General features: G+C 38.4%; 1 protein-coding gene across 1 annotated transcript; it reads right to left on the bottom strand.

The window, feature by feature from the left end:
- Positions 1–48,154: 48,154 nt before the first annotated feature.
- On the bottom strand, positions 48,155–48,806 carry LOC131821974 (ubiquitin-conjugating enzyme E2 N-like). Its single transcript, XM_059158364.1, has one exon. The coding sequence runs from the start codon at positions 48,768–48,770 to the stop codon at positions 48,312–48,314; it is 459 nt and encodes a 152-aa protein (XP_059014347.1). The 5' UTR covers positions 48,771–48,806; the 3' UTR covers positions 48,155–48,311.
- Positions 48,807–72,089: the final 23,283 nt, after the last annotated feature.

Here is a 72,089-nt window from a genome sequence, read left to right as displayed (position 1 = left end):
TTTCAAAGCATTGTGGTCAGAGAATATGCAAAGAATAGCCTCAATCTTTTGGTATCGGTAGAGCCATGATTTGTGGCCCAGTATGTAATCTATTCTGGAGAAAGTTCCATGTGCATTTTAGAAGAATGTGTATTCTGTTGTTTTAGGGTGGAATGCTCTGTATATGTCTATGAGGTCCATCTGGTCCAATGTGTCATTCAATGCTCTTGTTTCTTTATTGATTTTCTGTTTGGATGATCTATTACTGAGAGTGGCATGTTAAGATCCCCTACTATTAATATATTCTTATCAATATGACTCTTTATCTTGATTAACAGTTGTCTTATGTAGTCAGCTGCTTCAATATTGGGGGCATAAATATTTATAATTGTTAGATCTTCTTGATGGATAGACCCTTTAAGACTGGTGTCGTGTCCCTCTTTATCTCTGATTACAATCTTTAGTTTAAAATCTAATTTATCTGATATGAGAATTGCTACTGGAGCTTTCTTTTGAGGCCCATTGGCATGAAAGATGCTTCTCCATTCCTTCACTTTAAGTCCGGATGTATCTTTAGATTCCAAATGCATCTCTTGTAGACAGCATATGGATGGTCCTGTCGTTTTATCCATCAATGTTTATTCTTCTGATCCATGAGCATGAAATATCTTTGCATGTCTTTGTGTCTTCCTCATTTTATTTCATGTGTGTTCTTTATGGAGCCAGAAAAGACCCTGAATCACCAAGGAAATACTGAATAAAAAAAAAAAAAAAACTGTGAATAACGTTGCCTGATTTCAAGCTTTATTACAAAGCTGTGATTACCAAAACAGCATGCTACCAGCATAAAAACAGACACATAGACCAGTGGAATAGAGTAGAGAGCCCAGATATGGACCCTCAACTCTATGGACAAATAATCTTCAACAAAACAGGAAAAAAATATACAGTGGAAAAAATACAGTCTCTTCAATAAATGGTGCTGGGAAAACTGGAAAGCTATATGTAGAAGAATGAAACTCCACCATTCTCTTACACAATACATGAAAATAAACTCAAAATAGTCCCTTGAATTTATCTAAGTAACTATTAGATCATTCTTAACACCTATGAATTCAACCTGAGATGTAAGAAAATAATTGCTGAAATTCTACAAATAGAAAGTGACCACTTTCTACAAGGTATGTAGGGTGGAGACATGAATCCGATGAGTTATAACAGAATATAATCAGCAGGGGGTGGGAGGCTCTATTAGCGGGTAACCCAGAAGAGATATAGTCCTGGATAGCAACACCAAAGCCTTTGAAGATATGCTCCAGTGAGAGAAAGCCTGTCAGTAAAGATGATCAAATGATGAAGTGGGGCAGAATTCTAGGTGAGGCAGTGCTGTGTCAGGATCCCTGAGGTCACAGAAAAAAAGGGGTTTCCTGAGCAGACAGAGGTCCCAAGCATTAGAGTGAAAGCCCCACAGCAAATATCAGCCTTCCCGTTTAGATCAGGAACAAGACATGGCATAGTATTAGAAGTCCTAGCAACAGCAATCAGACAACAAAGAGAAAGAAAAGATATCCAAATTGGCAATGAAGAAATCAAACTCTCTCTCTTCACAGATGACATAATCCTTTATATAGAAAACCCAAAAGACTCCACCCCCAAACTACTAGAACTCATACAGCAATTCAGCAACGTGGCAGGATACAAAGTCAATGTGCAGAAATCAGTGGCTTTCTTATACACAAACAATGAAACTACAGAAAGGGAAATTAGAGAATCAATTCCATTTACTATAGTACCAAGAACCATAAGATACCTGGGAATAAACCTAACAAAAGAAGTAAAGAATCTGTACTTGAGGAACTAAAGAACACTCATGAAAGAAATTGAAGAAGACACAGAAAGATGGAAGACCATTCCATGCTCTTGGATTGGAAGAATAAACATTGTTAAAATGTCTATACTACCTAGAGCAATATATACTTTTAATACCATTCCGATCAAAATTCCACTGGTATTCTTCAAATAGCTGGATCAAGTAATCCTAAAATTTGTATGGAATCAGAGGAGACCCCGAATCACTAAGGAAATGTTGAAAAACAAAAGTAAAGCTGGGGGCATCATGTTATGGGATTTCAAGCTTTATTACAAAGCTGTAATCACCAAGACAGCATTGTCCTGGCATAGAAAAAGACACATAGACAAGTGGAACAGAATAGAGAGCCCAGATATGGACCCTCAACTCTATAGTCAATTAACCTTCGACAAAACAGGAACAAATATACAGTGGAAAAAAACAGTCTCTTCAATAAATGGTGCTGGGAAAACTGGACAGCTATAAGTAGAAGAATGAAACTCGACCATTCTCTTACACCGTACACAAAGATAAACTCAAAATGGATAAAAGACCTCAACATGAGACAGGAATCCATCAGAATCCTAGAGGAGAACATAGGCAGTAATCTCTTCAATATCACCAACAGCAATTTCTTTCAAGATATGTCTCCAAAAGCAAAGGAAACAAAAGCAAAAATACATTTTTGGGACTTTGTCAAAATCAAAAGCTTCTGCACAGCAAAGGAAACAGTCAAAAAAACAAAGAGGCAACCCACAGAATGGGAGAAGATATTTGCAAATGACAGTACAGACAAAAGGTTGATATCCAAGATCTATAATGAACTCCTCAAACTCAACACACACGAAACAGGCAAACATATCAAAAAATGGGCAGAAGATATGAACAGACACTTCTCCAATGAAGACATACAAATGGGTAGCAGACACATGAAAATATGTTCATCATCACTAGCCATCAGGGAGATTCCAATTAAAACAACATTGAGATATCACCTTACACCAGTTAGAATGGCCAAAAGTAACAAAACAGGAAACAACATGTGTTGGAGAGGATGTGGAGAAAGGCGAACCCTCTTCCACTGTTGGTGGGAATGCAAGTTGGTGCAGCCTCTTTGGAGAACAGTGTGGAGATTCCTCAAGAAATTAAAAATAGAACTTCCCTATGACCCTGCCATTGCACTCCTGGGTATTTACCCCAAAGATACATATGTCGTGAAAAGAAGGGCCATCTGTACCCCAATGTTTATAGCAACAATGGCCATGGTCGCCAGACTGTGGAAAGAATCAAGATGCCCTTCAACGGACGAATGGATAAGGAAGATGTGGTCCATATACACTATGGAGTATTATGCCTCCATCAGAAAGGATGAATACCTAACTTTTGTATCAACATGGACGGTACTGGAAGAGATTATGCTGAGTGAAATAAGTCAAGTAGAGAGAGTCAACTATCATATGGTTTCACTTATTTGTGGAGCATTACAAATATCATGGAGAACAAGGCGTGTTAGAGAGGAGAAGGGAGTTGGGGTAAATTGGAAGGGGAGGTGAATCATGAGAGGCTATGTACTCTGAAAAACAACTGAGGGGTTTGAATGGGCGGGGGGGTGGGAGGTTGGGGTAACAGGTGGTGGGTATTATAGAGGGCACAGATTGCATGGAGCACTGGGTGTGGTGAAAAAATAATGAATACTCTTTTCCTGAAAATAAATAAATTAATTTAATTTAAAAAAAATTTTTAATTTTTTTAAAAATTAAAAAAAATAATAAAATTTGTATGGAACAAGAAGTTTTCATTTTTCAAAGACATTTTCAAAGACATTTTTCAAAGACTTTTCAAAGACATTTTCAAAGACACATTTTTCAAAGACCTGGAACAGAAAATATTAAAATTTGTATGGAACAAGAAATGACCCTGAATTATCAAGGGATGATGAAAAAGAAAAACACAGTACATGACTTAAAGCTATATTACAAAACTGTGATCACCCAAACAGCATGGCATTGGCACAAAAACCGACACATAGGTCTTTGGAACAGAGTAAAGACTCCAGGAATGAACCCTCAACTCTATGATCAACTAATTTTCAATGAAGCAGGAAAAAATATCAATGGAAAAAAACCAGTCTCTTCAATAAATGATGTTGTGAAAATTGGACACCTATATACAGAAGAATGAAACTTGAAATTTCCCTTACGCCATGTACAAAGATAAACTCAAAATGGATGAAAGTCCTCAATGTGAGAGAAGAATACTTCAAAATCCTAGAGGAGAACATAAGGCACTAACTTCTTTGACATCAGCCACAGAAATTTCTTTCAAGAAACATCTCCAAAGGCCAGGAAAGAAAAGCAAACATGAGCATTTGGGATTTCATCAAAATTAAAAGTTTCTGCACAGCACACACACACACACAAACCCAAAAACCCCAAAAACAAACAAAATAAAACAAAACAAAAACCAGTCAAATAAAAATCTACGAGGCAGCACACAGAATGTGAGAAAATATTTACAAATGACATTACTGACAACAGGCTAATGTCCAAGATCTATAATGAACTTCTTAAACGCAACATTCAAAAAATTAATAACCCAGTCAAAAAATGGGCAGAAGACACAAATAGAGACTTTTCCAAAGAAGACATCCAAATGGCTAACAGACACATGAAAAAATGCTCAACATCACTAGCCATCAGGGAAATACACATCAAATCCATAATGACGTCTAACCTTATACCAGTTAGAATAGTAAAAATTAACAACACACACACACAAATTAACAATACAAGAAACAACAAATATTGGCGAGGATGTGGAGAAAGGGGAACCCTCTTACACTGTTGATGGGTATGCAAAATGGTACAGCCACATTGGAAAACAGTATGGAGGTTTCTCAAGATATTAAGAATAGGGATACCCTACAACCCAGCAATTGTACTACTAGGTATTTACTCCAAAGATATAGATGTAGTGGAAGGAAGAGTCACATGCACCCCAATGTTCATAGCAGCAATGTCCACAATATCCAAACTGTGGAAGCAGTCAAGATGCCCTCCAACCAATAAATAGGTAAAAAAAGATGTGGTCCAGGGGGGAGGAGTCAAGATGGCGGAGAAGTAGCAGGCCAAGACTACTTCAGCTAGCCGGAGATCAGCTAGAGAGCTTATCTAAAGATTGCAAACACCTGAAAATCCATCGGCAGATCGAAGAGAAGAAGAACAGCAATTCTGGAAACAGAAAAACAACCACTTTCTGAAAGGTAGGACCGGCGGAGAAGTGAATCCAAAGCGACGGGAAGATAGACCCCGGGGGGAGGGGCCGGCTCCCGGCAAGCGGCAGAGCAACCGCGCACAAAATCAGGACTTTTAAAAGTCTGTTCCGCTGAGGGACATCGCTCCAGAGGCTACCCGGGGCAAAGCCCACACGGGGTCAGTGGGGCCTCAGGTCCCGCAGGGTCACAGAAGGATCGGGGTGTCTGAGTGTCGCAGAGCTTGCGGGTATTGGAACGGGAAAGCCAGCTGCAGAGACAGAGCCGACAGTAAGCTCACAGCTCGGGGTGACCTTGAACCGGTCGCAGGCTCGGTGAGCTCAGAGCGCGGCCGGAGGTCAGGCAGACGGGAGTAACTGGGCGCGGTTCTCTGAGCGCGCACTGAGGAGTGCGGCCCTGGGCTCTCGGCTCCTCCGAGCCGGAGACCAGGAGGCTGCCATTTGTATTCCCGTCCTCTGGAACTCTACGGAAAGCGCTCAGGGAACAAAAGCTCCTGAAAGCAAACCCAAGCGGATTACTCACCCCGGGCCCGGGTAAGGGCGGTGCAATTCCGCCTGGGGCAAAGACACTTGAGAATCACTACACCAGGCCCCTCCCCCAGAAGATCAACAAGAAATCCAGCCGAGACCAAGTTCACCTACCAAAGAGTGCAGTTTCAATACCAAGGAGAGCAGCAGAATTCTAGAGGAGGAGAAAGCAAAGCACGGAACTCATGGCTTTTTCCCTGTGATTTTTTTTTAGTCTTGCAGTTAATTTAATTTTTTACTTTTTCATTTTTTGTTTTCTTTTTTTCTCGCCTTCGGGTAAAATTTTTTTTTTAACTGTAACCTTTTTCTTTTTTAACGATTTTTTACTAGTTTATCTAATACATATATTTTTTCTTTTTTATATTTTTCTTAGGTGTTTTCTTTTTTTAAAATTCTTTTTTTTCTTTCTTTTTTCATTTTTTTTTTCTTTTTTTTTTCTTTCTTCCTTTTTGAACCTCTTTTTATCCCCTTTCTCCCCCCTCACGATTTGGGATCTCTTCTAATTTGGTTAAAGCGTATTTTCCTGGGGTTGTTGCCACACTTTTAGTATTTTACTTGCCCCTTCATATACTCTTCTCTGGACAAAATGACAAGACGGAAAAATTCAACACAAAAAAAAAGAACAAGAGGCAGTACCGAAGGCTAGGGACCTAATCAATACAGACATTGGTAATATGTCAGATCTAGAGATCCGAATGACAATTCTCAAGGTTCTAGCCGGGCTCGAAAAAGGCATGGAAGATATGAGAGAAACCCTCTCGAGAGATATAAAAGCCCTTTCTGGAGAAATAAAAGAACTAAAATCTAATCAAGTTGAAATAAAAAAAGCTATTAATGAGGTGCAATCAAAAATGGAGGCTCTCACTGCTAGGATAAATGAGGCAGAAGAAAGAATTAGTGATATAGAAGACCAAATGACCGAGAATAAAGAAGCTGACCAAAAGAGGGACAAACAGCTACTGGACTAAGAGGGGAGAATTCGAGAGATAAGTGACACCATAAGACGAAACAACATTAGAATAATTGGGATTCCAGAAGAAGAAGAAAGAGAGAGGGGAGCAGAAGGTATACTAGAGAGAATTATTGGGGAGAATTTCCCCAATATGGCAAAGGGAACGAGCATCAAAATTCAGGAGGTTCAGAGAACGCCCCTCAAAATCAATAAGAATAGGCCCACACCCCAAAACCTAATAGTAAAATTTACAAGTCTCAGTGACAAAGAGAAAATCCTGAAAGCAGCCCGGGAAAAGAAGTCTGTAACATACAATGGTAAAAATATTAGATTGGCAGCTGACTTATCCACAGAGACCTGGCAGGCCAGAAAGAGCTGGCATGACATTTTCAGAACACTAAATGAGAAAAACAATACTATATCCACCTAGGCTATCATTGAAAATAGAAGGAGAGATTAAAAGCTTTCAAGACAAACAACAACTGAAAGAATTTGCAAACACCAAACCAGCTCTACAGGAAATCTTGAAAGGGGTCCTCTAAGCAAAGAGAGAGCCTACAAGTGGTAGATCAGAAAGGAACAGAGACCATATACAGTAACAGTCACCTTACAGGCAAAACAATGGCACTAAATTCATATCTCTCAATAGTTACCCTGAATGTTAATGGGCTAAATGCCCCTGTCAAAAGACACAGGGTATCAGAATGGATAAAAAAAAAAAAACCCATCTATATGTTGCCTCCAAGAAACTCATTTTAAGCCCGAAGACACCTCCAGATTTAAAGTGAGGGGGTGGAAAAGAATTTACCATGCTAATGGACATCAGAAGAAAGCAAGAGTGGCAATCCTTATATCAGATGAATTAGATTATAAGCCAAAGACTATAATAAGAGATGAGGAAGGACACTATATCATACTCAAAGGGTCTGTCCAACAAGAAGATCTAACAATTTTAAATATCTATGCCCCCAACGTGGGAGCAGCCAACTATATAAACCAATTAATAACAAAATCAAAGAAATACATCAACAATAATACAATAATAGTAGGGGACTTTAACACTCCCCTCACTGAAATGGACAGATCATCCAAGCAAAAGATCAGCAAGGAAATAAAGGCCTTAATCGACACACTGGACCAGATGGACATCACAGATATATTCAGAACATTTCATCCCAAAGCAACAGAATAGACATTTTTCTCTAGTGCACATGGAACATTCTCCAGAATAGATCACATTCTCGGTCCTAAATCAGGACTCAACTGGTATCAAAAGATTGGGATCATTCCCTGCATATTTTCAGACCACAATGCTCTAAAACTAGAACTCAACCACAAAAGGAAGTTTGAAAAGAACCAAAATACATGGAGACAAAACAGCATCCTTCTAAAGAATGAATGGGTCAACCGGGAAATTAAAGAAGAATTGAAAAAAATCATCGAAACAAATGATAATGAAAATACAACAGTTCAAAATCTGTGGGACACAACAAAGGCAGTCCTGAGAGGAAAATATATAGCGGTACAAGCCTTTCTCAAGAAACAAGAAAGGTCTCAGGTACACAATCTAACCCTACACCTAAAGGAGCTGGAGAAAGAACAAGAAAGAACCCCTAAGCCCAGCAGGAGAAGAGAAATCATAAATATCAGAGCAGAAATCAATGAAATAGAAACCAAAAAAACAATAGAACAAATCAACAAAACTAGGAGCTGGTTCTTTGAAAGAATTAATGAAATTGATAAACCCCTGGCCCGACTTATCAAAAAGAAAAGAGAAAGGACCCAAATAAATAAAATCATGAATGAAAGAGGAGAGATCACAACTAACACCAAAGAAATACAAACTATTATAAGAACATACAATGAGCAACTCTACGCCAACAAATTTGACAATCTGGAAGAAATGGATGCATTCCTAGAAACATATAAACTACCACAACTGAACGAGGAAGAAATAGAAAGCCTGAACAGACCCATAACCAGTAAGGAGATTGAAACAGTCATTAAAAATCTCCAAACAAACAAAAGCCCAGGGCCAGACGGCTTCCCGGGGGAATTCTACCAAACATTTAAAGAAGAACTAATTCCTATTCTCCTAAAACTGTTCCAAAAAATAGAAATGGAAGGAAAACTTCCAAACTCATTTTATGAGGCCAGCATCACCTTGATCCCAAAACCAGACAAGGATCCCACCAAAAAAGAGAGCTATAGACCGATATCCTTGATGAACACAGATGCGAAAATACTCAACAAAATACTAGCCAATAGGATTCAACAGTACATTAAAAAGATTATTCACCACGACCAAGTGGGATTTATTCCAGGGCTGCAAGGTTGGTTCAACATCCGCAAATCAGTCAATGTGATACAACACATCAATAAAAGTAAGAACAAGAACCATATGATACTCTCAATAGATGCTGAAAAAGCATTTGACAAAGTACAGCATCCCTTCCTGATCAAAACTCTTCAAAGTGTAGGGATAGAGGGCACATACCTCAATATCATCAAAGCCATCTATGAAAAACCCACCGCAAATATCATTCTCAATGGAGAAAAACTGAAAGCTTTTCCGCTAGGGTCAGGAACACGGCAGGGATGTCCATTATCACCACTGCTATTCAACATAGTACTAGAGGTCCTAGCCTCAGCAATCAGACAACAAAAGGAAATTAATGGCATCCAAATCGGCAAAGAAGAAGTCAAATTATCACTCTTCGCAGATGATATGATACTATATGTGGAAAACCCAAAAGACTCCACTCCAAAACTGCTAGAACTTATACAGGAATTCAGTAAAGTGTCAGGATATAAAATCAATGCACAGAAATAAGTTGCATTTCTCTACACCAACAGCAAGACAGAAGAAAGAGAAATTAAGGAGTCAATCTCATTTACAATTGCACCCAAAACCATAAGATACCTAGGAATAAACCTAACCAAAGAGACACAGAATCTATACTCAGAAAACTATAAAGTACTCATGAAAGAAATTGAGGAAGACACAAAAAAATGGAAAAATGTTCCATGCTCCTGGATTGGAAGAATAAATATTGTGAAAATGTCTATGCTACCTAAAGCAATCTACACATTTAATGCAATTCCTATCAAAGTACCATCCATCTTTTTAAAAGAAATGGAACAAATAATTCTAAAATTTATATGGAACCAGAAAAGACCTCGAATAGCTAAAGGGATATTGAAAAAGTAAGCCAACGTTGGTGGCATCACAATCACGGACTTCAAGCTCTATTACAAAGCTGTCATCATCAAGACAGCATGGTACTGGCACAAAAACAGACCCATATATCAATGGAACAGAATAGAGAGCCCAGAAATAGACTCTCAACTCTATGGTCAACTCATCTTCGACAAAGCAGGAAAGAATGTCCAATGGAAAAAAGACAGCCTCTTCAATAAATGGTGCTGGGAAAATTGGACAGCCACATGCAGAAAAATGAAATTGGACCATTTCCTTACACCACACACGAAAATAGACTCAAAATGGATGAAGGACCTCAATGTGCGAAAGGAATCCATCAAAATCCTTGAGGAGAACACAGGCAGCAACCTCTTTGACCTCAGCTGCAGCAACATCTTCCTAGGAACAACGCCAAAGGCAAGGGAAGCAAGGGCAAAAATGAACTATTGGGATTTCATCAAGATCAAAAGCTTTTGCACAGCAAAGGAAACAGTTAACAAAATCAAAAGACAACTGACAGAATGGGAGAAGATATTTGCAAACGACATATCAGATAAAGGACTAGTGTCCAGAATCTATAAAGAACTTAGCAAACTCAACACCCAAAGAACAAATAATCCAATCAAGAAATGGGCAGAGGACATGAACAGACATTTCTGCAAAGAAGACATCCAGATGGCCAACAGACACATGAAAAAGTGCTCCATATCACTCGGCATCAGGGAAATACAAATCAAAACCACAATGAGATATCACCTCACACCAGTCAGAATGGCTAAAATCAACAAGTCAGGAAATGACAGATGCTGGCGAGGATGCGGAGAAAGGAGAACCCTCCTACACTGTTGGTGGGAATGCAAGCTGGTGCAACCTCTCTGGAAAACAGCATGGAGGTTCCTCAAAATGTTGAAAATAGAACTGCCCTATGACCCAGCAATTGCACTACTGGGTATTTACCCTAAAGATACAAACGTAGTGATCCAAAGGGGCACGTGCCCCAGAATGTTTATAGCAGCAATGTCCACAATAGCCAAACTATGGAAAGAACCTAGATGTCCATCAACAGATGAATGGATCAAGAAGATGTGGTATATATACACAATGGAATACTATGCAGCCATCAAAAGAAATGAAATCTTGCCATTTGCGACAACATGGATGGAACTAGAGTGTATCATGCTTAGCGAAATAAGTCAAGCAGAGAAAGACAACTATCATATGATCTCCCTGATATGAGGAAGTGGTGATGCAACATGGGGGCTTAAGTGGGTACGAGAAGAATAAATCAAAGAAGATGGGATTGGGGTGAGACAAACCATAAGTGACTCTTAATCTCACAAAACAAACTGAGGGTTGCTGGGGGGAGGGGGTTTGGGAGAAGGGGGTGGTATTATGGACATTGGGGTAGGTATGTGTTTTGGTGAGTGCTGTGAAGTGTGTAAACCTGGTGATTCACAGACCTGTACCCCTGGGGATAAAAATATATGTTTATAAAAAATAAAAAATTATATTAAAAAAAAAAGAAAGAAAGAAAGAAAGAAAGAAAAAAAGATGTGGTCCATACATACCATGGAATATTACTCAGCCATCAGAAAGGATGAATACCCACCATTTGCATCAACATGGGTGAAACTGGAGGGGATTATGCTAAGTGAAATAAGTCAAGCAGAGAAAGACAATTATCATATGGTTTTACTTATGTGTGGAACATAAGGAACAGCATGAAGGGCATTAGGAGAAGGAAGGGAAACTGAAGGGATAGAAATGAGAGGGGAAGGTGAATCATGAAAGACTATGAACTCTAGAAATCAAACTGAAGATTTTAGATAGGTGAGCCCAGTGATGGGTATTAACGACAGCACATATTATATGGAGTACTGGGTGTGATACTCAGAAGATGTACTGTATGGTAACTAATACAACATACTAAAATGAAAAAAAAAATGATAAACATAATAAATATTGGGTAGAATTCTGCTATAAAGCCACATGGCCAAGGACTCTTGTTTTTTGGAAGGTTTTTGATTACTGCTTCAGTTGCCTTGCAACTGAACCATCTGTTTAATTTGTGCATTAACAAAAGAAATACAATAGCTTGTTCACAATTAGACATTGCCACTTCAAATTTATTTAATTCCATGAACACTAAAGTCACCATGCTTAAAGTTAAATTCAATCCAGTTTATATTGAATTTAAATAAAATAAAATAAAACTCAGTTTAGAAAACATTGATTGACACCTGGGGCGTAGAGAGATAAGAAAGGCATTGTTTGCCACCAAGGAGCTTGCATTTCAGTAGAAAGGTAAGATATAAGTATATAAACATGAATAAGTATAGGTCAGAGCTGAATATAATAAATTCCTCAACAGAGAACTCATCAGACTGTTACATGGGATACAATATTTTTAGAGAAAGTACATTTTCAGCTATCTATTTCAACTATGTATTATTAGTGCCTAGCACTAGGTCATAATTGTTCAATAAATGCTCGATTGGCCTGTTCAGATTGTCTATTACTTACTGTTTCAGTGTTCATAGTTTAAAAGTATCCAGGAAGGCATTAATTTCCTCCAGTTTGTTAAGTTTGTTTGCATATAGCTGTTGGTAATAATTTTCAATAACTATCTCTATTTCTTTGGTATAGGCCATGATTTCTCCCCTTTCATATATGACTTTATTAATTTTTAAAATTATTTTAGTTAGCTTCACATAGTACATTAGTCTTTGATGTAGTGCTCAATAACTCATTATTTGTGTATAACACCCAGGGCTCATCACAACACATGCCCTCCTTAATAAACACTACCCAGTTGACACATCCTCCACCCCTCTCCCTTCTGAAAGTCTAAGTTTGTTTCCTGGAACCAATAGTCTCTCATGGATTGACTTCATGTCTGATTTCTTCCCCTTCATCTTTCCCCCTTTCCCCCCTGTGTTCCTCCATTCTATTCCTTATGTTCTACATATAATTACTGTCTTCCTCTACTTGACTTACTTCAGTTAGCATAATCCCCTCCACTTACATCCATGTCAATGTAAATGGTAGGTACTCATCCTTTCTAATTGCTGAGTAGTAATATTCCATTGTATATATGGACCACCTCTTCTTTATCCATCCATCATTTGATGGGCATTTAGGCTCCTCCACACTTTGGCTATAGTGGACATTGTTTCTATTAACCCTTAGGAGCACGTGTACTTTCTTTTCACTATATCTGTATCTATGGGGTAAATACATAGTAGTGAAATTGCTGTGTAATGTAGTAGCACTATTCTTAACATCTTGAGGAACTTCACACTGTTTTCCAATGTGGCTATGCCATTTTGCATTTCCACCAACAGTGTAAGAGCCTTTCTCTTTTTCGACATTCTCACCAACGTCTGTTATTTCCTGTCTGGTTAATTTTTGTCATTCTAACTGGCATAAGGTGGTATCTCATTGTGGTTTTAATTTGAATTTCCCTCATGGCTAATGATGATGAACATTTTTTTCACGTGTCTCTTAGCCATTTGTATGTCTTCTTTGGAGACATGTTTGTTCGTATCTCCTATTCATGTCTTCTGCCCATTTTTTGGCTGAATTATTTTGTTTGGGGGTGTAATTTTGAGAAGATCTTTCTAGATCTTGGATACCCTTTATTTCTTCTGCTATTTGTGAATATCTTCTCCCCTTCCATGGGTTGCTTCTTAGTTTTGGTGACTGTTTCCTTTGCTGTGCAAAAGATTTTGATTTTGATGAAGTCCCAAGAGTTCATTTTTGCTTTTCTTTCCCTTGCCTTTGAAGACATGTCTTGAAAGATGTTGCTGTGGCCAGTGTCAAAGTGACTACTGTGAATTTTCTGCTCCAGGATTTGATGGATTCCCCTCTCACATTGAAATCTTTCTTCCATTTTGAGTTCATCCTTATGTATAGTGTAAGAGAATGGTCAAGTTTCATACTTCCATATGTAGCTGTCCAATTTTCTCAGCACCATTTATTGAAGAGACTCTCTTTTTTACACTGAATGTTTTTCCTGATTTGTCAAAGATTAGCTGATGATAAAATTGAGGGTCCATTTCTGGAGTTTCTATTTTGTTCCATTGATCTATGTATCTGTTTTTGTGCCAATATCATGCTGTCTTGATGACCACAGCTTTGTAATATAGCTTGAAGTCAGGCAAAATGATGTCACCAGCTTTGTTTTTCTTTTTCAATACTGCCTTGGTGATTCAGGGTCTTTTCTGGTTCCATGCAAATTTTATATTTGTTCCAGCTACTTCAAAAATGCTGATGTATTTTAATAGGAAATTCACTGCAGGTGTAGATTGCTCTAGACAGCATGGACATTTTCAAAATGCTCATTCTTCCAATCCATGACCGTGGAATATTTTTCCATTCTTTGTGTCTTCCTGTTTCTTTAATAAGTGTTTTGAAGGTTCTAGAGTATAGATCCTTTATCTTTTTCCTTAGGTTTATTCCTAGGTATCATACAATTTTTGGTACTATTTTAAATGGAATCAGTGTCTTAATTTCTCTTCCTACAGTTACATTGTTAGTGTGTAGAAATGCAACTGATTTCTGTGCATTGGTTTTGTATCCCGCCATTGTTGAGTTGCTATATGAATTTTTGTAAATTGGAGGTTGAATAGTTTAAATTTTCCACACAAACTATCATGTTGCCTATGAAGAGAGAGAGAGTTTGACTTCTTCATTGCCAATTTGAATGCTTTCTATTTCTTTTTGTTGTCTGATTGTTGAAGCTAGGACTTCTAGTACCTTGTTGAACAAAAGTGGTGAGAGTGGTTATCCGTGTTCATGTTCCTGACCTTAAGGGAACCATTGAGAATGATATTCCCTTTGGGCTTTTCATAGATGATTTTTCTGATATTTGAGGAATGTTCCCTCTTTCTTTGCACTCTGAGGAGTTTTAATCAGGAAAGGAACTGTTATTTTGTCAGACAGTTTTTCTGCATCAATTGAAAGGATCATATGTTTCCTGTCTTTTCCTTTATTATTCTGTTCTATCAGGTTGATTTATTTGCAAATGTTGAATCACTTTGCCTCCCAGGAATAAACTGCACCTGGTCATAATGGATAATCCTTTTAATGTACTGTCCAATCCTATTGCCTAGGATCTTGATGAGTATTTTGACATCCATGTTCATCAGGGATATTGGTCTGTAATTCTCCTTTCTGATAGAGTCTTTGTCTATTTTTGGGATCAGGGTAATGCTGACCTAATAGAACAAGTCTGTAAATTTTCCTTCTGCTTCTATTGTTTGAAACATCTTCAGTAGAATATTTTTTACCTTATTTAAATATTTGGCATAGTTCCCCTATGAAGCCATCTGGTACTGGACTCCTAGATTGTTTGTTTGTTTGTTTGTTTTGGAGGTTTTTATTATTGCTTCAATTTCATTACTGGTTATTGACCTATGCAGATTGTCTGATTTTTTGTTTCAGTTTTGGTCATTTATAAGCTTCCAGGAAGGCATCCAATTTTTAAAGGTTACTTAATTTGTCAGCATATAGTTGCTGGTTATAATTTCTAGAAATTTTCCTATTTCTTTTCTGTTAAGTATGATCTCTTCCCTTTCATTCATGGTTTTATTGATTTTTGTCTTTTCCCTTTTCTTTTGGATATGTCTGGTCAAGGTTTTATTGATCTTATTAATTATTTCAAAGAAACATTGTCTAGTCTCTTTGATCTGTTCTACTATTTTTCTGGTTTCTACTTCATTGATCTCTGTTCTGATCTTTATCATTTCTCTTCACCTGCTTTGGTATAGGTTTTAGTTACTGTTCTTTCTCCAGCTTCTTTAGGTGTAAGGTTAGCTTGTGCATTTGGGATTTTTCTACTTTCCTAAGAGAGGCTTAGATGGTTACATATTTCCCTCTTAGGATAGCCTTTGCAGTATCCTCACAGGTTTGGATCAAAGTGTTCTCATTCTTATTAGTATCCATGAATAGTTTAAGTTCTTTCTTTTCCTGTTTGATCCATTCATTCTTTAGCAGGATGCTCTTTAGCTTCCAAGTGTTTGAATTCCTACCAATTTTTTTTCTTGTGTTTGAGCTCCAGTTTCAAAGCACTGTGGTCTGATGCAGGGAAAATTTTCAATATTTTGGTATTAGTAAAGACCTGATTTGTGACCCAGTATGTGGACTATTCTGGAGAAAGATCCATGTGCTCTCGAGTAGAATGAGTATTCTATTATTTAAGGGTGGAAAGTTCTGGATATATCAATGAAGTCCATTTGGTACAATGTGTCATTCAAGGCTATTGTTTCATTTTTTAAATAAATTAATTTATTTATTTTCAGAAAAAGAGTATTCGTTATTTTTTCACCACACCCAGTGCTCCATGCAATCTGTGCCCTCCATAATATACACCACCCGGTACCCGAAACTCCCACACCCCCGCCACTTCAAACCCAGATTGATTTTCAGAGTCCATAGTCTCTCATGGTTCACCTCCCCTTCCAATTTCTCCCAACTCCATTCACCCCTCTAACACCCCTTGTCCTCCATGATATTTGTTATGCTCCACAAATAAGTGAAAGCATATGATAATTCACTCTCTCTGCTTGACTTATTTCACTCAGCATAATCTCTTCCAGTCCCATCCATGTGGATACAAAAGTTGGGTATTCGTCCTTTCTGATGGAGACATAATACTCCATAGAGTATATGGAAGACATCTTCCTTACCCATTTGCCCATTGAAGGGCATCTTGTTTCTTTCCATAGTTTGGCGACCGTGGCCATTGCTGCCATAAACATTGGGGTAAAAATGGCCCTTGTTTTCACGACATCTGTATCTGTGGGGTAAATACCCAGGAGTGCAATGGCAGGGTCATAGGGAAGTTCTATTTTTAATTTCTTTTTTATTTTATTTTTTCAATTTATTTATTTTCAGAAAAACAGTATTCATTATTTCTTCACCACACCCAGTGCTCCATGCAATCCATGCCCTCTATAATACCCACCACCTGGTACCCCAACCTCCCACACCCCCGCCACTTCAAACCCCTCAGATTGATTTTCAGAGTCCATAGTCTCTCATGATTCACCTCCCCTTCCAATTTACCCCAACCCCCTTCTCTCTAACTCCCCATGTCCTCCATGCTTTTTGTTATGCTCCACAAATAAGTGAAACCATACGATAATTGACTCTCTCTGCTTAACTTATTTCACTCAGCATAATCTCTTCCAATCCCATCCATGTTGCTACAAAAGTTGGGTATTCATCCTTTCTGATGGAGGCCTAATACTTCATAGTGTATATGGACCACATCTTCCTTATCCATTCGTCCGTTGAAGGGCATCTTGGTTTTTTCCATAGTTTGGCGACCGTGGCCATTGCTGCTCTAAACATTGGGGTACAGATGACCCTTCTTTTCATGACATCTGTATCTTTGGGGTAAATACCCAGGAGTGCAATGGCAGGGTCATAGGGAAGTTCTATTTTTAATTTCTTGAGGAATCTCCACACTGTTCTCCAAAGAGGCTGCACCAACTTGCATTTCCACCAACACTGTAAGAGGGTTCCCCTTTCTCCACATCCTCTCCAACACATGTTGTTTCCTGTTTTGTTACTTTTGGCCATTCTAACTGGTGTAAGGTGATTTCTCAATGTGGTTTTAATTTGAATCTCCCTGAGGGCTAGTGATGATGAACATTTTTTCATGTGTCTGCTACCCATTTGTATGTCTTCATTGGAGAAGTGTCTGTTCATATCTTCTGCCCATTTTTTGATATGTTTGCCTGTTTCGTGTGTGTTGAATTTGAGGAGTTCATTATAGATCCTGGATATCAACCTTTTGTCTGTACTGTCATTTGCAAATATCTTCTCCCATTCTGTGGGTTGCCTCTTTGTTTTTTTGACTGTTTCCTCTGCTGTGCAGAAGCTTTTGACTTTGGTGAAGTCCCAAAAGTTTATTTTCACTTTTGTTTCCTTTGCCTTTGAGACATATCCTGAAAGAAGTTGCTGTCGCTGATATCGAAGAGATTACTACTTATATTCTCCTCTAAGATTCTGATGGATTCCTGTCTTATTTTGAGGTCCTTTATCCATTTTGAGTTTATCTTTGTGTACGGTGTAAGAGAATGGTCGAATTTCACTCTTCTACTTATAGCTGTCTAGTTTTCTCAACACCATTTATTGAAGAGACTGTCTTTCCACTGTATATTTGTTCCTGTTTTGTCGAAGATTAATTGACTATAGAATTGAGGGTCCATATATGGGCTCTCTACTCTGTTCCACTGGTCTCTGTGTCTGTTTTTATGCCAGTACCATGCTGTCTTGGTGATCACAGCTTTGTAATAAAGCTTGAAATCAAGTAACGTGATGACCCCTGTTTTATTTTTGTTTTTCAACATTTCCTTAGCGATTCGGGGTCTCTTCTGATTGCATACAAATTTTAGGATTATTTTCTCCAGCTCTTTGAATAATACTGGTGGAATTTTGATAAGAATAGCATTAAAAGTATAGATTGCTCTAGGCACTATAGACATTTTAACAATGTTTATTCTTCCGAATCCAAGAGCATGGAATGATCTTCCATCTTTTTGGGTCTTCTTCAATTTCTTTCATGAGTGTTCTGTAGTTCCTCGAGTACAGTTCCTTTACCTCTTTGGTTAGGTTTATTCCCAGGTATCTTATGGTTCTTGGTGCTATAGTAAACGGAATCAATTCTCTAATTTCCCTTTCTGTATTTTCATTGTTAGTGTATAAGAAAGCCACAGATTTCTGTACATTGACTTTGTATCCTGCCACGATGCTGAATTGCTGTATATGTTCTAGTAGTTTGGGGGTGGAGTCTTTTGGGTTTTCCATATAAAGAATCATGTCATCTGCAAAGAGAGAGAGTTTGACTTCTTCATTGCCAATTTGGATACCTTTTCTTTCTCTTTGTTGTCTGATTGCTGTTGCTAGGACTTCTAATACTATGTTGAACAAGCGTGGTGAGAGTGGGCATCCTTGTCTTGTTCCTGATCTCAACGGGAAAGATGCAAGCTTTTTCCCATTGAGGATTATATTTGCTGTGGGACTTTCATAGATAGATTTGATGAGGTTCAGGAATGTTCCCTCTATCCCTAGAGCTGAGATCAATGAGGTAGAAACCGGAGATACAGTAGAACATATCAATGAAACTAGAAGCTTGTTTTTTGAAAGAATCAATAAGATAGATAATCCATTGGCCACACTAATCCAAAGAAAAGAGAGAAAGCCAAAATTCATAAAATTATGAATGAAAAGGGAGAGATCAAAACGAACACCAAGGAAGTAGAAACAATCATCAGAAGTTATTATCAACAGTTATATGCCAATAAGCTTAGCGACCTAGATGAAATGGATGCATTCCTGGAAAAATATAAACTCCCAAAATTGAACCAGGAAGAAATCGACAACCTGAATAGACCGATATCTAGTAACGAGATTGAAGCGGTGATCAAAAAACCTCCCAAAAAACAAGAGCCCAGGACCTGACGGATTCCCTGGGGAATTCTACCATACTTTCAAAGAAGAAATAACACTTATTCTTCTGAAGCTGTTTCAAAAAATTGAAGCAGAAGGAAAACTTCCAGACTCTTTCTATGAAGCCAGCATTACCCTGATCCCCAAACTAGGCAAAGACCCTACCAAAAAGGAGAATTTCAGACCAATATCACTGATGAATATGGATGCTAAGATTCTCAACAAGATCCTAGCCAACAGGATTCAACAGCACATTAAAAAGATGATCCACCATGACCAGGTGGGATTCATCCCTGGGCTACAAGGATATTTCAACATTCACAAATCAATCAATGTGATACAGCAAATTAATAAGAGAAGAGAGAAGAACCACATGGTCCTCTCAATTGATGCAGAAAAGGCATTGACAACATCCAGCATCTGTTCCTGATTAAAACGCTTCAAAGTATAGGGATAGAGGGAACATTCTTGTTTCATTTTTGATCTTCTGTGTAGATGACCTATCAGTTGTTGTGAGTGGAGTGCTCCTCTTCTATTATTAATGTATTATCATCAATATATGTTTTTTCATTAGTTTAATTATTGATTTGCTTAAGTAGTTGGCTGCTTTCATTTTAGGGGCACAGATATTTGCAATTGTTAGATCTCCTTGGATAGATCCTTTTAGTATCCCTCTAGATTTCTTACTATATTCTTTGTTTAAAATCTGATTTTTCTGATATGAGAATTGTTACTCCAGCTTTCTTTTGAGGTCCATAGTCATGGTGAATGATCTTCATCCCCTCACTTTCAATCTGGAGGTGGCTTTAGGTTCAAAATGAGTATCTTTTAGACAGCATATGGATGGATTTTCTTTTTATCCAATCTGCAACCCTGTGCCAATTTATGGGAGAATTTAGGCTATTCACATTAAGGATAAGTATTGAAAGATACTAATTTATTGCCATCATATTTGCTTGTTAAGTCCCTGTTGCTATATATTGTCTCTATTAATTTCTGGTCTATATCCCTTTGGAATTTATCTTTGCCTATAGTATTCCCATTAATATTTCATGTAGGGCTTGCTTGGTGGTCACACATTCTTTTGGTTTCTCTATGGCCTGGAAGTTCTTTATCTATCCATCCATTCTGAATGATAGCTTTGCTGCATATTCTTGGCTACATGTTCTTTTAATTTACTACCCTTAATATGTCTTGCCAGCCCTTTCTGGCTTGCCATGTCCTGTGTGGTTAAGCCTAATATAATAATTCCAATATTCCTCACTCTGTGTGTAAGAAATCTCTTCCCCTGGCTGTTCTCAGGAAAGCTTCTTTGGCACTAAGATTTGCAAGCTTCACTATTGTATGTAGGGATGTTCATCTATTTTTATTGATTTTGGAAGGAGTTCTCTCTGCTTCTTTACTCAAATGCTTATTTCCCTCTCCAGATCAGGAAACTTCTCAGATATGATATGCTCAAATATACCTTCTCATCCTCTCTCTCACTCTACCTCCTCAGGGATCCCAATAATTCTGAAATTTGAAAGTTTCATGGCATTGTTGATCTCTATAAGTGTATTTTCAAGGGCTACTAGATGTCTATCCTATCTTCTTCAGCTTCTTTCCTTTCTATCAGCTTAATTGACCCTAGAGTCGAGAAACCATTTCTGGGTTCCTTACATTGTTCTATTGATCGATGTTTTTGGTTTTGTTCCAGTACAATACTGTCTTAATGATTGCAAATTGTAATACACCTTGATGTCCAGAATTGTTATGCATCCACCTTTGGTTTTCTTTTTCTTTTTCTTTTTTTAAATTAAATTCAATTAGTCAGCATATAGTACATTAGTTTCATAATTCATCAGTTGCATATTACACCCAGTATTCATCACACCACATGTCCTCCTTATAATTATTACCCAATTACCCCATCCCACCATGCATTTCCCCTCCAGAAAACCTCAGTTTTTTTCCTAAACTTAAGAGCCTCTCTTGGTTTGTCTCCCTCCCTTATTCCTCCCCATTCAGTTTTCCCTCCCTTCCCCTGTGATCCCCTGTGCTATTTCTTATATTCTACATATGAGTGAAACCATGTGATAATTACCTTTATCTGATTGCCTTATATCACTCAGCATAATACTCTCCAGCTGCATCCACACCAATGTAAATAGTAAGTATTCATTCCTTCTGATGGCTGACGAATATTCCAATGTGTATATATATACCACATCTTCTTTATCCACTCATCTGTCAATAATCATCTCAGGTCTTTCTAAAGTTTGGCTATTGTGGACATTGCTGTTATGAACATTAGGATGCAGGTGTCCCTTCAGATCACTCTATTTGTATCTTTGGGGTAAATGCCTACTAATTAAATTTCTGGGTCATAGAATAAATCTATTTTAAACAAGTTTTTAAAAAAATTTATTTATTCTTCCAATCCAGGAGATTGGAACATTTTTCCATTTCTTTGTGTCTTCCTCAATTTCTTGCATGAGTACTTTATAGTTTTCTAAGTATAGATTCTGTGCCTCTTTGGTTAGGTTTATTACTAGGTATCTTATGGTTTTGGGTGCAATTGTAAATGAGATTGACTCCTTAATTTCTCTTTCTTCTGTCTTGCTGTTGGTGTAGAGAAATGCAACTGATTTCTGTGCATTGATTTTATATGCTGACACATTACTGAATTCCTGTATAAGTTCTAGCAGTTTTGGAGTGGAGTCTTTTGGGTTTTCCACATATAGTATCATATCATCTGCGAAGAGTGATAATTTGACTTCTTCTATGCCGATTTGGATGCCTTTAATTTCCTTTTGTTGTCTGATTGCTGAGGCTAGGACCTCTAGTACTATGTTGAATAGCAGTGGTGATAATGGACATCCCTGCCGTGTTCCTGACCTTAGCGGAAAAGCTTTCAGTTTTTCCCCATTGAGAATGATATTTGCGGTGGGTTTTTCATAGATGGCTTTGATGATATTGAGGTATGTGCCCTCTATCCCTACACTTTGTAGAGTTTTGATCAGGAAGGGATGCTGTACTTTGTCAAATGCTTTTTCAGCATCCATTGAGAGGATCATACGGTTCTGGTACTTTCTTGTAATGATGTGTTGTATCTCATTGACTGATTTGCGGATGTTGAACCAACCTTGCAGCCCTGGAATAAATCCCACTTGGTCGTGGTGAATAATCTTTTTAATGTACTGTTGATTCCTATTGGCTAGTATTTTGTTGAGTATTTTCGCATCTGTGTTCATCAAGGATATTGGTCTATAGCTCTCTTTTTTGATGGGATCCTTGTCTGGTTTTGGGATCAAGGTGATGCTGGCCTCATAAAATGAGTTTGGAAGTTTTCCTTCCATTTCTATTTTTTGGAACAGTTTCAGGAGAATAGGAATTAGTTCTTCTTTAAATGTTTGGTAGAATTCCCCCGGGAAGCCATCTGGCCCTGGGCTTTTGTTTGTGTGGAGATTTTTAAAGACTGTTTCAATCTTCTTACTGGTTATGGGTCTGTTCAGTCAATTAATCTTCGACAAAGCAGGAAAGAATGTCCAATGGAAAAAAGACAGACTCTTCAATAAATGGTGCTTGGAAAACTGGACAGCCACATGCAGAAAAATGAAATTGGACCATTTCCTTACACCACACACAAAAATAGACTCAAAATGGATGAAGGACCTCAATGTGCGAAAGGAATCCATCAAAATCCTTGAGGAGAACACAGCCGCAGCAACATCTTCCTAGGAACAATGCCAAAGGCAAGGGAAGCAAGGGCAAAAATGAACTATTGGGATTCATCAAGATCAAAAGCTTTTGCACAGCAAAGGAAACAGTTAACAAAATCAAAAGACAACTGACAGAATGGGAGAAGATATTTGCAAACGACATATCAGATAAAGGACTAGTGTCCAGAATCTATAAAGAACTTAGCAAACTCAACACCCAAAGAACAAATAATCCAATCAAGAAATGGGCAGAGGACATGAACAGACATTTCTGCAAAGAAGACATCCAGATGGCGAACAGACACATGAAAAAGTGCTCCATATCACTCGGCATCAGGGAAATACAAATCAAAACCACAATGAGATATCACCTCACACCAGTCAGAATGGCTAAAATCAACAAGTCAGGAAATGACAGATGCTGGCGAGGATGCGGAGAAAGGGGAACCCTCCTACACTGTTGGTGGGAATGCAAGCTGGTGCAGCCACTCTGGAAAAGAGCATGGAGGTTCCTCAAAATGTTGAAAATAGAACTGCCCTATGACCCAGCAATTGCACTACTGGGTATTTACCCTAAAGATACAAACGTAGTGATCCAAAGGGGCACGTGCACCCGAATGTTTATAGCAGCAATATCCACAATAGCCAAACTATGGAAAGAACCTAGATGTCCATCAACAGATGAATGGATCAAGAAGATGTGGTATATATACACAATGGAATACTATGCAGCCATCAAAAGAAATGAAATCTTGCCCTTTGTGACAACATGGATGGAATTAGAGCATATCATGCTTAGCGAAATAAGTCAAGCAGAGAAAGACAACTATCATATGATCTCCCTGATATGAGGACGTGGTGATGCAACGTGGGGGCTTAAGTGGGTAGGAAAAGAATAAATGAAAGAAGATGGGATTGGGAGGGAGACAAACCATAAGTGACTCTTAATCTCACAAAACAAACTGAGGGTTGCTGGGGGGATGGGGTTTGGGAGAAGGGGGTGGGATTACGGACATTGGGGAGGGTATGTGCTTTGGTGAGTGCTGTGAAGTGTGTAAACCTGGTGATTCACAGACCTGTACCCCTAGGGATAAAAATATATGTTCATAAAAAATAATAGGGCGCCTGGGTGGCTCAGTGGGTTAAAGCCTCTGCCTTCGGCTCAGGTCATGATCTCAGGGTCCTGGGATCGAGTCCCACATCGGGCTCTCTGCTCAGCAGGGAGCCTGCTTCCTCCTCTCTCTGCCTGCCTCTCTGCCTACTTGTGATCTGTCTCTGTCAAAGAAATAAATAAAATTAAATTAAAAAAAAATTTAAAAAATAATAAATAAATAAATAAATAAATATAAAGGATTTTATTTATTTATTTGGGAGGGGGGAGAATGAGAGAAGAGAGGTCAGTGGGAGATGCAGATTCCCTGCCAAGCAAGGAGCCCAATGAGGGACTCAAACCCAGGAATTCAGGATCATGACCTAAGCTGAAGGCAGTCTCTTAACGAACTGAGCCACCGAGGCATGCTATTTTCAACTTTTTGAGTAACCTCCATATCTGAGAGTTGTTACCCAGTCAGCCCATCATTTCTTTGTGTGCTGAACTGCTAAATCCTGCAGCTTCCACTGACTGTATTTCTTCCAGTGGAGTCATGGGGACCTCAAGGGTCTTTGCCTTTTGTCACTCTGTAACTTAAGAGTCTCATTTGAGAAATAAGGTCACATCCAGATTAAAAGTGAGGATGTGGAAAATCATTTGTCATGTTAATGGACATCTGAAAATGCTGGCATAGCAATCCTCGTACCAAAAATATTAGATTAAAAAATAAAAGACTCTAGTAAGGAGTAAAGGATACAATATCATACTGAAATGGTCGAACCAACAAGAAGTTCTAACAATTATAAAGATGGAGAAAGAAGAGCAAATAAAGCCTAAACCAAGCAGGAGAGAAGTCTAAAGCAGAAATCAATGAAACATAAACCAAAAGAACAGTAGAACAGAACAATGCAACTAGAAGCTGGTCTTTTGAATGAATTAATATGATTGATAAATTCCTAGCTACACTTATCCAAAACAAAAGAAAAAGGACAAAATTAATAAAATCATGAATGGAAGAAAAGAGATCATAAGTAACACTAAGGAAATACAAACAATATTAATAACATATTATGGGCAACTAAATACCAACAAATTAGGCAATATGGAAGAAATGGATGCATTTCTGGAAACTTATAAACAACCAAAACTGAAACAGGAAGAAATACAACACCTGAACAAACCCATAGCTTGCAAGGACATTGAAACAGTAATCAAAATTCTCCCAACAAACAAGCATCCAGGGCTGGATGGCCTCTCAGGGAAATTCTACCAAACATTTTAAAAAAGAAATAATATCTACTCTTCTGAAGCTGTTAAAAAAAAAAAAACAGAAAGGAAAAATAAAAAGGAAACTGAAAACTGTAAGAAAGAAAAAAATTCTTAGCCAAGTCTTTTTAAAACACCAATGTAATCTACTACTGTCTATTCAGTTGAAAAGTTTAAATAAACTAATTTACACTGAGTCAATTTCAGAATGAGTTACTTGATAATCCACAAAAATTCATGACAAAAAATTATTGTTAAAATTAAATACTTTTGAGGGTAAATATTTTCTGCAGCTGTAACAGGTAAAGACTCAGTTAAATTAAAAGAATTCTGCCATGAAGGAATGAAAGAAGGAAGGAAAGAAAGAAAGAAAGAGGAGGAAAACTCCCAAACTCTTTCTATTAGGCCAGCATTATCTTGATCCCCAAATCATCCCACCCAAAAAGAGAATTACAGACCAATATCCTTGATACACATAAATGCCAAAATTCTCATTACAATATTATCCAATAGGATCCAACAGTTTATTAAAAGGATTATTCACCAGGCCCTAGTGGAATTTATTCTTACTGCAAGTATGGTTCAACATTTGCAAATGAATCCTGATATATCACATTAATAATAGAAAAGACAAGAACCATATGATCCTCCCAACTGATGCTGAAAATGCATTTGATGAAATACAACATATTTTCTTGATTAAAACTCTCCACAGTGTAGGAATATAGGGAACATACCTTATTATCATAAAAAGCCATCTACAAATGCCACTATGAATTCCAATGGGGAAAATGTGAGAGTTTTCTCCTAAGATCAGGAACATACATGGGATGCCCACTTGCCACTATTGTTCAATATAGTAGTAGAAGTCCTAGACTCAGCAATCAGACAACAAGAAGAAATAAAAAACATTTAAATCAGCAAAGAAGAATCAATCTCTCTCTCTTTGCAGTGACATGATACTTTATATGGAAAACCCAAAAGACGCCACACCAAAATTGCTAGAACTCATTCAGGAATTCAACAACTCCCTATTTGCATTTTTATACACTGAAACTGAGGAAAGAGATATTAAAGAATCAATTCAATCTACAATTGCACCAAAACCCATAATATACCTACTTAAGCAAAGGCATCAAATATCTCTACTCTGAAAATTATAGAACACTAATGAAAGAAATTGAGGAAGAAACTAAGAAATGGAAAAACATTTCATACTCATGGATTGGAATAAAAAATATTGTGAAAATTTTTATGCCCCTCAGAGAAATCTACACATTCAATGCAATCCCTTTCAAAATGCCAATGGTATTTTTCACAAAGCTGGAAGAAGTAATCCTAAAATTTGTATGGAAGCAGAAAAGACTCTGAATCGCCAGAGGAAAGTTGAAAAAGAAAACCAAAACTGGTGGCATGACAATGCCTGACTTCAAGCTATATTACAAAGCTGTGATCATCAAGACAGTATGGTACTGGCACAAAAACAGACACATTAATCACTGGAACAGAATAGAGAACCCAGAAATGGACAGCCAATTCCATGGTGAACTAATAATCAACAAAGCAGGAAAGAACATCCAAAGGAAGATGGACCGTCTCTTCAATTATGGTGTTGGACAAATTGGACAGCAACATGGAGAATAAAACCATGCACAAAATGCTCTTATACCATGCACAAAAAAAACCTTAAAATGGATGAAAGACCTAAATATGAGACAGAAATCCATCAAAATCTTAGAGAACACAGGCAGCAATGTCTTCACCATCAGCCACAACAACTTCTTGCTGGACACATCTCCAACAGCAGGGAAACAAAACAAAAATGAACTATTGGATTATTTGCTGCATCTCTTTGAAGAATACCGGTGGAATTTTTAATCGGAATAGCATGAAAAGTATAGATTGCTCTAGGCAGCATAGACATTTTAACAATGTTTATTCTTCTGATCCAAGAGCATGGAATTGTCTTCCATCTTTTTGTGTCTTCTTCAATTTCTTTCATGAGTGTCCTGTAGTTCCTCGAGTACAGATCCTTTACCTCTTTGGCTAGGTTTATTCCCAGGTATCTTATGGTTCTTGGTGCTATAGTAAATGGAATTGATTCTCTAATTTCCCTTTCTGTATTTTCATTGTTAGTGTATAAGAAAGCCACAGATATCTGTACATTGACTTTGTATCCTGCCACGATGCTGAATTGCTGTATGAGTTCTAGTAGTTTGGGGGTGGGTCTTTTGGGTTTTCCATATAAAGAACCATGTCATATGCGAATAGAGAGAGTTTGACTTCTTCATTGCCAATTTGGATACCTTTTCTTTCTCTTTGTTGTCTGATTGCTGTTGCTAGGACTTCTAATACTATGTTGAACAAGAGTGGTGAGAGTGGGCATCCTTGTCTTCTTCCTGATCTCAACAGGAAGGACACAAGCTTTTTCCCATTGAGGATGATGTTTGCTGTGGGGCTTTCATAGATAGATTTTATGAAGTTCAGGAATGTTCTCTCTATCCCTATACTTTGAAGCGTTTTAATCAGGAACGGATTCTGGATTTTGTCAAATGCTTTTTCTGCATCAATTGAGAGAACCATGTGGTTCTTCTCTCTTCTCTTATTAATTTGTTCTATCATATTGATTGATTTGCAAATGTTGAACCATCCTTGTAGCCCAGGGATGAATCCCACCTGTTCATGGTGGATCATCTTTTTAATGTGCTGTTGGATCCTGTTGGCTAGGATCTTGTTGAAAATCCTAGCATCCATATTCATCAGTGATATTGGTCTGAAATTCTCCTTTCTGGTAGGGTCTTTGCCTGGTTTGGGGATCAGGGTAATTCTGGCTTCATAGAAAGAGTCAGGAAGTTTTCCTTCTGCTTCAATTTTTTGAAACAGCTTCAGGAGAATAGGTGTGATTTCTTCTTTCAAAGTTTGGTAGAATTCCCCAGGGAATCCGTCAGGTCCTGGGCTCTTGTTTTTTGGGAGGTTTTTGATCACTGCTTCCATCTCGTTACTAGATATTGGTCTATTCAGGTTGTCAATTTCTTCCTGATGCAATTTTGGGAGTTTATAGTTTTCCAGGAATGCATCCATTTCACCTAGGTTTCTTAGCTTATTAGCATATAACTGTTGATGATAACTTCTGATGATTGTTTCTACTTCCTTGGTGTTCGTTGAGATATCTCTCTTTTCATTCATAATTTTATGTATTTGAGCTTTCTTTTCTTTTGGATTAATGTCATCAATGGTTTATCGATCTTATTGATTCTTTCAAAAATCCAACTTCTAGTTTCATTGATACGTTCTACTGTATCTCTGGTTTTTACCTCATCCATCTCAGCTCTAATCTTGATTATTTCCCTTCTTATGTGTGAAGTGATTTGATCTGTTGTTTATTCTCCAGTTCTTTAAGGTGTAGAGACAGCTGGTGTATGCTGCATTTTTCTATTTTTTTTTTTTTTTTTTGAGGGAGGCTTGGATGGGTATGTATTTCCCCCCTTAGGACCGCATTTGCTGTATCCCATAGGTTTTGGATTGAAGTGTCTTCATTTTCATTGGTTTCCATGAATTGTTTCAGTTTGTATGGAATCAGAAGAGACCCCTAATAGGTAAAGAAATGTTGAAAAAAAAAAAAAACGGGAGGCATCACGTTACTTGATTTCAAGCTTTACTACAAAGCTGTGATCACCAAGACAGCATGGTACTGGCATAAAAACAGACACATAGACCAGTGGAACAGACTAGCGAGCCCAGATATGGACCCTCAACTCTATGATCAAATAATCTTCGACAAAACAGGAACAAATATACAGTGTGAAAAAGACAGTGTCTTCAATAAATGGTGCTGGGAAAACTGGGCAGCTATATGTAGAAGAATGAAACTCGACCATTCTCTTACACAGTACACAAAGATAAACTCAACATGTCTCAACAACGTGAGACAGGAATCCATCAGAATTCTAGAGGAGAACATAGGCAGTAACTTCTTCGATATCAGCCACAGCAACTTCTTTCAAGATATGTCTCCAAAGGCAAAGAAAACAAAAGTGAAGATTAACTTTTGGGACTTCATCAAAGTCAAAAGCTTCTGCACAGCCAAGGAAACAGTCAAGAAAACAAAGAGGCAACCCACGGAATGGGAGAATATATTTGCAAATGACAGTACAGACAACAGGTTGATATCCAGGATCTATAATGAACACCTCAAACTCAACACACACAAAACAGATAATCATCAAAAAATGGGCAGAAGATATGACACTTCTCCAATCAAGACATACAAATGGCTATCAGACACATGAAAAAATGTTCATCATCACTAGCCATCAGGGAGATTCAATTAAAACTACATTGAGATATCACCTTACACCAGTTAGAATGGCCAAAATTAGCAAGACAGGAAACAACATGTGTTGGAGAGGATGTGGAGAAAGGGCAACCCTCTTACACTGTTGGTGGGAATGCAAGTTAGTGTAACCTCTTTGGAGAACAGTGTGGAGATTCATCAAGAAATTAAAAATAGAACTTCTCTATAACCTTGCCATTGCACTCCTGGGTATTTACCCCAAAGATACAGATGTAGTGAAATAAGGGCCATCTATACCCCAATGTTTATAGAAGCAATGGCCACAGTCTCCAAAACGTGGAAAGAACCAAGATGCTCTTCCATGGATGAATGGATAAGGAAGATGTGGTCCATAACACTCTGGAGTATTATGCCTCCATCAGAAAGCATGAACACCCAACTTTTGTAGCAACATGGATGGGACTGGAAGAGATTATGCTGAGTGAAATAAGTCAAGCAGAGAGAGTCAATTATCATATGGTTTCACTTATTTGTGGAGCATAACAAATAGCATGGAGGACATAGGTAGTTAGAGAGGAGAAGGGAGTTGGGGGAAATTGGAAGGGGAGGTGAACCATGAAAGACTATAGACTCTGAAAAACATTCTGAGGGTTTTGAAGGGTTGGGGGTGGGCATCTGGGTACCAGGTGGTGGGTATTAGAGAGGGCACGGATTGCATGGAGCACTGGGAGTAGTGCAAAAATAATGAATACTGTTATGCTGAAAATAATAAATAAATTTTAAAAAATGAACTATTGGGACTTTATCAATATTAAAAGCTTCTGCCCAGCAAACAAACAGTCAACAAAACTAAAAGGCAGCTTCTGCAATGGGAGAAGATATTTGCAATGACAATAGAGATAAAGGTCTGGTATCTAAGATCGATAAAGAACTTCTCAAGCTCAACACACAAAAACCAAATAATCCATCAATAAATGGGTAGAAGACATGAACAGACACTTCTCTAAAGAAGACCTACAAATGGCCAACAGACCCAAGAAAAAGTATTCCATATAACTTGCCATCAGGGTAACAAATCAAAACCACAATGAGATACCACCTCACACACCTGACAACCAGTCAGAATTGTTCAAATTAACAAGGCAGGAAACAATGTTGGTGAGGATGGAGACAAATGGGAACTCTCTTACACTGTTGGTGGGAGTGCAAGCTGATACTGTCACTCTGGAAAACACTATGAAGTTTCCTCAAGAAGTTAAAAATAGAGTTACCCTATGACCCCAGCAATTGAATTACTAGGCATTTACCCCAAAGACACAAATATAGTGATATGAAGGGACAACTGCGTCCTAATGTTCATAGCAGCAATGTCCACCATAGCCAAACTATAGAAAGAGCTGAGATTTCCATCAACAGATGAGTGGATAAAGAAAATGTGGTGTATATATATACACAATGGAATACTAGTCAGCCATCAGAAGGAATGAATACTTACTATTTACATTGACGTGGATGCAACTGGAGGGTATTATGCTGAGTGATATAAGTCAATCAGATAAAGACAATTATCACATTGTTTCACTCATATGTAGAATACAAGAAATAGCACAGAGGATCATTGAGGAAGGGAGGGAAAACTGAATGGGAAGGAATAAGAGAGGGAGATAAACCAAGAGAGGCTCTTAAGTTTAGGAAAAAAACTGAGGTTTTCTGGAGGGGAAATGCATGGTGGGATGGGGTAATTGGGTAATTATCATTAAGGAGGACATGTGGTGTGATGAAAACTGGCTGTTATAAACAACTTGAATTATGAAACTAATGTACTATATGTTGGCTGATTGAATTTAAATTTTAAAAAAAATGACTTTTGGGGGGAGACAAGATGGCAGGGAAGTAGGAGGAGGGCCCTTTCAACCTGTACCCTAAAGTGAGCTGATTACCTTCCAAAGATCTCCAATCACCCACGAAATCAGCCTGAGATCAGAATTATACACGTCTGGATCTCTACTGGAGCAGAAGATGCCAGTGGGCAGGTAAAGCGGAGTGGGAAAGTCTGACTGTTATTGGAAGATAAACAAAAGGGGGATGGAGCCACCAGAGGAGACCCTTGGAAAGTAATATCCCAATATGAGAGTGCCCTGCACCTGGGGACCAGCATTAACTCAGGAGTCTGGTAGAAAGCACTCAAAAAGAGCAACCGATCACGGGGGGGGGGGGGAAATTGCAGGAATCAGGGTGTTGGGGTCAGGGCTTAAGTCCCCAGACCCAGGACAGCCAACCTTGACGCAGAGCCAGAGAGTGTGGCAGAGAAACCAGGTCTCAGTCCCTGAACCACCAGCGCGCCTGAGAGTTCTTGGCGCCGGCTCCCGTGAGGGGCTGGGAGTCTCGCCAGCCAACAGAAGTACAGCCTTTTTGCAGTCCCCACGGGAGTGCCCTGCCATGTCATCAGAGTCTGAGTCGTGCCCCACACCCTCCCCTGAGAGAGGTGCACACAAATGCCAGCCAGGTACGCTGGGACCTGAGAGACCAGGCACTCCCAGCCCATGCCAGCGGGAAAATCTCAGTGTGCAATCGCTGCTTGTTGGAACTTCTCTGGCAGTCTGGAGCTGCCTAGACAGCCGCACTGCTGTGGTTTTGGGTACAAGCAAAAAATGCTGAGTCCCCAGGGACTGCGACTGGGAACCTGCTCTGCCAGTGGCCAAGGGGGGATTTATATGGGCTCTGCAGACAGACTGAGACTTCTCTCTGAGAGAGAGGTCAGGGTGCAGTTTGCTTTCCTCTAAACCTACAAAAACCATCACAAGTGGTCAAGGCAAGAGAGAAAAACAAAGTGAACAAATATAAAAACCTCCAGAGAACAAAAGCCTGAAAAAACCAGTTTCCTCAGAGCCCATCCCCTTGAGGGGGGCGGGAGGACTTTGCGGAGAAAACTTTATGGACTGAAAACCAACGTGGCAGGCCCCTCACCCAGAAAACCAACTGGGAAAGGAAAAAAAAAAGACGACAAGAGAACAACCACCACTACTTCATAGGACAATTTTTATTATTAATTCGATCCCACTATTCTGGCTCATTTTTTAATAGTTAATTTTTTATTATTATATAGATAATTTTTTAACCTATTTACCATCAAATTCCATAATAACCTACTAACCTGAACTTTTTAATACATACACCTGGGTTTTACTTTTGCATTTCTATTTTTTAAATTGCTTTTAAAAAAATTTTTATTTTAGTTTAGTCTAGTTTATTCCTTTTTTAATTTTTATTTTCTAATATTCATATAGAGTCAAACATCAAGGTAATCCCCTTTCCCCAATCAATGCCACTTCTATAGGTAAACCAATTCCTACTCCCCACTTATCTTAGGAAAGTTGAGTCCTTTAACAAAGATATCAAGATACATCCAAGAAGAATCAAAACAACCTTCCTCACCCACACTGAGAATTTACAACCACGCTCCCATCTTTTTCTTCCACCAGTATTTCTGTGGTTTTGTGTTTGTCCTGATAATATATAAATCTTACACTCAGGGATCTTTTTGACGAGGTTCTTCCTTTATTTGCATATATATATATGCAAATATATATATATTTTTTTTCTCTTGTCATATACTTTTATCAGTCTTTTTGTTTGTCTGTGTCTGTTTGTATACGTCATAAATCTTACCTTGGGGCCGATTTAGGCTAAACCTTCTCTTTTATCTGAACTTTCTTTCCTGTCTCTCTCCCTCTCTCTTTTTTTCTTTTCCTTTTCTTTTTCCACTCATTTGGGTGGGGAACACTGATTGCTCAGAAGCATTCCAGGGTGCACCTTGACTGCACCACAGCTGATACACCCAGCTACAACCGTTCAGCCATCTCTCACCAAAATGACTAGGAGGAGGAATACCCAACAGAAGAAAAATACAGAGAATGGACTTTCTGCAACAGAACTAATGGCTATCAACATAGACAATATGTCTGAAAGAGAATTCAGGCTAACAATTATCCAAGCAATAGCTAGGTTAGAGAAAGCCATGGGTGACCAAACGGAATTGATTAGGGCCAAACTGAAAACAACCAGATATCATGTTTTCAATATTAGGGAAGAGCTGAAAGGTACCAGGGATGAGCTTCACAATGCTCTCAATGAGTTCCAATCTAATCTAAATTCTCTCAACGCTAGAGTAACTGAGACAGAAGATAGAATTAGTGATCTGGAGGACAAAAAGATAGAGAGAAAGGATCAGGAGGAAGCCTGGTACAAACAGCTTAGAAGCCACGAAAACAGAATCAGGGAAATAAATGATGCCATGAAACGTTCTAACGTCAGAATTATTGGAATCCCTGAAGGGGAGGAGAAAGAAAGAAGTTTAGAAGATATAGTGGAACAATTTCTTCATGAAAATTTTTGAAATCTCGTGAATGGAACCAGCGTTCATGTACTAGAGGCTGAAAGGTTTCCCACCAAGATTACAGATTCTCGAAAGTCCTCGAGACACCTAATAGTAAAAATGAAGAATTATAATTGTAGGCAGAACCTCTTGAAAGCAGCTAGGACAAAAAAGATCCTTACGTACAGAGGAAAGCCCATCAGAATAACATCTGACCTGTCCACAGAGACCTGGCAATCGAGAAAGGGCTGGCAAGATATATTAAGGGCACTGAATGAGAAGAACGTGCAGCCAAGAATAATTTATCCAGAAAGATTGACATTCTCCAAAGGCAAAGGAAACAGAAGCGAAAATAAACTTTTGGGACCTCATCAAAATCAAAAACTTCTGCACAGCCAAAGAAAGAGTCAAGAAAACAAAGAGGCAACGCACGGAATGGGAGAAGATATTTGCAAATGACAGTACAGACAAAGGACTGACATTCAAAATGGATGAAAATATAAAGAGAATCCAGGACCGGCAAGGCTCAAAAGACTATGCAACCATGAAGCCGATACTGCAGGAAATATTAAGGGGGCTTCTTTAAAGGAAGAAAAAGCCCAAGAATAGCTTTGAACAGAAATATAGAGACAATCTACAGAAAGAAAGACATCAAAGGTAACACGATGTCAATAAAAACATATCTAACAATAATCACCCTCAATGTGAATGGCCTAAATGCGCCCATAAAATGGCACAGGGTTGCCAACTGGATAAAATGATAGGACCCATCCATATGTTGTTTACAAGAGACCCATTTTGAACCTAAAGATACACCCAGACTGAAAGTTAAGGGATGCAGAAGCATCTTTCATGCCAATGGGCCTCAAAAAAAGGCTGGGGAAGCAATTGTCATATCAGACAAATTAGATTTTAAACTAAAGACTGTAGTCAGAGATACAGAAACACTACATCATTCTTAAAGGGACTATCCACCAAGATGATCTAACAATTGTAAATATCTATGCCCCCAATATGGGAGTGGCAATTACATAAGAAAACTGTTAATCAAGATAAAGAGTCATACTGATATGAATACACTAATATTTGGAGATCTTAACATGCCTCTCACAGAAATAGACAGATCATGAAAGCAGAAAATCAATAAAGAAAAAAGAACATTGAATGATGCATTAGACCAGATGGACCTCATAGATATACAGAACATTCCACCCTAAAACAACAGAGTACTCATTCTTCTCAAGTGTACATGGAACTTTATCCAGAATAGAGCACATACTGGGTCACAAATCAGGACTCAACCGATACCAAAAGACTGAGATTATTCCCTGCACATTCTCAGATCACAATGCTTTGAAACTGGAGCTCAATCACAAGGAAAAGTTCAGAAGGAACTCAAACATCTGAAAGCTAAAGACCACGTTGCTTAAGAATGCTTGAATCAACCAGGAGATCAAGGAAGAACTGAAACAATTCATGGAAACCAATGACAATGAAGACACTTCGATCCAAAACCTATGGGATACAGAAAAGGCGGCCCTAAGGGGGAAATACATAGCCATCCAACACTCCCCTCACTGAAATGGACAGATCATCCAAGCAAAAGATCAGCAAGGAAATAAAGGCCTTAAATGACACACTGGACCAGATGGACAACACAGATATATTCAGAACATTTCATCCCAAAGCAACGGAATACACATTCTTCTCTAGTGCACACGGAACATTCTCCAGAATAGATCACATCCTCGGTCCTAAATCAGGACTCAAAAGGTATCAAAAGATTTGGGGCCATTCCCTGCATATTTTCAGACCACAATGCTCTAAAGCTAGAACTCAACCACAAAAGAAAGTTTGAAAAGAACCAAAATACATGGAGACTAAACAGCATCCTTCTAAAGAATGAATGGGTCAACCGGGAAATTAAAGAAGAATTGAAAAAAAATCATGGAAACAAATGATAATGAAAATCTGTGGGACACAACAAAGGCAGACCTGAGAGGAAAATATATAGCGGTACAAGCCTTTCTCAAGAAACAAGAAAGGTCTCAGGTACACAACCTAACCCTACACCTAAAGGAGCTGGAGAAAGAACAAGAAAGAAACCCTAAGCCCAGCAGGAGAAGAGAAATCATAAAGATCAGAGCAGAAATCAATGAAATAGAAACCAAAAAAACAATAGAACAAATCAACGAAACTAGGAGCTGGTTCTTTGAAAGAATTAATAAAATTGATAAACCCCTGGCTCGACTTATCAAAAAGAAAAGAGAAAGGACCCAAATAAATAAAATCATGAATGAAAGAGGAGAGATCACAACTAACACCAAAGAAATACAAACTATTATAAGAACATACTATGAGCAACACTACGCCAACAAATTTGACAATCTGGAAGAAATGGATGCATTCCTAGAAACATATAAACTACCACAACTGAACCAGGAAGAAATAGAAAGCCTGAACAGACCCATAACCAGTAAGGAGATTGAAACAGTCATTAAAAATCTCCAAACAAACAAAAGCGCTGGGCCAGACAGCTTCCCGGGGGAATTCTACCAAACATTTAAAGAAGAACTAATTCCTGTTCTCCTAAAACTGTTCCAAAAAATAGCAATGGAAGGAAAACTTCCAAACTCATTTTACGAGGCCAGCATCACCTTGATCCCAAAACCAGACAAGGATCCCACCAAAAAAGAGAGCTATAGACCAATATCCTTGATGAACACAGATGCGAAAATACTCAACAAAATACTAGCCAATAGGATTCAACAGTACATTAAAAAGATTATTCACCACGACCAAGTGGGATTTATTCCAGGGCTGCAAGGTTGGTTCAACATCCGCAAATCAGTCAATGTGATACAACACATCAATAAAAGAAAGAACAAGAACCATATGATACTCTCAATAGATGCTGAAAAAGCATTTGACAAAGTACAGCATCCCTTCCTGATAAAAACTCTTCAAAGTGTAGGGATAGAGGGCACATACCTCAATATAATCAAAGCCATCTATGAAAAACCCAAATATCATTCTCAATGGGGAAAAACTGAAAGCTTTTCCGCTAAGGTCAGGAACACGGCAGGGATGTCCATTATCACCACTGCTATTCAACATAGTACTAGAGGTCCTAGCCTCAGCAATCAGACAACAAAAGGAAATTAAAGGCATCCAAATTGGCAAAGAAGAAGTGAAATTATCACTCTTCGCAGATGATATGATACTATATGTGGAAAACCCAAAAGACTCCACTCCAAAACTGCTAGAACTTATACAGGAATTCAGTAAAGTGTCAGGATATAAAATCAATGCACAGAAATCAGTTGCATTTCTCTACACGAACAGCAAGACAGAAGAAAGGGAAATTAAGGAGTCATTCCCTTTTACAATTGCACCCAAAACCATAAGATACCTAGTAATAAACCTAACCAAAGAGACACAGAATCTATACTCAGAAAACTATAAAGTACTCATGCAAGAAATTGAGGAAGACACAAAGAAATGGAAAAATGTTCCATGCTCCTGGATTGGAAGAATAAATATTGTGAAAATGTCTATGCTACCTAAAGCAATCTACACATTTAATGCAATTCCTATCAAAGTACCATCCATCTTTTTCAAGACATGGAAAAACTAATTCTAAAATTTATATGGAACCAGAAAAGACCTCGAGTAGCCAAAGGGATATTGAAAAAGAAAGCCAACGTTGGTGGCATCACAATCACGGACTTCAAGCTCTATTACAAAGCTGTCATCATCAAGACAGCATGGTACTGGCACAAAAACAGACCCATATATCAATGGAACAGAATAGAGAGCCCAGAAATAGACTCTCAACTCTATGGTCAACTCATCTTCGACAAAGCAGGAAAGAATGTCCAATGGAAAAAAGACAGCCTCTTCAATAAATGGTGCTGGGAAAATTGGACAGCCACATGCAGAAAAATGAAATTGGACCATTTCCTTACACCACACACGAAAATAGACTCAAAATGGATGAAGGACCTCAATGTGCGAAAGGAATCCATCAAAATCCTTGAGGAGAACACAGGCAGCAACCTCTTTGACCTCAGCTGCAGCAACATCTTCCTAGGAACAACGCCAAAGGCAAGGGAAGCAAGGGCAAAAATGAACTATTGGGATTTCATCAAGATCAAAAGCTTTTGCACAGCAAAGGAAACAGTTAACAAAATCAAAAGACAACTGACAGAATGGGAGAAGATATTTGCAAACGACATATCAGATAAAGGACTAGTGTCCAGAATCTATAAAGAACTTAGCAAACTCAACACCCAAAGAACAAATAATCCAATCAAGAAATGGGCAGAGGACATGAACAGACATTTCTGCAAAGAAGACATCCAGATGGCCAACAGACACATGAAAAAGTGCTCCATATCACTCGGCATCAGGGAAATACAAATCAAAACCACAATGAGATATCACCTCACACCAGTCAGAATGGCTAAAATCAACAAGTCAGGAAATGAGAGATGTTGGCGAGCATGCGGAGAAAGGAGAACCCTCCTACACTGTTGGTGGGAATGCAAGCTGGTGCAACCTCTCTGGAAAACAGCATGGAGGTTCCTCAAAATGTTGAAAATAGAACTGCCCTATGACCCAGCAATTGCACTATTGTGTATTTACCCTAAAGATACAAACGTAGTGATCCAAAGGGGCACGTGCCCCAGAATGTTTATAGCAGCAATGTCCACAATAGCCAAACTATGGAAAGAACCTAGATGTCCATCAACAGATGAATGGATCAAGAAGATGTGGTATATATACACAATGGAATACTATGCAGCCATCAAAAGAAATGAAATCTTGCCATTTGCAAAAACATGGATGGAACTAGAGCATATCATGCTTAGCGAAATAAGTCTAGCGGAGAAAGACAACTATCATATGATCTCCCTGATATGAGGAAGTGGTGATGCAACATGGGGGCTTAAGTGGGTACGAGAAGAATAAATGAAAGAAGATGGGATTGGGAGGGAGACAAACCATAAGTGACTCTTAATCTCACAAAACAAACTGAGGGTTGCTGGGGGGAGTGGGTTTGGGAGTAGGGGGTGGGATTATGGACATTGGGGAGGGTATGTGCTTTGGTGAGTGCTGTGAAGTGTGTAAACCTGGTGATTCACAGACCTGTACCCCTGGGGATAAAAATATATGTTTATAAAAATATAAATTTTTATTGGTGATGGAAAAAAAAAAACAAAATTGAAAAATCCAGAACACAGCAGCTGTCTCTACAACTTAAAAAACGGGAGAATCAACAACAAATCAAACCAATTCCACACATAAGAAGGGAAATAATCAAGATTAGAGCTGAGATCGATGAGGTAGAAACCAGAGATACAGTAGAACATATCAATGAAACTAGAAACTGGATTTTTGAAAGAATCAATAAGATCGATAAACCATTGATGACATTAATCCAAAAGAAAAGAGAGAAAGCTCAAATATATAAAATTATGAAAGAAAAGGGAGAGATCACAACGAACACCAAGGAAGTAGAAACAATCATCAGAAGTCATCATCAACAGTTATATGCCAATAAACTAAGCAACCTAGATGAAATGGATGCATTCCTGGAAAACTATAAACTACCGAAATTGAATCAGGAAGAAATTGACAACCTGAATAGACCGATAACTAGTAATGAGATTGAAGCGGTGATCAAAAACCTCCCAAAAGAAAAGAGCCCCGGACCTGATGGATTCCCCGGAGAATTCTACCAAACTTTCAAAGAAGAAATAAGACCTATTCTTCTGAAGCTGTTTCAAAAAATTGAAGCAGAAGGAAATCTTCCAGACTCTTTCTATGAAGCCAGAATTTTCCTGATCCCCAAACCAGGCAAAGACCCTACCAAAAAGAGAATTTCAGACCAATATCCCTGATGAATATGGATGCTAAGATTCTCAACAAGATTCTGGTCAACAGGATCCAACAGCACATTAAAAAGATGATCCACCATGACCAGGTGGGATTCATTCCTGGGATATAAGGATGGTTCAACATTCACAAATCAATCAATGGGATAGAACAATTAATAAGAGAAGAGAGAAGAACCACATGGTCCTCTCAATTGATGCAGAAAAAGCATTTGACAAAATCCAGCATCTGTTCCTGAATAAAATGCTTCAAAGTATAGGGATAGAGAGAATATTCCTGAACTTCATCATATCTATCTATGAAAGACCCACAGCAAACATCATCCTCAATGGGAAAAAGCTTGTGTCCTTCCCGTTGAGATCAGGAACACGACAAGGATGCCCACTCTCACCACTCTTGTTTAACATAGTACTAGAAGTCCTAGCGACAGCAATCAGAAAACAAAGGGAAATTAAAGGCATCCAAATTGGTAATGAAGAAGTGAAACTCTCTCTCTTCGCAGATGACATGATTCTTTATATGGAAAACCCAAAAAACTCCACCCCCAAACTACTAGAACTCATACAGCAATTCAGCAACGTACCAGGATACAAAGTCAATGTACAGAAATCAGTGGCTTTCCTATACACTAACAGTGAAAATACAGAAAGGGAAATTAGAGAATTGAATCCATTTACTATAGTACCAAGAACCAAAAGATACCTGGGAATAAACCTAACCAAAGAGGTAAAGGAACTATACTCGAGGAACTACAGAAAACTCATGAAAGAAATTGAAGAAGACACAAAAAGATAGAAGACCTTTCCATGCTCTTGGATCGGAAGAATAAACACTGTTAAAATGTCTATAGTGCCTAGAGCAATCTATAATTTTAATGCCATTCCGATCAAAATTCTACCGGTATTCCTCAAAGAGCTGGAGCAAACAATCCTAAAATTTGCATGGAATCAGAAGAGACCCCGAATCGCTAAGGAAATGTTGAAAAACAAAAATATAACTGGGGGCATCACGTTACCTGATTTCAAGCTTTACTCCAAAGCTGTGATCACCAAGACAGCATGGTACTGGCATAAAAACAGACACATAGACCAGTAGAACAGAGTAGAGAGCCCAGATATGGACCCTCAACTCTATAGTCAATTAATCTTCGACAAAACAGGAACAAATATACAGTGGAAAAAAGACAGTGTCTTCAATAAATGGTGCTGGGAAAACTGGGCAGCTATAAGTAGTAGAATGAAACTCCACCATTGTCTTACACTGTACACAAAGATAAATTCAAAATTGATAAAAGACCTCAATGTGAGACAGGAATCCATCAGAATCCTAGTGGGGAACATAGGCAGTAATCTCTTTGATATCAGTCTCAGCAACTTCTTTCAAGATATGTCAGCAAAGACCAAGGAAACAAAAGCGAAAATAAAATTTTGGAACTTCACCAAAATCAAAAGCTTCTGCACAGCAAAGGAAACAGTCAGGAAAACAAAGAGGCAACCCACAGAATGGGAGAAGATATTTGCAAATGACAGTACAGACAAAAGGTCGATATCCAAGATCTATAATGAACTCCCCAAACTCAACACACACAAAACAGACAATCATATCAAAAAATTTGCAGAATATATGGACAGACAATTCTCCAATAAAGACATACAAATTGCTCTAAGACACATGAAAAAATGTTCATCATCACTAGCCATCAGAGAGATTCCAATTAAAACCACATTGAGATATCACCTTACACCAGTTAGAATGGCCAAAATTAGCAAGACAGGAAACAACATGTGTTGGAGAGGATGTGGAGAAAGGGGAACCCTCTTACAGTGTTGGTGGGAATGCAAGTTGGTGCAGCCTCTTTGGAGAACAGTGTGGAGATTCCTCAGGAATTTAAAAATAGAACCTCCCTATGACCCTGCCATTGAACTCCTGGGTATTTATCCCAAAGATACAGATGTCGTGAAAAGAAGGGCCATCTGTACCCCAATGTTTATAGCAACAATGGCCACGGTCGCCAGACTGTGGAAAGAACAAAGGTGCCCTTCAACGGACGAATGGATAAGGAAGATGTGATCCATAACACTATGGAGTATTATGCCTCCATCAGAAAGGACGAATACCCAACTTTTGTATCAACATGGATGGGACTGGAAGAGATTATGCTGAGTGATATAAGTCAAGCATAGAGAGTCAATTATCATATGGTTTCACTTCTTTGTGGAGCATAACAAATATAATGGAGGACAAGTGTTGTTAGAGAGGAGAAGGGAGTTGGGGGAAATTGGAAGGGGAGGTGAATGATGAGAGACTATGGACTCTGAAGAACAATCTGGGGTTTGAAGTGGCGGTGGGGTGGGAGTTCGGGGTACCAGGTGGTGGGTATTATAGATGGCATGGATTGCATGGAACACTGGGTGTGGTGAAAAAATAATGATACTGTTATGCTGAAAATAAATAAGTTAATAAAATGACTTTTGTATTAACATGAATGGGACTGGAAGAGATTATGCTGAGTGAAATAAGTCAAGCAGAGAGAATCAATTATCATATGATTTCGCTTATTTGTGGAGCATAAGGAATAACATGGAGGACATGGGAGATGAAGAGAATTGATTTGGGGGAAATTGGAGGGGGAGATCAACCATGAGAGACTGTGGATGCTGAGAAACAAACTGAGAGTTTTGAAGCGGAGTGCAGTGTGAGATTGGGTGATCCTAATGGTTGGTATTATGGAAGGCATATATTGCATGGATCACTCGGCATGGTGCATAAGCAATGAATTCTGGAACAGTGAAAAGAAACAAAGAATAAAATAAATTCTTAAAAAAGAAAAAGCAAAAGTAAAAGTAAACCAAAGGTGCATGCATAACAACTCTGGACATCAAGGTGTATTACAATTTGCAATCATTAAGACAGTATTGTAATGGAATAAAAGATCAATATAACAGAATAAGGATTCCAGAAATGGTCTCTCAACTCTACAGTAAGTTTAGACACACACACACATTATACAATTAAACATATTTTTAAAAGAAATGCCCTTTTAAAAAAGGGGGAAAAAGCAAATATTAGTTGTGATGTCAGCACTATGTAGCGTAGGATTCTCCACATTCTCATTCTCCCACAGAAAAACTGAAAAAACACCAGAAAATTTCTGAAAAAAAAAAAAAGAACAACTGTGTATTTGATATGGATAAAAATAAATTTATAACATTTCCTAAACAAGGAAGAAACTTCAAATCAAGAAAAAGTCATCTTCAAAATAGAAAATTATGTGGCATTTTAGTTACATTTGTCCTAACCTCTCCCCAGCACAATTTTAATATTGGTTTTCACCAGCTTGTTTTCCAGTTTCCTCTCCTGAACTGATATAAGCAGAGAAAACCTTATTTTCCAATTGTTGTATATGTCTATTTTACCCTGCGTATAGGATACCTGAAATACTGATGCAAGATGTTTATCTTTGTTCAAATAACTCAGAAAACAAGTATAAAAAGAGGTAGCTATTGCTTATACAAGCTGCAGGGTGGACTATAAAAAATATGTTGCAGGTAAGAGATTATGGGTGGAGATATAAAATAGACCATCTTATGTCTGGAGGAAAAGCTAGGGTATGAGTATTTGGGAAATTAGGACATTCAATAGGTAAGCCATGTGAATATCCAGAAAAGACAGGTCCTGAAATGTCCCCTAAAAAATTAAATTTTCACCTGATTCCTCAAGTAAGAATGGACTTAAATTGTGAAGAATTGTCCCATTAGGGACAAATAAATGTAAACCAAGAGAAGTGACATTTCTCTTTAGCTTGGTGTGTTTTTATTTATTTGTTTTCAGCTTTAATCATTAAGGAGGTCTCTGTCAAAACCTTAGCTGAACACAAGCTAAAGTAATATACATCAGTGATCAAAAATGATGAATAGTCTTTGCAAAATAGTTTGAAAAAGTGTCCAAAAATTGACTACTTCAGTGTCCAACAATCAAGAGATTTATCGAACCTTGAAGAAATAAATCTGACTTTCAGAGTTACTACATTATAATATTAAAATATATAATTTTCATACAAAAAATTACAAGGCTTATTAAAAAAAAAAAACAACCCTGTAAGTTATGCCCCATTTAAAAGAACAAAAGAAAGGGACAGAAACCATACAGGAAACTCAAACATAGGGCTTACTAGACAAAAGATTAAAGTCATGTCAGCAAGGTGACAGAGTAGAAAGCTCTGAGACCTTTGTTTACCCATGGAAACACCAAATAACAACATGCAGCCCAAATTTGCTTTGTGGGAACCCTAGAAATTATTTAAAAAGCTGCAAAAACCAAGCAAACATCTAACTGATAAAAATAAACTACAGGGAGTTTTCTGGCACTTTTGTTCCCTTCTTACATTACCTTCTTTCTAGCACAGTGTACACAGATTTGGGAGTGAGCTGCCCAATTTCCAGTTTCTTTCTCAGAAAGAAATGAGTGAAACGTACTTGTAATGTTCTGGCTTGTCTGTTACTGTAGCCTGAGAAAAATCAAGTCAAGATGCCACTACAGATAAAGGACTGGTATCTAAGATCTATAAATTCCTTATCAAACTCAACACCCAAAAAACAAATGATCACGTGAAAAAATGTGCAGAAGACATAAATATGGTTAACAGACACATGAAAAAAAGTTCAACATCATTAGCCATCAGGGAAATCCAAATCAAAACCACATTGTAATATACAGATTTGAAATCCAGATTTGGATGATTCTGGGTTTGCCTTTCATTTTCAAGATTCCTTTGGCTATTAGGGATTTTTTTGTGGTTCTATACAAACTTTTGGATTGTTTGTTCTAACTCTGTGATAAATGCTGGCACTATTTTGATAGGGATACATAAACTGTATTGATTTCTTTGGGTACTAGAGACATATTAACAATATTTATTCTTCCAATCTATAAGCATGGAATGTCTTCCCATTTCTTTGTGCCATCTTCAATTTTTTCCACCAATGTTTTATAATTAAATATATATATATATATATATATATATATATATATATATATATATATGAAACTTTTACCTTTTTGTTTGAGTTTATGGCTAGGTATCAACAATTTTTGTAGCAATCCTAAAAGGGATTAATTCCTTGATTTCTCTTTCTGCTGCTTCATTATTGGTGTATAGACGTGCAACAGATACTTGTATGTTGATTTTGTAGCATGAATCTTTACTGAATTCGTGTACCAGTTCTAACAATTTTTTTGTTGGAGTCTTTAAAGATTTCTATATAGAGTGTCATGTCTATAGAAAAAGTATTACTTCCTTCTTCCCAGTTGGGATGCCTTTTACTGCTTTTGTTTTCTGATTGCTGAGGCTAGAACTTTCAGTACTATATCAATGAACAATGATGAGAGTGGATGTCCCTGTCTTGCTCCTGACCGTAAGAAAGGCTCTGTTTTTCCCCATTGTGGATGTCACTAGTTTTGTGTTTTACATATATGGCCTTTATTATGTTGAGGTACATTCCCTCTACTCATACTTTCTTGAGGGTTTTAATCATGGATGGATGTCATACTTTGTCAGATGTTTTTTCTTCATCAATTAAGCAGATCATATGTTTTTTAAAATTTCTTTTCAGAGTAACATAATTCATTGTTTTTGCACCACACCCAGTGCTCCATGCAATGCTTGCCCTCCATAATACCCACCACCTGGATCCCCCAACCTCCCACCCCCCCACCCCTTCAAAACCCTCAGATAGTTTTTCAGAGTCAATAGTGTCTCATGGTACATCTCCCCCTCCAATTTGCCTCAACTCCCTTCTCCTCTCCATTCCCCATTCCTCTATATTATTTGTTATGCCCAGCAAATAAGGGAAACCATACGATAATTGACTCATTCTAAACTATTGACCACTATCCAAGCAAGATGCACCTGTTCTATAGCAACTTTATGGTTCTTGGTCTATTGTTCTTCCAGCCTATCTTCTGGTAGAAGGGAACTGCCCCATTTTTACACAGGCAACCCTGTTGGAGCAGAATTGTCTTGCTCCCTGTGGTGGAGGATGGACTCAGTGAGATCCAGTTTTGGGTGGTTTTTGTCTTCTGGCGGCATTCCCTGGAAGGTTTCTGTGTCCCTTCCAAGAGTCAGAGCAGAAGTGACTGTGTCCAAAATTTTGTCTCAGAACATAGATCACAGGCTGTTCTCTAGAAAGCCCTCCAGGTCACACTGTCTCCTTTTTTGTCTGTGCTGCTAAAAACCACAGTGACCTGGGTTGCATACCCAACAATGGCCAACTCTGGCCTGAGAGATATTGCCTAGCCATGGGCAAACTCTTTTGCCCTGCTAAGGGATGGTAGAGGGCCTGCATGTGTCACACCTTTTCAGGGTGCTCAGTCAAAGAGTGGCCTCCCTACTGATCATGCTTGTGATTTATGGAAATCTGAGCTGAGAGTTCCTTCTAGGCTCACTGAACATAACCAGGCTCCTAGCTCCAATCTTTGGACACTGTATCAGTTCAGTCTCCCCTTTTCTTTCAGAGTCTCCTGGGATCCTGAAACCATAAATGCCCACTGAGAATACTGCCCTCTTTATCCCCTGTGCCCTCCTCAAAAGAGCATGTTCCTCACCAGAGCAGATGTCTAAGGGTTCAAATTTTGGATTCCAAGTTTATAACTCTTTCCTGTAGCCAACTTATGGAGGCTCCTTCCCTCTGACATTTGTCTTCCACTACTTCCCTGCAGAATCAAAGTTCCATGCCTCCTACATTTCAAAAAGCAGTGATTTCTTTAAATTTCTTTTCAGTGTAACAATATTCATGGTTTTTGCACCACACCCAGTGCTCCATGCAATCCATGCCCTCTCTAATACCCATAACCTGGTACCCCAACCTCCCACCCCACGCCCCTTCAAAACCCTCAGATTGTTTTTCAGAGTCCATAGTCTTTCATGATTCACCTCCCCTTCCAATTTCCCCCAACTCCCTTCTCCTCTCTAACTACCTATGTCCTCCATGCTATTTGTTATGCTCCACAAATAAGTGAAACCATATGATAATTGACTCTCTCTACTTGACTTATTTCACTCAGCATAATCTCTTCCAGTCCCGTCCATGTTGATACAAAAGTTGGGTATTCGTCCTTTCTGATGGAGGCATAATACTCCATAGTGTATATGGACCACATCTTCCTTATCCATTTGTCCGTTGAAGGGCATCTTGGTTCTTTCCACAGTTTGGCGACCATGGCCATTGCTGCTATATACATTGGGGTACAGATGGCCATTCTTTTCACTACATCTGTATCTTTGGGATAAATACCCAGGAGTGCAATGGCAGGGTCATAGGGAAGTTCTATTTTTAATTTCTTGAAGAATCTCCACACTGTTCTCCAAAGAGGCTGCACCAACTTGCATTCCCACGAACAGTGTAAGAGGTTTCCCCTTTCTCCACATCCCCTTCAACACATGTTGTTTCCTGTCTTGCTAATTTTGGCCATTCTAACTGGTGTAAGGTGATATCTCAATGTGGTTTTAATTGGAATCTCCCTGATGGCTAGTGATGATGAACATTTTTTCATGTGTCTGAGAGCCATTTGTATGTCTTTATTGGAGAAGTGTCTGTCAATATCTTCTGCCCATTTTTTGATATGATTGTCTGTTTTGTGTGTGATGAGTTTCAGGAGTTCTTTATAGATCCTAGATATCAAGCTTTTGTCTGTACTGTCATTTGCAAATATTTTCTCCCATTGGTGGGTTGCCTCTTTGTTTTCTTTTCTTTTTTTTTTTTTTTTAGAATAACAAAAAATATTTTACTAAAACATAAGATTTACAGAAGTTTCCAGACAAGCCATACAAAATGGTCACAAGCTTTTTCTTGAAGGAAGGATTCTACACTTGACAGCAAAGTCACAATGTTATTAGTGAGGGCTGTGATGTTTGTTTAATGTTCCCATTTTGGTTCAAACAATCAAGCTTGTCCATCTACAGTGTCTAAATAAAGTTAGACTTGGCTAGAGAGCATATTATAAGGAACTGGTTAGCTGCTTTTAACCAATGCAATTAGATCACCATAAAAAGGGGGAAGGAGCCCATAAAATTAAAATAAAACTACCTCTCCCCCTCAAAAAAGTAATAAAGAAAAACACCCAAACCCCTGCAGCTAACCCTGACAACTACCTTCATTCACAGTGCTTAACCATGATGGGGGAAATTAATAAAAGCAGAGAAGGGCCGCTGCTTTTAAACGTTTCACAATAATCCAGATGGTACTTCTAGCCTCTGCTCATGCTTTACAACAGTGAATCAGGACAAGACATAGATTTGCTAATGTGCATTTAATCACCAAAGGACTGAAGATGTCTGGGCTTTTATTCTGTAATATTTCTAAGACTGTGTCCATTAAATGCAAACAAAAAAGGAAGAAGTCTTGGCAGAACAGGATAAGTGATGCACACTTGATGATCAGATCGATTTTAAATATTATTCATGGCATATAGCCTAGTCCATGCTCTAGCTGTTTCTATGGCTTGGGCCTCGTTGGTCTTCCACTGCTCTGCTACATCGTTTGCTAACGGATCATCTGGATTGGGAGCACTTAACAAAGCCTGGATCGATAGCAGAACTGTGCGGATCTGCAGTGCTGGGGACCACTTATCTTTCAAAATATCTAAACATATTCTTCCCAACTTGTCTACATTAGGATGATAAATTTTGGTCATGAAACGTACTTTAGGGGCTGCCATCGGGTATTCTTCTGGTAGGAATAGTTCAAGCTTAAAAGTCCCTCCCTCATAGGGGGAATCCTGAGGGCCAGCAATGACCACATGAAAATAACGGGCGTTGCTCTCATCTGGTTCTGCTTTAATGCCAGGAACTGGTTCTGCCAGCAAACGCTGGGTTTCCTTGATAATCCTGCGGGGCAGCCCGGCCATCTTGTCAGATCCCGAGTTCGGCCTCTGGTCTCGACTCTCGCCTCTTTGTTTTCTTGACTGTTTCCTTGTATGTGCAGAAGCTTTTGATTTTGATGAAGTCCCAAAAGTTTATTTTCGCTTTTGTTTCCTTTGTCTTTGGAGACATATCTTGAAAGAAGTTGCTGTGGCTGATATAGAAGAGATTACTACCTATATTCTTCTCTAGGATTCTGATGGATTCCTGTCTCATGTTGAGGTCTTTTATCCATGTCGAGTTTATCTTTGTGTACGGTGTAAGAGAATGGTTGAGTTTCATTCTACATATAGCTGCCCAGTTTTCCCGGCACCATTTGTTGAAGAGACTGTCTTTTTTCCACTGTATATTTGTTCCTGTTTTGTCAAAGATTATTTGACCATAGAGTTGAGGGTCCATATCTGGGCTCTCTACTTGTTCCACTGGTCTATGTGTCTGTTATTGTGCCAGTCCCATGCTATCTTGGTGATCACAGCTTTGTAGTAAAGCTTGAAATCAGGTAGCGTGATGCCCCCACTTTTATTTTTGTTTTTCAACATTTCCTTAGTGATTCAGGGTCTCTTCAGATTCTATACAAACTTTTGGATTATTTGCTCCAGCTCTTTGAAGAATACCAGTGGAATTTTGACCAGAATAGTGTTAAAAGTATAGATTGCTCTAGGCCGTATTGACATTTAACAGTGTTTATTCTTCCGATCCAAGAGCATGGAATGGTCTTCCATCTTTCTGTGTCTTCTTCACTTTTTTTTCATGAGTGTTCTGTAGTTCCTCCAGTAAAGATCCTTTACCTCTTTGGTTAGGTTTATTCCCAGGTATCGTATGGTTCTTGGTGCTGTAGTAAGTGGAACTGATTCTCTAATTTCCCTTTCTGTATTTTCATTGTTAGTGTATAAGAAAGCCACTGATTTCTGTACATTTTTTTTTCTGCTTGTAGTGGTCCAGATATATTTTCTTATGTCTCAGATTGAAGTCATGTGTATTCAGAAAGGTTTGATAGATATCCAACTAAATTCAAGGGACCAGATGAAATAAGGTCTCCTACTCTGTCAACACCTTGCCTCCCCACTCCTAGAATGCAACTTGACAAATTTGATTTTAAACCAAGAACTGTAGTAAGGGATGAAGAGACTATATCATACATAAAGGGTCTATCCAACAAGAAGATTTAAAAATGATAAATATTTATGCTTCTAATGTGGGAGCATCCAATTATATCAGTAAATTAACAATCAGATTAAAGTCACATATTGATAATAATACAATACTAGTAGGGGACTTCAACACAGGACTCACAGCAATGGACAGATCATCTAAGTAAAAGATTGACAGGAAAGAAGGGCTTTGAAATACACACTGAACCAGATGGACTTCACAGATTTATTCAGAACATTTCATTCTAAAGCAACAGACAACACATTCTTCTCTAGCACACATGGAACATTCTCCAGAATAGATCATATACTGGGTCAGAAATCAGGTCTCAATTGATACCAAAAAGATTGGGCTTATTCTCTGCATATATTCAGAACAAAATGCTTTGAAACTGGAACTCAGTCAAAAGAGAAAATTTGAAAGGAACTGAAATATTTGTAGGTTAAAGAGCATCCTACTACAGAATGAATGGGACAATCATCGAATTAATGAAGGATTTTAAAAACTCATGGAAACTAATGAAAATGAGAACACAATTGTTCAAAACTTTGGATACAGGAAAAGCAGACCTAACAAGGAAATACGTAGCAATACAAAAATGAGAAAAGCGTCAAATACACACTAACCTTACACATAAAGAAACTGGAGAAAGAACAGCAAATGAAGGTTAAAGCAAGCAGGAGAACAGAAATAATAAAGATAGAACATACATCAATGAAATAGAATCTAAAAGAACAGTAAAAGAGATCAATGAAACTAGAAGCTGGTTCTTTGAAAGAGCTAATAAGATCGATAAACCTTTGGTCACACTTATCAAAAAGCAAAGAGAAAGGCCCCAAATTAGTACAATCATGAATGAAAGCAGTGAAATCACCACCAATACCAAGGAATACAAAAAACTTTAAGAGCATCTTATATGCCAACAAATTAGTCAATCTGGAAGAAATGGGTACATTCCTAGAAACTTATAGACTACACAAACTGAAATTGGAGGAAACTAAAAACCTGAACATACCCATAACCAGAAGGAAATTGAAGCAACAACTAAAATCTTACCACCCCCCCAAAAAAAGTCCAGGGTTAGATGGTGTCACAGGCATATTCTACCCAGATTTTAAAGAAGAACTAATACCTATTCTTCTGAAGGTGTTTCAAAAATAGAGAAGAAAAACATCCAGACTTTTTTTTTTTTTAATGAGGACTGCATTATCTTGATACTGAACCAAGACAAAGATGCCACCAAAGAGGAGAATTATAGACTAATATCTCTGATGAACACAGATGCCAAAATTCTCACCAAGATACCAGCCAATGGGATCAATAGCACATTAAAAGGATTATTTTCTAGGGCCAAGAGGGATTTATTCCTGTGTTGCAAGTTTGGTTCAACATCAACAAATCAATCAACATGATACATCACATTAATAAAAGAAAGTACAAGAACCATAAGATCCTTTCAATTGATGCAGAAAATCCTTTGACAAAATACAACATCATATCCTGATTAAAACTCTTCAAAATATAGGGATAGAGGGGAAATACCTCAATGTCATAAAGACCTTTTATGAAAAGACCACCGTGAATTTCATCTCAATGGTGAAAAACTGAGAGATTTTCCTTTAGTGATAGGAACCCAAGAGGGATGACAACTCTCACCACTTTTGTTTAACATAGTACTAGAAGTTCTAGCTTCAGCAATTAGATAACAAAAAAGAAATAAAAGTCATTCAGATTGGAAAACAAGAAGTCATACTCTCCCTCTTTGTAGATGACATGATACTTTATGTGGAAAACCCAAAAGACACCACTCCCAAATTACCAGAACTCATACAGCAATTCAGCAACAAGGCAGGATAAAAAATTAAGGCCCCCAAATCAGTTGCATTTCTATACATTAACAATGTGACTGAAGAAAAAGAAATTAAAGAATTACTTCCATTTACAGTGGTTCCCAGAGCCATAAGATACCTAGGAATAAACCTGAGCAAAGAAGTAAAGCCTCTGTACACTAGAAAGTACAGAAAACTTATGAAAGAAATTGAGGAAGAAATAAAGAGAATGAAAAATATTCCATGCTTATGGATTGGAAGAATAAACAGTGTGGAAATGTCTATGCTGCCCAGAGCAATCTACACTTTCAATGCAATGCCTATCAAAATACCATTGACATTTTTCACAGAGCTGGAACAAACAATCTTAAAATTTGTATGGAATCAGAAAAGACCCCAAATTTCCAAGGGGATTTTGAAAAATAAATGTAGCAGGCATCAGAATGTCTGAATTTAAACAATTTTACAAATCTGTGATCATCAAGATAGCCTGTTACTGGCACAAAAACAGATACACAGATCAATGGAACAGAATAGAGGCCATAGAAATGGGCCCTCAACACTATGGACAACTAATCTTGGACAATGCAGGAAATAATATCTGTGGGAAAAAGACCGTCTCTTCAGTAATGTGCTGGGAAAATTCGGCAGCCACATGCAGAAGAATGAATCTGGACTATTTTCTTACCTCATACACAAAGATGAACTCAAAATGGATGAAAGACTCAAATGAGAGACAGGACATCACCAAAATCTTAGAGGGGAACCCAGGCAGCAACTTCTTTGTCCTTGGTCATTAACAACTTCTTACTAGACCCGTCTCCACAGGCAAGGGAAACAAAAGCAAAAATGAACTACTGGCATTTCATCAAGACAGAAGTTTTCTGCACAGTGAAGAAACAATCAACAAAACTAAAGGCAGCCTACAGAATGGGAGAAGATATTTGCAAATGACTTATCTGATAATGGGTTAGTGTCCAAAATCTATATAGAGCTTATTAAACTTAACACCTGGGAAACAAATAATCCAGTTAAGAAAAGAACAGAACAGTGAGAACACTTTTCCAAAGAAGACATCCAGGTTGCTAAAAGACACATGAAGAGATGTTGAACATCACTCATCACAGGGTATTACAAATCAAAAGCATGGTGAGATACTACCTTACTCCTGTCAGAATGCCTAAAAATAACAGAAGAAACAGTAGGTATTAGCAAGGGTGCAGAGGAAGGGAAACATTCATATCATTGTTACAGATGCAAACTGTGGAAGCCACTTTGGATAACAGTATAGTGGTTCATCAAAATGTTAAAATAAAGCTACTCTATGATCTATCAATTGAGCCACTAGATATTTACTTAAGGGAACAAAAATACAAACTTGAAGTTGTAAATGCACTCTGATGTTTATAGCAGCATTATCAACAACAGCCAAACTATAGAAAGAGCCTAAATGCCCATCCACTGATGAATGGATAAAGAAGATGTGATGTATATACACAGTGAAGTGTTACTCAAAATTATCAAAAAGAATGAAATTTTGCCATTTGCAACAACATGGATGGAGTTAGAGAATATAATGCTCAGCAAAATATGTCAGTCAGAGAAAAACATATGATTTTACTCATACTTGGAACTTAAGAAACAAAACAAAGAAATGAAGGGAAGAACGAGACAAACCAAAAAGCACTCAACTATAGAGAACAAATATATGGTTACCAGAGGAGAGGTGGGTGGAGGGATGTATAAAACAGGTGAAAGGAATTAAGCGTACACTTATCTCGATGTGCATTGAGTAATACATAGAATTGTTGAATCGCTATATTGTATACTTGAAACTAATATATCACTGTACATTAGCTATACTGGAATTAAAATTGGGAAAAAAGGGGGAACATCAAAAAATGCATGGAAAGCAGTAAAAAATGATAATTGTCCAAAATCTTTTGGATAAAGCAAAAGCTGTTCTTAGAAAGAAGATTAGAGCAATATAGGTCTACCTCAAGAAGCAAGATAAATGTCAAATATTCAACCTGACCTTAAACCAAAATGAAATATGAAAAGAACAAAAGAACAAAAATGTAGAAGGAAGGAAACAATATAAAGTAGAGCAAAAATAAATGAAATAGAGACAAGAAAATCCCCACAATAGAACCTATCAATGAAACCAGGAGCTGGTTCTTTGAAAAGATCAACAAAATGGATAAAACTTTAGCCAGACTCCTCAAGAAAAAATGACGTGAATAAATAAAATCAGAAAAGACGAAAAATAACAACCAACACCACAGAAATACAATGAATTATAAAAGAATATGATAAACAATTATATGCCAACAAATTGGACAACCTAGAAGAAATAGATAAGTTCCTGTAAGCATAAACTTCCAAAACTGAGTTGGGAAGAGGGGCAGCCATACAAAAATATGGCAGAGCAGGAAGATCCTAATCTTCCCTCATTTCAAGAATTCACTTGGGTAACAGCCACACCAGTAGAACTAATCAGAAAATAAACCAAAACCCGGAAGACCTGACCTCCAGCTAATCTTAGGTGGTCACACCAAAAACAATACGAAGGTCAGAGTTCTGGTCAAGAAACAAGCCAATCAACTAGACAAACCACAAATGGGAGGGGTATAACAAGTAGAAGAAGAGTAGCAGAACTCAGATGGGGTAAATTGCACTGGGAAGAGTAGTCCCCATAACACTTGGCTTTGAAAACTAGAGGGGCTTACCTTCACAAGTTTTGTTTTGTGATCTGTGGGGATTAACATTGTTAACTATAAAAATCGGTAAGCTTGTCTCTGGGAGAGCCCAAGAGTGACAGGAAATTTTCCACACCCTTAAAGAGACTGTGTAACAACAGAAGTTATACCAGATACAACATAGCAGTAGCAGTTTGAGAACTGACTAGGTATAGAGGAATATTCATTTACATATCTCAGAACATCCACTGGAGGGGACTTCTGCAAGACAGAACAGCCTGCAGGTGCCATTTCTTTCCCCATCCCAGTCTAAATACCCAGATACCTGTGGGAAACAGCCTGAAAACTCTTCCTCTAGTTTACTAACACCAAGTCCCACTCCCACATTCTCCTGAAGATTCACACCCTTCAACCTTCCCCACTCAGCAGAAGACACTCAAAAGTGGCTCATCCAGCAAGCAGACCACTGCATACCTTGTTAAAATCTCCACACCTCTCCCCTGTGTTCTCCTATGAAATGCCTCATGAAAGCCACTCCACTTGGCAGGAGTCCATCCAAAGTGGTTCCTTGCACATCTTATTTTGCAAACAGCCCTGAGAGTGATCAACATTGACTCCAAAGTGACTTTAACCTTGGGGAGAGGAGAGGATCATCACAGACAGCAGTTCAACTGACACCTCAGAAGTGGGCCAGGGGTTAACCTCTGATCTGGCTTCTGGTCCTACTTGCCAATAAAAAAAAAACCCAAAATTTCCTTACAAAAAGAAATACCTGAGTTTTGGATCACTGCAACCCCAACAGAACGACTGGGGGAGGTTGGAGGCAAGATAGCAGTACAGTAGGGGACCTCATTTCATCTGGTCCCTTGAATTTAGCTAGATAACTATTAAACCATTCTGAACACCCATGGATTCAGCCTGAGATGTAAGAAAAAAAAAATGGAACTCTACAAATAAAAAGTGACTGCTTTTTGCAAGGTAAGAGGTGTGGAGATGTGAATGTGAAGGGGGATATTGGAAGATAAATGGAGGGGGTAGATATTGGAAGATAAATGGAGTGGGGAGGGAGCCTCCATAAGTTGGCTACCTTAAAGTGATATAGCCCTGGAGGTAAAAATCAGAACCCTTAGAAATATGCTCCAGTGAGAGATATCCCTGTCTGAATGGGGCTCGGGGGATGAAGAAGGCAGAATTCTGTGTGGGTCAGTGTGGTCTCAGGATCCCAACAGTCAGAGAACAAATGTAGTGCCTGACTGATAGAGTACCTGAGCAGTGGAGCAGGAAAACTGGTTAGAGTCAGTTAGAGTCAGCCCAGGAAGAGACTCTCAGTTCGGATCATCATTAACCATAAGCCAGGCTTATTGGGTGACTGCTCTCTGTCTGGGTACCCTAAAAAGGATGGAAATGTAAACACTGTCTGCCATTCCCCAGGAGGCGCAGAACAGGTGCACCCATAACCAGGCAATGGCTCTCAAGCTGACAGCCATGTAAAGGATATTACTGTGACACTCAGTCATCCCCCAGGAGCAGTAGAGTGGGTATATGAGGAGCCCATGACCACTCTCAGCATCAGAGCACTACAAAGGGCAGTAATACAGGTCCATCAGACTCCCACCAGGAGGATCACTGTGGGCCCACAGCACATGAGCCTTCAGAGTTTGGCACACACAAAAGTGAAGAACGTTTGTCTCAGCGGGTTTACTAAAAAGGGGGGGACTGCAATCTTTTGGGTCTGGGGATAGAAATTGGGCCACAGTCTTTTTTATTTTGATTCTCTAAAAAGGTGCAGAAAGCATTCAGGGATCAAAAGCCACACAGAGGACCAGCTTACTTAGATGCCAGCCCCCTGGCAAGGGACGATGCAACTTTGCCAAGGCAAAAACACTTGAGAAACACCATAGCAGGCCCCTCCTCCAGAAGACCAATATGAAGAGCAAGTGCACAGCTAATTTATAGATCTCACAAGACTGTAAGACACCAACAATAAGGGGAAATAGCATATGGAACTCAAGGTTTTTCTTCATGATTCATTTCCCTTTCAGTCCAAAATTTTCCATTTTTCTTTTTTTTTTTTTCTCCATTTCAACTAGTTTCTTATTTTATCACCTCTTTGTTTTTAAGTCGCTTTTTAACTGTTATTTTTTACATCTACCTTTTATAGATATATGCTTCATTTTTTGCCTTCATTGATGTTATTCAATTATATATATATATATATATATATATATATATATATATATATATAGACAGTAATCTCTTCGATATCAGCCACAGCAACTTCTTTCAAGATATGTCTCCAAAGGCAAAGGAAACAAAAGCAAAAATGAACTTTTGAGACTTCATCAAGATCAAAAGCTTCTGCACAGCAAAGGAAACAATAAAAAAAAAAAAAATAAAGAGGCAACCCACGGAATGGGAGAAGTTATTTGCAAATGACAGTACAGACAAAAGGTTGATATCCAGGATCTATAATGAACTCCTCAAACGCAACACACACAAAACAATCATTTCAAAAAATGGGCAGAAGACACAGACAGTTCTCCAATGAAGACATACAAATGGCTATCAGACACATGAAAAAATGTTCATCATCACTAACCATCAGGGAGATTCAAATTAAAACTACATTGAGATACCACCTTACACCAGTTAGAATGGCCAAAATTAGCAAGACGGGAAACAACCTGTGTTGGAGAGGATGTGGAGAAAGGCGAACCCTCTTCCACTGTTGGTGGGAATGCAAGTTGGTGCAGCCTCTTTGGAGAACAGTGTGGAGATTCCTCAAGAAATTAAAAATAGAGCTTCCCTATGACCCTGACATTGTACTACTGGCTATTTACCCCAAAGATACAGGTGTAGTGAAAATAAGGGCCATATATACCCCAATGTTTATAGCAGCAATGGCCACAGTCACCAAACTGTGGAAAGAACCAAGATGCTCTTTTACGGTCGATGTGTCCATATACACTATGGAGTATTATGCCTCCATTCAGAAAGGATGAATACCCAACTTTTACATCAACATGGACAGGACTGGAAGTGATTATCCTGAATGAAATAAGTCAAGCAGAGAGAGTCAATTATCATATGTTTTCACTTATTTGTGGAGCATTTGAAATAACATGGAAGACATGGGGTGATGTAGAGGAGAATGGAGTTGGAGGAAACTGGAGGAGGAGGTGAGCCATGAGAGACTATGGACTCTGAAAAACAATCTGAGGGTTTTGTAGGGAAGGGAGTGGGAAGTCGGGTGAGCCTGGTGGTGGGTATTATGGAGGGCATGTATGGCATAGAGCACTGAGTGTGGTGCATAAACAATGAATTCTGTTACACTGAAAATATATCAAAAAGAATAAAATATTGATATTGTAACCATCAAAAAATATTGTTAAAAAATGCACCAATGAAATCTAATACTGCTATCATTACTAACTTAAAAAAAAGGTAAGTGTGATATCTAATTGTAGCATATATGTTAAAATATATTTAATCTCCTTCTGGACAAAGAAAATGAAATTTAACTGGAGTTAGCTTTTAAATGGTCATACATATAATCCCATTTTTTATTATTTTGATATTTTCTTTTTAACATTGGGATATAATTTACATATAACATTCTATTACTTTCAGGTAGACAACATAATGGTTCAATATTTGTGTATATTGTGCAATGATCACCACAAGAAGTCTAGTTAACATCCATCATTATACAGAATAATATTTTCATTATGATTTAAATTTTTAAGATGTACTTGCCTAGCAATTTTCAAATATACAATACAGTATTATTAACTATAATGACCATGTTGTATTTACATCTTTAGGACTTTTTTTTTTTTTTTATGACTTTATACTTGTAAATGTTGACCCTTTCAACAATTTGGCTGATCCTTCACCTCTCAACTCCGCTTTCTGTATGTATGACTTCTTTTTTTTTTCTTTTTAGTTTCCACACATAAGGGAGATCATGTGATTTTTGTCTTTGTCTGACTTATTCTACTCAGCATTATGCCCATAATACCTATTCATATTGTATCAAGTGGCAAAATGTTATTTTATTTACAGTGAAATGATCTCCCTTTTTGTATATATGTCACATGTAAATTATCCACTCATTCATTTATGCACACTTTGGTTGTTTCCATATCTTAGCTATTGAAAATAATGCTGTGGGTACGTGGAGGTGAATTAGTGTTAGTGTTAGTGTTAGAATTAGTGTTTTCATTTTCTTCAGACAAATACTCAGAAGTGGAATTTCTGGAACATATGACAGTTCTGCTTTATTTTTTTTTTTCAGGACTTCCCTGTTGTTTTCCATAGCTGCTGCATCAAGATACATTTCCACCAACAGCGCACAAGTGTTTCCCTTTCTCCATATTCTTTACACTTGTTAATTGTCTTTTTGACAGTAGCCATTCTAACAAGTGTGAGATGATATACCTTTTTTGGTTTTGTACCGCATGTCCCTGATGATTAGTGAAGTTGAGAATGATTTTTTTGTATCTATTGACCAGATATTTTCACTAAGAATATTTTAGTAAAACATTTACTGACCTCCTTACTTTGCAACGTCCTGTGCTACACATTGAAAAATATGAGATAAAACCTGTTTTCTGTTATTGAGGAGCAAACAGTTGCAAAGAGTAGGTTTAAATTCAGATCAAGGAAGGGATCCATATTCAGTTGCAATTACGTAAAATAATCTTTCATATGGTTAAAGTCGAATCATACACCATAAAATGTTCGAAAAGGAGGAGGTGAATGATATTTTCATTCATTAATGTAAATATAGTTGTGCAAAGTCATGAAAAAAAAGAGTATTCCCCAATTTTAAAAATGGCAAGAGACGTAGACAATCCAAAAAGGTGAAATGAAGGATAAGCGAACATAAAAAAATAATCATTTATATATTTTTCTTTTTTAAATTGTGTTATGTTAGTCACCATATAATAAATCATTAGTTTTTGTTGTAGTGTTCCATGATTCATTGTTTGTGTATAACACTCATTGCTTCATGCAATCTGTGCCTTCTTAAAACCCATCACCAGGCTAACCCATCCTGCCACCATCCCCTTTCTAAAACTCTCTGTTTGTATTCCAGAGTCCGTAGTCTCTCATGGTTCATCTCCCACACTGATTTCTACCCCTTCATTTTTCACTACTCCTAATGTCTTCCATGCTATACCTTAAGTTGCACAAATAAGTGAAACTATATGATAATTGATATTCTCTGTTTGATTTATTTCACTTAACATCATCTCTTCCAGTCTCATCCGTGTCGATGCAAAAGTTGAATATTCATCCTTTCTGACAGCTGAGTAATATTCCATTGTATTTATGAACCACATTTTCTCTATCCATTTGTCTGTTGAAGGGCATCTTGGCTCTTCAGTTTGGCTATTGTGGATAATGCTGCTATGGCCTTTTTTTTTTTTTTTTTTCTACATCTCTATCTTTGGGTAAATACCCAGTAGTGCAATTGCTAGGTCCAGGGCAGCTCTATTTTAAATTTTTGAGGAAACTCAATACTGGTTTCCAAAGTGGCCCCAATTTGCATTCCTAACAACAGTGTAAGAGGGTTCTCCTTTCTCCACAACGTCTCCTACATTTTCTGTTTCTTGCGCCTTGTCAATTTTTGCCATTCTGTCTGGTGTAGGGTGATATCTCAATGTGGTTTGGTGCTGAATTTCCCTGATGGATAATGATGATGAACAATTTTTCATGTGTCTGTTAGAAATGTGTACATTTTCTTTGGAGAAATATCTGCTTATGTCTTCTGTCCACTTTTTGACTTGATTATCTGCGGTTTTTTTTGGGGGGGTGTTGAATTTGAGTTCTTTATAAATCTTGGATATCAGTCAGCCCTTGGTCTGTACTGTCATTTGCAAATATCCTCTCCCATTCTGTGGGTTGCCTCTTTGTTTTGTTAACTGTTTTCTTTGTTGTGCAGAAGCTTTTTCTTGAGATCCCAAAAGTTTATTTTTGCCTTTGTTTCCCTTGCCTTTGGTGTTGTGTCTTGAAAGAAGTTGCTGTGGTTGATATCGAAGAGGTTACTGCCTATGTTCTCCTCTGGGATTTTGATGGATTCCTGTCTTGCATTGAGATCTCTCATCCAATTTGAGTTGATCTTTGTGTATGGTGTAAGAGAATGCTCTAGTTTCATTCTTCTGTATATAGCTTTCAAATTTTCCCAGCACCATTTATTGAAGAGACTGTCTTTCTTCCACTGGATATTTTTTCCTGTTTTATAGTTTATTACTTGATCATGGAGTTGAGAGTCCATATCTGAGATCTCTATTCTGCTACACTGGTCTATGTGTCTGCTTTTTTGCCAGTACCATGCTGTCTTGGTGATCATAACTTTGTAATAGTGCTTGAAGTCAGGGAACCTGAATCCCTTAGCTTTGTTTTTTTCAACATTTCATTGGTGATTCAGGGTCTTTTCTGGATCTGTACAATATTTATGATGGTTTGTTCCAATACTTTGAAAAATTCCAAAGCTATTTTGATTGGTATGGCATTGAAAGTATAGATTGCTCTGGAAGCATAGACACTTTAACAACATTTATTCTGCTGATTCATAAGCATGGGTGGAAAGATTTTCCATCTTTTTGTGTCTTCAATTTCTTTTAGGAGTGTTTTGTTCTTCCTATAGCATGCATTCTTTACCTCTTTGCTTAGGTTTATTCCAAGGTTTATTCCTGTCTTGCATTGAGGTCTTTCATCCATTTTGTGTTTATCATTGTGTATGGTGTAAGAGAATGGTTGAGTTTCATTCTTCCACACATAGCTGTCCAATTTTCCCAGCACCATTTATTGAAGAGACTGTCTTTTTTCCACTGTATATTTTTCCTGCTTTGTTGAAGATTATTTGAACATAGAGTCAATAGGGTCCATATATGGGCTCTTTACTCTATTCCACTGGTCTATGTGGCTGCTTTTGTGCCAGTACCATACCGTCTTGGAGATCACAGCTTTGTAGTAAAACTTGAAATCAGGCCACGTGATGCCGCTAGTTTTGTTTTTATTTTTAAACATTTCCTTAGCAATTTGGGGTCTCTTCTGATTCCATACAAATATTAGGATTATTTGCTCCAGCTCTTTGAAAAATGCCAGTGGAATTTTGATCAGAATGGCATTGAAAGTATAGATTGCTCTAGGAAGTAGAGACATTTTAACAATATTTATTATTCCAATCCATGAGCATGGACTGGTCTTCCATCTTTTTGTGTCTTCTTCAATTTCTTTCATGAGTGTCCTGTAGTTCCTTGAGTACAGATCGTTTACCACTTTGGTTAGATTTATTCCCAGGTATCTTATGGTTTTTGGTGCTCTAACAAATAGAATTGATTCTCTAATTTCCCTTTCTATAGTTACATTGCTAGTGTATAAGAAAGCAACTGATTTCTGTACATCATTTTTGTATCTTGCCCCATTACTGAATTACTGTATTATTTCTAGTAATTTGGGGATACAGTCTTTTGGGATTTCCACACAAAGTATCATGTCATATATAAAGAGAGAGAGTTTGACTTCTATGCCAATTTGAATACATTTTATTTCTTTTTGTTGTCGGATTGCTGTTGTTAGGACTTCTAGTACTATGTTAAACAATAGTGGCAAGAGTGGGTATGCTTGTCATATTCCTGATCTTATGGGAAACATTCTCAGCTTTTTCCCATTGAGAATGATATTTGCTGTGGGTTTTTAATATGTAGCTTTTATGAAGTTGAGGTATATTCCCACTATCACTATACTCTGAAGAGTTTTAATCAGGAACACATGCTATGTTTTGTCCAGTAGTTTTTATGCATCAATTGAGGAAATCATGTGGTTCTTCTCTCTTCCTTTATTTATGTGTTCTGTCACACTGGTTGATTTTCTACTGTTGAACCACCCTTGTACACCAGAAATAAATCCCAACTGATCATGATGGATAATCCTTTTAATGTACTGTTGGATCCTATCAGGTAGGATCTTGTTGGGAATTTTGGTATCTATATTCATCAGGGATACTGGTCTAAATTTCTCCTTTTTGATGGGGTCTTTGCCTGGTTTTGGGATCAAGGTGATGTTGGCTTCAAAGATAGGGTCTGGAAATTTTTCTTCTGTTTCTATTTTTTTGAAACACCTTCAAGATAATCAATATGAGTTTTTCTTTGAATGTTTGCTAGAATTCCCCAAGGAATCCACTAAGGCCTGGACTCTTGTTTTTTGGGCAGGTTTTGGTCACTGCTTCAATCTTGTTATTGGTAATGGATGTATTCAGGTTGCTGATTTCTTCCTGTTTCAGTCTTGGTAGTTTATATGTTTCCAGGAATGCATCCAATTCTTCCAGGTTGCTTAATTTACTGGCATATAACTGTTGAGAACAATTTCTGATGATTGTTTCTATTTCTTTGATGTTAGTCATGATTTCTCCTCTTTAACTTGTAATTTTATTAATTTAGGTCCTTTCTCTTTTCTTTTGATAACTTTGGCCAGTGGTTTATCAATGTTATCAATTCTTTCAGTGAACCAGCTTCTAGTGTTGTTAATGTGTTCTACTGTATTTTTGGTTTCTAATTCATTGACCTCTGCTCTAATCTTAATTATTTCCCTTCTTGTGCATGAGTTAGGTTTAATTTGTTGTTGATCTTTAGCTCTTTAAGGTGTAATGATAATTTGTATATTTGGGAATTTTTTTAAATGAGATTTAGATGGCTATTTATCCCCCCCTTTTTTATTGCTTTCTGTGTTTAACTTTTTTAATTTATTTTTTATTTATTTTCAGCATAACAGTATTCATTATTTTTTCATGACACGCAAAGCTCCATGCAACCCATGCCCTCTCTAATGCCCACCACCTGGTACCCCAACCTCCCAAAAGCCCCGCCACTTCAAACCCCTCAGATTATTTTTCAGAGTCCATAGTCTCTCATGGTTCACCTCACCTTCCGATTTCCCCCAACTCCCTCCTCCTCTCTAACTCCCCATGTCCTTCATGCTATTTGTTATGCTCCACAAATAAGTGTAACCATATGATAATTGACTATCTCTGCTTGACTTATTTCACTCAGCATAATCTCTTCCACTCCCGTCCATGTTCTACAAAAGTTGGGTATTCATCCTTTCTGATGCAGGCATGATACTCCATAGTGTATATGGACCACATTTTCCATATCCATTCGTCCATTGAAGGGCATCTTGGTTCTTTCCACAGTTTGGTGACCGTGGCCAGTGCTGCTATAAACATTGGGGTGCAGATGGCACTTCTTTTAATGGCATCTGTATCTTTGGGATAAAATCATAAGAATAGCATTGAACAGAAATATAGAGACAATCTACAGAAAGAAAGACTTCAAAGGTAAAACAATGTCAATAAAAACGTATCTAACAATAATCACTCTCAATGTGAATGACCTAAATGCGCCCATAAAATGGCGCAGGGTCGCAGATTGGATAAAAAGACAGGACCCATCCATATGTTGTCTGAAAGAGACCCATTTTGAACCTAAAGATACACCCAGACTGATCGTGAAGGGTTGGAGAAGCATGTATCATGCCAATGGCTGGGGTGCTGGGGTAGCTATTCTCAAATCAGATAAATTAGTATTAAAACTAAAGACTGGGGGGGGAGGAGTCAAGATGGCGGAGAAGTAGCAAGCTGAAACTGCTTCAGCTAGCCGGAGATCAGCTAGAGAGCTTATCTAAAGATTGCAAACACCTGAAAATCCATCGACAGATCGAAGAGAAGAAGAACAGCAATTCTGGAAACAGAAAAACAACCACTTTCTGAAAGGTAGGACCGGCGGAGAAGTGAATCCAAAGCGACGGGAAGATAGACCCCGGGGGGAGGGGCCGGCTCCCGGCAAGCGTCGGAGCAACCGCGCACAAAATCAGGACTTTTAAAAGTCTGTTCCGCTGAGGGACATCGCTCCAGAGGCTAAACCGGGGCGAAGCCCACGCGGGGTCAGCGTGGCCTCAGGTCCCGCAGGGTCACAGAAGGATCGGGGGTGTCTGAGTGTCGCAGAGCTTGCAGGTATTGGAACGGGAAAGCCGGCTACAGAGACAGAGCCGACAGTAAGCTCGCAGCTCGGTGTTACCTTGAACCGGTCGCAGGCTCTGTGAGCTCGGAGCGCGGCCGGAGGTCAGGCAGACGGGAGTAACTGGGCGCTGTTCTCTGAGGGCGCACTGAGGAGTGGGGCCCTGGGCTCTCGGCTCCTCCGGGCCGGAGACCAGGAGGCCGCCATTTGTATTCCCGAACTCCGGAACTCTACGGAAAGCGCTCAGGTAACAAAAGCTCCTGAAAGCAAACCCGAGCAGATTACTCACCCCGGCCCCGGGTAAGGGCGCTGTAATTCCGCCTGGGGCAAAGACACTTGAGAATCACTACACCAGGCCCCTCCCCCAGAAGATCAACAAGAAATCCAGCCGAGACCAAGTTCACCTACCAAGGAGTGCGGTTTCAATACCAAGGAGAGCAGCAGAATTGCAGAGGAGGAGAAAGCCAAACACGGAACTCATGGCTTTTTTCCTGTGATTTTTTTTAGTCTTGCAGTTAATTTAATTTTTTCTTTTTCATTTTTTTTTTTCTCGCCTTCGGGTAAAATTTTTTTTTTAACTGTTACCTTTTTCTTTTTTAACGATTTTTTACTAGTTTATCTAATATATATATTTTTTCTTTTTTACATTTTTCTTAGTTGTTTTCTTTTTTTAAAAATTCTTTTCTTTTCTTTTCTTTTTTTTTCTTTTCTTTTTGTTTTTTTTTCTTTCTTCCTTTTTGAACCTCTTTTTATCCCCTTTCTCCCCACTCACGATTTTGGATCTCTTCTAATTTGGTTAAAGCATATTTTCCTGGGGTTGTTGCCACCCTTTTAGTATTTTACTTGCCCCTTCATTTACTCTTATCTGGACAAAATGACAAGACATAAAAATTCAACACAAAAAAAGAACAAGAGGCAGTACCGAAGGCTAGGGACCTAATCAATACAGACATCGGTAATATGTCAGATCTAGAGTTCAGAATGACAATTCTCAAGGTTCTAGCCGGGCTCGAAAAAGGCATGGAAGATATTAGAGAAACCCTCTCGAGAGATATAAAAGCCCTTTCTGGAGAAATAAAAGAACTAAAATCTAACCAAGGTGAAATCAAAAAAGCTATTAATGAGGTGCAATCAAAAATGGAGGCTCTCACTGATAGGATAAATGAGGCAGAAGAAAGAATTAGTGATATAGAAGACCAAATGACAGAGAATAAAGAAGCTGAGCAAAAGAGGGACAAACAGCTACTGGACCATGAGGGGAGAATTCGAGAGATAAGTGACACCATAAGACGAAACAACATTAGAATAATTGGGATTCCAGAAGAAGAAGAAAGTGAGAGGGGAGCAGAAGGTATACTGGAGAGAATTATTGGGGAGAATTTCCCCAATATGGCAAAGGGAACGAGCATCAAAATTCAGGAGGTTCAGAGAACGCCCCTCAAAATCAATAAGAATAGGCCCACACCCCGTCACCTAATAGTAAAATTTACAAGTCTCAATGACAAAGGGAAAATCCTGAAAGCAGCCAGGGAAAAGAAGTCTGTAACATACAATGGTAAAAATATTAGATTGGCAGCTGACTTATCCACAGACACCTGGCAGGCCAGAAAGAGCTGGCATGATATTTTCAGAGCACTAAACGAGAAAAACATGCAGCCAAGAATACTATATCCAGCTAGGCTATCATTGAAAATAGAAGGAGAGATTAAAAGCTTCCAGGACAAACAACAACTGAAAGAATTTGCAAATACCAAACCAGCTCTACAGGAAATATTGAAAGGGGTCCTCTAAGCAAAGAGAGAGCCTACAAGTGGTAGATCAGAAAGGAACAGAGACCATATACAGTAACAGTCACCTTACAGGCAATACAATGGCACTAAATTCATATCTCTCAATACTTACCCTGAATGTGAATGGGCTAAATGCCCCTGTCAAAAGACACAGGGTATCAGAATGGATAAAAAAACAAAACCCATCTATATGTTGCCTCCAAGAAACACATTTTAAGCCCGAAGACACCTCCAGATTTAAAGTGAGGGGGTGGAAAAGAATTTACCATGCTAATGGACATCAGAAGAAAGCAGGAGTGGCAATCCTTATATCAGATCAATTAGATTTTAAGCCAAAGACTATAATAAGAGATGAGGAAGGACACTATATCATACTCAAAGGGTCTGTCCAACAAGAAGATTTAACAATTTTAAATATCTATGCCCCCAATGTGGGAGCAGCCAACTATATAAACCAATTAATAACAAAATCAAAGAAACACATCAACAATAATACAATAATAGTAGGGGACTTTAACACTCCCCTGACTGAAATGGACAGGTCATCCAAGCAAAAGATCAGCAAGGAAATAAAGGCCTTAAACGACACACTGGACCAGATGGACATCACAGATATATTCAGAACATTTCATCCCAAAGCAACAGAATACACATTCTTCTCTAGTGCACATGGAACATTCTCCAGAATAGATCACATCCTCGGTCCTAAATCAGGACTCAACCGGTATCAAAAGTTTGGGATCATTCCCTGCATATTTTCAGACCACAATGCTCTAAAGCTAGAACTCAACCACAAAAGGAAGTTTGGAAAGAACCCAAATACATGGAGACTAAACAGTATCCTTCTAAAGAATGAATGGGTCAACCGGGAAATTAAAGAAGAATTGAAAAAAATCATGGAAACAAATGATAATGAAAATACAACGGTTCAAAATCTGTGGGACACAACAAAGGCAGTCCTGAGAGGAAAATATATAGCGGTACAAGCCTTTCTCAAGAAACAAGAAAGGTCTCAGGTACACAACCTAACCCTACACCTAAAGGAGCTGGAGAAAGAACAAGAAAGAAACCCTAAGCCCAGCAGGAGAAGAGAAATCATAAAGATCAGAGCAGAAATCAATGAAATAGAAGCCAAAAAAACAATAGAACAAATCAACGAAACTAGGAGCTGGTTCTTTGAAAGAATTAATAAAATTGATAAACCCCTGGCCCGACTTATCAAAAAGAAAAGAGAAAGGACCCAAATAAATAAAATCATGAATGAAAGAGGAGAGATCACAACTAACACCAAAGAAATACAAACTATTATAAGAACATACTATGAGCAACTCTACGGCAATAAATTTGACAATCTGGAAGAAATTGATGCATTCCTAGAAACATATAAACTACACAACTGAACCAGGAAGAAATAGAAAGCCTGAACAGACCCATAACCAGTAAGGAGATTGAAACAGTCATTAAAAATCTCCAAACAAACAAAAGCCCAGGGCCAGACAGCTTCCCGGGGGAATTCTACCAAACATTTAAAGAAGAACTAATTCCTATTCTCCTGAAACTGTTCCAAAAAATAGAAATGGAAGGAAAACTTCCAAACTCATTTTATGAAGCCAGCATCACCTTGATCCCAAAACCAGACAAGGATCCCACCAAAAAAGAGAGCTATAGACCGATATCCTTGATGAACACAGATGCGAAAATACTCAACAAAATACTAGCCAATAGGATTCAACAGTACATTAAAAAGATTATTCACCACGACCAAGTGGGATTTATTCCAGGGCTGCAAGGTTGGTTCAACATCCGCAAATCAGTCAATGTGATACAACACATCAATAAAAGAAAGAACAAGAACCATATGATACTCTCAATAGATGCTGAAAAAGCATTTGACAAAGTACAGCATCCCTTCCTGATCAAAACTCTTCAAAGTGTAGGGATAGAGGGCACATACCTCAATATCATCAAAGCCATCTATGAAAAACCCACCGCAAATATCATTCTCAATGGAGAAAAACTGAAAGCTTTTCCTCTAAGGTCAGGAACACGGCAGGGATGTCCATTATCACCACTGCTATTCAACATCGTACTAGAGGTCCTAGCCTCAGCAATCAGACAACAAAAGGAAATTAAAGGCATCCAAATCGGCAAAGAAGAAGTCAAATTATCACTCTTCGCAGATGATATGATACTATATGTGGAAAACCCAAAAGACTCCACTCCAAAACTGCTAGAACTTATACAGGAATTCAGTAAAGTGTCAGGATATAAAATCAATGCACAGAAATCAGTTGCATTTCTCTACACCAACAGCAAGACAGAAGAAAGAGATATTAAGGAGTCAATCCCATTTACAATTGCATCCAAAACCATAAGATACCTAGGAATAAACCTAACCAAAGAGACAGAGAATCTATACTCAGAAAACTATAAAGTACTCATGAAAGAAATTGAGGAAGACACAAAGAAATGGAAAAATGTTCCATGCTCCTGGATTGGAAGAATAAATATTGTGAAAATGTCTATGCTACCTAAAGCAATCTACACATTTAATGCAATTCCTATCAAAGTACCATCCATCTTTTTCAAAGAAATGGAACAAATAATGCTAAAATTTATATGGAACCAGAAAAGACCTCGAATAGCCAAAGGGATATTGAAAAAGAAAGCCAACGTTGGTGGCATCACAATTCCGGACTTCAAGCTCTATTACAAAGCTGTCATCATCAAGACAGCATGGTACTGGCACAAAAACAGACACATAGATCAATGGAACAGAATAGAGAGCCCAGAAATAGACCCTCAACTCTATGGTCAACTAATCTTCGACAAAGCAGGAAAGAATGTCCAATGGAAAAAAGACAGCCTTTTCAATAAATGGTGCTGGGAAAATTGGACAGCCACATGCAGAAAAATGAAATTGGACCATTTCCTTACACCACACACAAAAATAGACTCAAAATGGATGAAGGACCTCAATGTACGAAAGGAATCCATCAAAATCCTTGAGGAGAACACGGGCAGCAACCTCTTCGACCTCTGCCGCAGCAACATCTTCCTAGGAACAACGCAAAAGGCAAGGGAAGCAAGGGAAAAAATGAACTACTGGGATTTCATCAAGATCAAAAGCTTTTGCACAGCAAAGGAAACAGTTAACAAAATCAAAAGACAACTGAAAGAATGGGAGAAGATATTTGCAAACGATATATCAGATTAAGGACTAATGTCCAGAATCTATAAAGAACTTAGCAAACTCAACACCCAAAGAACAAATAATCCAATCAAGAAATGGGCAGAGGACATGAACAGACATTTCTGCAAAGAAGACATCCAGATGGCGAACAGACACATGAAAAAGTGCTCCATATCACTCGGCATCAGGGAAATACAAATCAAAACCACAATGAGATATCACCTCACACCAGTCAGAATGGCTAAAATCAACAAGTCAGGAAATGACAGATGCTGGCGAGGATGCGGAGAAAGGGGAACCCTCCTACACTGTTGGTGGTAATGCAAGCTGGTGCAGCCACTCTGGAAAACAGCATGGAGGTTCCTCAAAATGTTGAAAATAGAACTGCCCTATGACCCAGCAATTGCACTATTGGGTATTTACCCTAAAGATACAAATGTAGTGATCCAAAGGGGCACATGCACCCAAATGTTTATAGCAGCAATGTCCACAATAGCCAAACTATGGAAAGAACCTAGATGTCCATCAACAGATGAATGGATCAAGAAGATGTGGTATATATACACAATAGAATACTATGCAGCCATCAAAAGAAATGAAATCTTGCCATTTGCAACAACATGGATGGAACTAGAGCGTATCATGCTTAGCGAAATAAGTCAAGCAGAGAAAGACAACTATCATATGATCTCCCTGATATGAGGAAGTGGTGATGCAACATGGAGGCTTAAGTGGGTAGAAGAAGAATAAATGAAACAAGATGGGATTGGGAGGGAGACAAACCATAAGTGACTCTTAATCTCACAAAACAAACTGAGGGTTGCCGAGGGGAGGGGGTTTGGGAGAAGGGGTTGGGATTATGGACATTGGGGAGGGCATGTGATTTGGTGAGTGCTGTGAAGTGTGTAAACCTGGTGATTCACAGACCTGTACCCCTGGGGATAAAAATATATGTTTATAAAAAATAAAAAAATTATAAAAAAAAAAAACAAAAAAAAACCTAAAGACTATAGTCAGAGATACAGAAGGACACTACATAATCCTTAAAGGGACTATCCACCAAGATGATCTAAAAATTGTAATTATCTATGCCCCCTATATGGGAGCAGCCAATTACATAAGAAAGCTGTTAATCAAGATAAAGAGTCATATTGATATGAATACACTAATCATTGGAGATCTTAACATGCCTCTCTCAGAAATAGAAAGATCATCGAAGCAGGAAATCAATAAAGAAACAAGAGCATTGAATGACACATTGGACCAGATGGACCTCATAGATATATACAGAACATTCCACACTAAAACAACAGAATATTTATTCTTCTCAAGTGCACATGGAACCTTTTCCAGAATAGACCACAAACTGGGTCACAAATCAGGATTCAACCGATACCAAAAGACTGAGATTATTCCCTGCATATTCTCAGATCACACTGCTTTGAAATTGGAGCTCAATCACAAGGAAAATTTCAGAAGGAACTCAAAAACTTGGAAGCTAAAGACCACCTTGCATAAAATTTGATGTACTGGACATCTCACTGTGATAATAAATAGGTTAAAAAATTAGCTATATAAAAAAACTGAACCAGAATAGTGGGAACGAGTTAAAAATAAAAGTTGTCTTCTGAAGTAGTGGTGGTTGTTCTCTTGTAGCCTTTTTTTTTTCTTTTTTTTCTTTCCTGGTAACTTTTCTGGGAGAGGGGCCTGCCATGTGGGTTTTCAATCAATGATGTTCCCTGAGTTAAGTCCTCCCACCCCCCCTCAAGGGGGTGGACTCTGAGGAAACCGGTTTTTCAGGTTTTTGTTCCTGAAGGTTTTTATGTTTTTTCATTTGTTCTCTCACCTTGATAGCTTTTGATGGTTTTTGTAGGTTTGGACGAAAGCAAACTGCACCCCGACCTCCCTCTCAGTGAGAATCTCAGTGTGTTCCCCTCTGGGTCTTCAGAGCACATTAAGTTTCCCCTGGGCTGCTGGCAGAACAGGTTCCGAGTCGCAGTCCCTGGAGATGCTGGATCTCCTGCTTGTACCCAAAACCATGGCATTGGCAGCTGACTGGGCAGCTCCAGACCACCAGAGAGGTTCCAAGCAGTGATTGCACACTGAGATTTCCCTGCTGGCCCGGGCCGGGAGTGCCTCGTCTTTCCAGGTCTGAGAGCACCTGGCTTGCTCACACCTCTCTCAGGGGAGGGTGTGGGGTGGGCTAGTCTCATGCTCTGATAGCAAAGCACAGGTTTAAGAGCGCCATGCTAGGCTAGTGCCTGTGTGCACCTCTCTCAGGGGAGAGTGTGGGGTCCATGCATCTCAGGCTCTGACAGCACGGCGCAGCGTTCTGCCATATGGCGAGTCTCCAAGCCCTTCAGGGGAGCTGGAACCCACGCATTCTCGGGCACTCTGGTGACTCAGGGACCAAGACCTGGTTTCTCCACTGCACTCTTTCTGTTTCAGCACCAGGGGAGGCTGTCCTGGGTCCAGGGACTTAAGCCCCTGTCCCTAACTGCCCCAATTCCTACAAGTTCCCCCCACCATCCTTTGCTCTCTTTGAGTGCTTTCAATCAGACTCCAAGTTAATGCTGGTCCACAGTCGCAGGGGATTCTCGTATTGAAGTATTACTTTC

The sequence above is a fragment of the Mustela lutreola genome, chromosome X (assembly GCF_030435805.1).
Source record: "Mustela lutreola isolate mMusLut2 chromosome X, mMusLut2.pri, whole genome shotgun sequence".
Taxonomy (NCBI): domain Eukaryota; kingdom Metazoa; phylum Chordata; class Mammalia; order Carnivora; family Mustelidae; genus Mustela; species Mustela lutreola.
The sequence above is the reverse complement of the archived record's forward strand: the minus strand, read 5'-3'. Positions and strand labels throughout refer to the sequence as shown.

What these genes read in the sequence shown, in the direction of transcription:
- LOC131821974 (XM_059158364.1), bottom strand. Translation starts at nt 48,770, where the DNA reads ATGGCCGGGCTGCCCCGCAGGATTATCAAGGAAACCCAGCGTTTGCTG.